The following is a 72,089-nucleotide window of genomic DNA, read 5'->3' as shown; positions in this document are numbered from 1 at the left end:
TTTGGAGAACATACCAGATGATGACCATCTGGACATTTCAGATGATGGATCACATGCACCTATATTAAGCATTTGAATATGATTTTGGCTTTTTTTCTCTCCTCTCAAACTTCTATTTGCTTCTGTCATATGATGTAAAACATTTTCCCATTTAATCTGTATTTATTTGACCATATATGAACGATTCATGTTTCAAGGAGAAGGGCAAAACAGAACTGAAGAATTGGAAAGCAGCTTACCCTCCACATCCTCAGAAGCAAAGGTGGCAATGTCTGTCAGTACTGGTAACCAGAAGAAAAGAATCACTGTTCATGAAAAGTTGCCTAATGATTTTCATGAACATAAATTGAAGTATCTTAAGGAAGAGCATGAAATGAAGATGAAGATACTACAAGTAGAACTGGAGATAAAGATGAAGGAGAGAGAGCTGCAACAGGCTCAAATGCTACATCAGTACATGAATCTGTGAAATAAATATTGTTTTATTTAGAAAAGATGGATGCTGTGGTGGTTTTAGTAACATACCAGACCAAAAAGTTGTACACTTTTAACCCTCTGGGCCTTTTTTATGTTTTAAATTTTTTTAAATCGTAGCTTCATCAGAATGAGATGACACTTGGTGACTTTTGTTGCATTAGCTATGTGAGTACACAAAAAAAAATCAGTGACATGATTCGGATATGTTAAAGGGTCAAAAAAAAAATTAGTCACACTTGGCTCCTTCGCGGTCAAAAATGACCGACATAGGAAATGAATGGGAAATACGGAAAAATTTGATAATTCAGATTATCTTTTGGTAACACAAGCTACAAATCAGCAACTGTGCTGAAAAGAAGTGTTCAGCAAGCAAGGACTGACACTCTAAAATAACAAAAGTACAGAACTGACACACACACATGCGCGCACACACACACACACACACACACACACACACACACACAGAAATAAGCCGAAAAATGCAAAACCTGATATTTATCCAATCAAAAAATATCTAAACCTTGCCAAAAGTAATCTTTTAGAATGTCTGAATATATTTCTAAATGCAAAGCCTATTAAAATGAAGAAACGGTAAAAAAAACAAAAAAACAATAGGAATCCCAAAGCCCCTGTATATTTGTATATAGGGAGATATAGGAGTTTACGCGGCATTACACAAGTTTTTTATTTTTTATGCCACTAGATGGTGCAATTTTCACTTAAAAAAATGGATTTTAAATGCTTTTACTCTATTTTAATGTGAAATGTTTTATTTATTGAACAATAATAAATACGTAATTAAATTAAAAAATATAAATATAAGACATAATTCTAGTGGGAAAAAATTGCTCATTAAAACTGTATAAATATTGCATAGATTCATAAAAAGTGCTCAAAATTCTAAATAATAATCACAAAATATTATTGAACAAAAATGTATTTAATTGTTTTTCCTGAAGAAAAAAAAAAGTTACTTTTTAAGGCTTCGGTCACTTTTGACCGCGAGGGAGCCAAGTGTGACCCCTTAATGAGGAGGCCCAGAGGGTTAACAAATATTTGGTTAAATTGTTACATTTATCAGATCTGAACAGAGGTTTGAAAGTTAAATAATGTAAACAGATCTATTTAAAGTGGCACAATGCAAAAGCATCCCTGTATGCAAGTCCTTCTCTGTGGTTTGCTGTAAATGGTGGCACATCTGGATGGTCATCCTCTTCTATTGGGGGATCTGGGCATCCCTGCTTTTTTGGTAGTTGTGAAGAACAGCTGTTGCAATGATGACAGTGCAGCATATACTTGGTTTGAATCTGAGTGTTTTCCTAAGGCACTCAAAACGACTCTTCCAAACATGCGCTCAACTAAACCCCTTGTGCGCATATGAGCCTGGTTGTAGCCCAGTTCTTCAGCTGTTGTTGGGTGCAAGTACGGCGTAAACAAGAAATACTTCTGAGCATACCCACTGTCACCAAGCAAAATTCCATTATGATATCTTCTTTCAAATTGAGTATACAGAGATGAGTTGAGGAAAATTTGGGAATCATGAGTTGCACCTTTCCACAGTGCAACAATGTTTGAAAACTCTAACTGGGGAGTGAATACACCTTGGACATTTATGGAAAACAAGTTCTTTCGTTTCCTGTTTTCCTCAGCATCTGGAGTAGAGGGACGCTTAATGGGAATATGGGTTCCATCTATGCAACCTATGACTCCTGGGAAATTTCCATATTCATAGAATAGTACCTTGTAGTTAGCCTGGGTTCATGTAATGTGCTTTTCATTCACAAATGTCCCTGCACACTCTGTGAATGACTTTAATACTGTTGGTTCACTAACACCACATAAATCCCCAGTTTCTTGATGAAAGGTGCCACATGCCAAGAACCTTAAAGTTATGAGCACCTGGAGACAAACTGGAATAGGCTCTCCTCTTTGGGTCACAGATGAAAGCCTGGGTTCTAAGAGTGAAATTATCTCCACTGCAGATTTTATGCATGCGGAAACGATCTCGAAAACTTATTTCATCAAAACGTTGCAATGGGTCACTTTTGTCTGCAAGAACTTGCCTGGCTGGTGGAAAGCGCTGATCATCATTGACATAGTCCAAGTAATCCATGTGTCCTCCAAATGAAATTAATCTGAAGTTAAACCTGCCTCCTGGTAGGTTTAATTTAACCCACAATTTAGTCCTGAAGTTGCTCTAGTCTTCCTCCAGGAAATTAGCCTATTAAATTCTGGACTAGACTAAGTCTTAGACTTGTTAAAACCATGACAGAGAAAGCACATTTCTGTTGTTAGTCTGATTTAAATGGCCATTTTAGTCTAGGACTAGGCTTAATCTTGGTCCGGGAAACCACCCCTAAATGTTTAATTTAAGGTTTAGGTTTAAGATTAAATGAAAATGCCATCGACACGATTCTGAGGACAGTCGGTTGCCTTCAGATACATTCATATAAAGACATCCGTGCTGCATTTTGACTTTGAAACATGCAGCACGCATATATCATTGCCTTTTGAAGTTTAATCCAGCCCTTTCGCGATTCTTGTCTTTTAACTGTAAAAGACCTTATACAATTATAATTAAGACTTTTCTTATACTGTTTAACGTATTAAAAACTTTGTATGGTCTTAAATGTGAAACAACTGAATTGAGGAGTTTTTAAGGACCTACAGGAGCCCTCTCCTTTAAGATAGCCCGAGCAGGCTGGTAAAACATTTTGCCAGCCCGACTGGAAAACACAATAGCCCCGGGACACTGGGCTAGCGATTTTGCGAGCCCTGTATTGTTATATATTATAATATCCGAAAGACAATCGAAGCATTGTGACAGCGGATATGTTAATAACGTAACCATTAAATAACAAACATTAATTATTTGGTAGACGGAGGCTTACGAGATCTTATGTCTTTTAGTCTGAGGCCGTTTCGCCTTTAGTCCTGAGTTTTGCTGACAATTGATAGCGAAGCGTAGCGAAGCAGAGTAAAAAACACACAGTCCTATGAAAAATGTTTAGCAGTTTTAACGCCTTACCTGTTTCTGCATTTTCGTCCGTATTAAAGTAATATCCATCGTGCAGTATATAGCAAGAGAAAAACACATGTGGCTTCAAACGGCTAATCCACAAACATACACAGACGCACATCCAGATTAGATTATATTCAGCCATGTCAGTTATTTACCGAAATAATGGCTTTAGCAATAAAATGTTGCCATGCCTGAAAATATATCAAAATGTAATGCTCTTTTTGCAATAATATGCAAACACTTACCGGTTAATGTGGATGTCATCCCGGTACCGCCGCTCCCTCGCACAGTCGACTCTCTCTCTCTCTCGCTCTCTGGAAGTTAAAGACGCATAATGTCATCACTTCCCACAAATACAATAAACTGGATTATAATTCGGACCTGGATCACCTAGAAGACTACATCGACGAATACTACAATAGACTCTGCACCATGGGACGCTCACAAAAAGCCAAAAAACCACGCATGGCGGACTCACCAGCTTCATCCAATTCATCTCCTTCACCTACATTGTCTCATCCCCCGTGCTGTCCCGAGGTAAGCGACATACTTACATCCATAGACAATAAACTATCCGGACTGGACGCAAGAGTAGCCCTAATAGAAGTACTGCACAAAGAATTTCAACAACTCCGCCACAGCCTGGAATACAGCCAACAACAAATCGACACGCTCACACAAGAAAACAGTTCGCTGCACAACTCCGTTACAACCCTCACAACGCAACTATCTAATGTTACCACCCAGCTCGCTTCCATCACCTCCGAAAACAAAACGATGAAAGAAACAATTTTGGACTTACAAGCACGCAGCATGAGGGACAACCTGATTTTCACCGGCATCTCCGAATCACCCACTGACGAACCCGAGAAAGCAGTCAAGGACTTTATGGTTAAACAGCTCAAACTTCCATCGGAAACTGTCAATAACATCACTTTTCACCGTGTTCACCGCCTAGGTCAAAAACTCAATAACGCCACCAGACCCCGCCCAATTATTGCCAAATTCGAACATTTCAAGCAAAAAGAACTGGTTCAACGACAGGGCAGACAGTTAAAGGACACCCATTACGGACTTAACGACCAGTTTCCACAAGAAATCATCCACAGACGTAAACAGCTAATCCCCATCCGCAAACAAATGATAAAAGAAGGAAAAAGAGCAATACTTACCGTGGACAAATTGTACATTGATGGACAGTTATTTAAAGACAAGGCAATTACTCCCTGGCTCTACTAACACCCTTTCCCTCAACAATATCATCCCAGCCATAATATGTTTTCATTTACCTGCATTCATTAAACACCACTGTTTTTTTTTTTTGTTTTTTTTTACATATAATATATAATTTTTTTCCCCTCTGCTTTCTTTTTTTTTTCTCTTTTTTTTTTCTTTTCTCATTACATTTATAATATAATGCACCCATGTCTCAATGCACCACACAAGTATGCACATAATTTTTCAAACTCTGTGTTTTTTGGTTTGTTTGTTTTATTACTTGTTTTGTTGTAAATGCTTAGGTCTGTCTAGTGTTATTATGTCTTATTGTTCTGTATTTGATGTTTGCCAAACACACACATGTCAGTATAGAAATATTAACTTAACATGCAACTCAAATTTATAACCTGGAACATCCGTGGCATTAGCTCTCAGACAAAAAAAATTAAAATTCTCAACTATTTGGAAAATTTACAGGCAGATATATGTTTACTACAAGAAACACACCTTTCAGACTCAAAACAAAACACCCTAAGATCAACACAATTCATTCACTCATTTTCAGCAACTTATAATTCAAAACAAAGAGGAGTATGTATTCTGATAAGCAAAAGAATTCAATTTGTTCATAACACAACTGTTTCAGACCCAGAAGGACGTTTTATTATCATAAACATATCAATAAACAATAACCCGGTAACAATTGTCAATGTGTACGGCCCAAACTCAGATGACCCTACCTTTTTCCACTCTTTAGTTTCCTCAATTTCAAATTTCTCTAACTGTCCGGTAATTATAGGAGGCGATTTTAACACTGTAATTGAACCATCACTCGACAGATCCACAAATAATAAAAGAATCTGGCAATCAACTGGCACAATAATACAGTTCATGAAAGATTTTGGACTTGGTGATGGTTGGAGACTACAACACCCAACTGACAGAGAATACACATTTTACTCGCCGGTTCATCATAGTTACTCACGCATAGATTTTTTCCTAACTAGTAATTCAATCATACCAAATATCTCTGAACACAAAATCCACCCCATCAGCATCAGTGACCATGCTCCGGTAACACTCATATGGAACCCAGCTAATTCACATAAACAAATCAGTAGATGGCGCTTTAACATATCTCTCCTCAAATACCCAGAGTTTGACAGCTATCTTAAAAGAGAGTGGACATCCTTCCTAGAAATAAACGACTCTCCAAAGTTACCAGCTTCATTAATTTGGGAAACGGGCAAAGCAGTACTAAGAGGTAAAATCATATCATTCTCTGTGCATAAAACGAAAGTAGAAAAACAAGAAGAAATCAGATTAGAAAAGAAAATAAAAGAACTGGAAATTTTACATGCAAAAAACCCAACTGAAGAAATATATAATGAACTAAGAAAACAAAAATTCCGGCTAAATGAAATCATTAATAAAAGAACTCAATTTCTAATTCATAGACTCCGTCAAGAGACCTTCCATCATAGCAACAAATCCAGTAAATATTTGGCCAATCAAATCAAAAGAAATAGAGAAAAAACAACAATTGCTACTATTAAAGACTCAGCAGGGAAGCCTACCAACTCTCCACAAGAAATAAATACAATATTTCGAAACTTCTATGCTAAACTTTATTCATCTGATAATAACACAAGACAAGAGGATATTAATTCATTTCTTAATAATATTGAACTCCCCAAACTTAACACAGAACAAATCAGTGCACTGGACAAACCAATCATAGAAAAAGAACTTCACATCGCCCTAAATCAAATGCCGAACAATAAAGCACCAGGACCCGACGGCTTCCCAGCTGAGTTTTATAAACACTTCTGGTCCATTTTATCCCCATTATTCATCAGAGCAATAACCGAAATTAAAGAAAACTCAAGATTACCAGTACACATGAACACAGCAACTATTTCACTCATCCCCAAACCTAATAAAGATCCAACCCTTCCGTCAAATTACCGTCCTATATCACTTATCAACGTAGACATCAAAATACTCAGCAAAGCTCTGGCACATAGAATTGAAAAAATTATCCCATTTATAATCCACCCAGATCAGACAGGTTTCATCAAAGGTAGGCATGCATCCAATAACACACGCAGACTATATGATTTAATCCATTATTCATCACTACAGCAGAAAGACACCCTCATAGTCACTTTAGATGCAGAAAAAGCTTTCGACAGAGTCAACTGGAACTTTCTTTTCACCACACTACAAAAATTTGGCTTTGGGGAGTCGTTTATTAACTGGATTAAGATTTTATACACAACACCTTCAGCCACAGTCAACACCAATGGACTAACATCACAAAGCTTCACACTGCACAGGGGGACTAGGCAGGGATGTCCACTCTCTCCATCTTTATTTACCATCTTCATTGAACCCTTAGCAGCAGCCATCCGCCAGAATCCACTCATCAAAGGAATTCACACACCCCAAACCCAACATAAGATTAGTTTATATGCCGATGATATCTTACTCTTTTTACAAAATCCTCAGTCATCTCTACAAGAAATAACTAAAACCATTGATTCATACTCTAAAATTTCCGATTATGCAATAAACTGGAATAAATCTTTAATCCTTCCACTACATCAATCTAAATGGGATGTGGCAGCCCAGGTATCACCCATTCCTGTATGCACAGGTCACATCACTTACTTAGGCGTTAGGGTTTCCTCCAGGCTGTCAGAGCTGAATGGACTCAATTTCACTCCTTTATTAAAAACAGTAGAAGATGACCTCAATCGCTGGCACAATTTACCAATCTCAATCCAGGGAAGAATATCAATAATCAAAATGACAGTACTCCCTAAAATAAACTACCTATTTTCAATGATCCCAACACAGCCTACTCTCAATTGGTTCAAATCTCTAGACTCCATCATCAACCGATTCTACTGGAAAAATAAACCACCAAGGATAAAATTAAGCACTTTACAAAACCCCAAATCTTTAGGAGGCTTAGAAGCACCACATTTTTACCATTACTCGCTAGCAAACCAACTCCAATACATATATAAATGGACTCACCCCACTCAGGCAGACACCATTTGGCTAGATATAGAACAATCACTTTGCAAAAACATACACATATCAGACATTCCATTTCTTAGTCAGTCCATTAAACATCACTCATGCTTCAAAGCCTTGACAATAGCTTCAGCTCTGACGGCCTGGTGGAAATATTATCAAATCACAAACTCCAATCTGGCTCCATCTAACTTCACCCCACTCTGGAATAACCCTGACTTCACAAGTAACAAAAAAATACTAAATTTTCATAAATGGGCAGATAAGGGTATCACACATATTAATCACATTTTTCAGTCAAACAAACTGGTTCCATTTTCCTACCTAGTCCAGAAGTACGGTATTGGGAGCAATCAATTCTTGACTTATTTGCAACTCAAATCAGCTGTCTTATCTAAAATCAATACCAGAACCATCAATCTTCACCTTCCTTCCGCAGTAGCAGATTTAGTTAATATATCGTCCCACAAGAAATTACTTTCTAAATTATACAAAATGATAACCAATTCAAATAAAACCTTAAGTTTACCAATAACCAAATGGGAAAAAGACCTTTCTATTGCTCCTGATACCGACTTCTGGACTCAAATTTGTAATAATATTTATTCCATGACTAAAAACGCCAACCTTCAGCTCATACAGTATAAGACCCTTCATAGAACACACTACACTGGGGAAAGGCTGTTTAAAATGGGATTCACATCAGAAACTTGCGTGCACTGCTCACAAAATAGTCCGGACACATATATCCACGCCACATGGCACTGCCCACCCATTAAACAATTCTGGGAAGATGTCACTGAATCCCTATCCCACCTCCTGGGCTGTCACATCCCATTATCCCCTTCACTCTGTCTACTGGGCGATCTATCAACACTTAATCAGGAAATAACAAACAAAAGGATACTCCTCATAGCTCTAGCCATTGCCAAGAAAACTATCTTCTTGAACTGGAAATCCCGAAACACCATTCACATAACACACTGGAAAAATTTGCTTACAGAATACATCTCCCTAGAATATTTTTCATCTCCATATACATCAGAATCGCAACATCCAACATCAGACCTCAGTCAACTCTTACAAATCTGACACACTTATCTTTAAGTATTCACAAAATATTATTCATATTTATATAAGGTATTAGTAACATGAGTGTTTTCATTATTATTATTTTTATTATTATTATTATTATTATTATTATTGTTGTTGTTTTCATTTATTGTATCACTATATCAGAGAAACATTGAAAAGTAATAAATTGATGGGATGATGTTTTGTATGGACGGTAACAATTTTCTGAAGATTACATCATTAAATATACATAATTAAAAATTTATAAATATAAATAAATTAAAACTGCACCCAACAAATACCACCCATGTTTTTAATGCACCACATATTGATTTTAATGCACCGCACTCTTCTTTTAATGCACCACTTGAATTCAAACTTACATACATCATATGATGTCTACAATGTTGCCTTGAATGGAGAAGAGGAAGGAGGGAAAAAAAAAAAAAAAAAAAAAAAACATGCACACTGACACAGAAGCTCGGATAGGTGTGGTATGTGTTGGGTATGGTTCATTAGTATATTTTCCTGCATACATATATTTAGATAACTACTATTGTGATTATATCATTATTATTATCATCATTATTTTTATTATTATTATTATTAATAGTAATAGTACTGTTGCCTTCATCACAAAACATCGTCACAAAACATCATTGTTACAACTCAAACTTTACTATTGTTATTAATACTACTATTATTATTATTATTTATTTATTTATTTATTTATTTTTATTATTATTATTTATTATTATTATTATTATTATTATTTTATTATTATAATTATTGATATTACTGTTACCATCATCACAACATCATACTGTAATCACCATCCTTGGGATTATTGCTGTTATTATTATTATTATTATGATTACTGTTATTATTGATATTACTGTTACTGTCATCACAAAATATTAACCGTATCATCACTACCTTTGGTATTATAGTTGTTACTCCGATTTATGGCCATTTCTATTATTTTTGAACATGCTAATACTACCTATACTGCTACTACTACTTATACATTATTATTATTATTCAGATTGTCTTGTTCTCATTTCTCATTTATTATCATTGTTGTTGTTTTTTGTTGTTGTTAGTATAGTTTTTTGTTTGTTTTTGTTTTTTGTTGGTATTGTTTCTGTTGTTGTTGTTTCTGTTTCTGCATTTACCATGTATGTTTTTGCACTCCAAATAAAAAAAAAAAAAAAAAAAAAAAAAATTAGTGTATATTCTAAGCTGATAATCTAATGTTAAGCATATTAAAAAGCTCCATAGTGCCATTACTTTGCAATGTCACAACGACCATCAATTGTCTCACTCCTCAAAGTTTAAGGTGTGTGTAGAATACACAAAGCTGCTGACATAAGCTACATTAAAAACAGATGGGCGCTATTTGAATGGGTACCTACGCAGACTGGAACAGAAGAGCATCCAAATTGGAAGAATGTTCATCGAAACAGGTATATATTGCACCTGTGATTCTGTCATAAATGCATGACTGTGTTTTTTATGAATTTGGAATTTCCAGGCATCAGTTCTATTTGCTGTGGTAGATAATTTAGGACTGTGGTGTGTTAAGGCTAAGATGTAATTACTTAAGGGTATTACCACTGAAAGAAAAACAGTACATTAAATTAAAAACATTCTAGCAAAATCAAAACATCAAAGTTGATAGTAAAATAGTAGTTTTAAATTTGTTCACATATAAAAGCATCATATAAAAGGTATCACTGAATTTACTTCCTAGATGATCTGGTCAGTTTAATGTCATGTAAGAAATTGTACATACCATGACAATGGCTTCATCCTTGATGGATGCAATGTTGTGGTTCTTCTTCCGACCAACCTTCCATTCCTCTCGCTTCTCATCAAACCGCTGAAGCTTCTTCTTCAGGCGCTGCTTCAGAGGCTGCTCCTTTTTGCAATGGGAACAGATCTTCTGTGTGCAAAATAAAATGCCCTGACAAAAGGGACAAATCTTTTTTGTAGACCCCCCTGGCATTGTATCAGACAGACTGACAAAAATTGATAAGACAGACAAGTAGACAAAGACACAGAGAGAGGAATTTTGTGAAATAAAGACTGAGAGATAGATAAAGATATAGATTGGAAAGATGGATAGAAATATAGTTAGTGAGACAGATGGACACAGAAGTTGTGACAAATAGACAGATATAGAAAAAGATAACAAGAGAGATAGAGGTTGGCTCTTAAAAGTGCCTTTGGGTTCGCTAAATCAGGTCTATCTAGATTCGGACTGGTGAGGTGACTCGTTTGACAGGATCTGGAGGGAGAACAGAAAATGTTAATTGTATAGTGTAGAATACTTATGCTAAAATAAGGTTTAAAAAGTGCTCCCCTATAGTGAGAGATTTCTTATAAATGCTCAAAATTTTCCTATTTTCTGTACACTAACATGCATCTGGGGTTTCCTCATCCAGGATTCAAAGGCAATGTTATGTGTAGTAATGTTAGGCCAATTTATCTTTACTATTTATCTTACTTTTAATTGGCTAAATAGCCTACACTGCTGGACAATAACCAATAATTTGTAGTCTATAATATTTTTTCCCTGTTTTTTTCTTATCTGTATCACAGGATAAGGCAGAAAATATATTTTTTAGTTTCGATACTGTAATTAATGCTATGTCAGCAGCACTGCATTATTTATATACTTCATAACATGATCACATACCATATGTGTCATATATTTGTCTTTCATTCTTTCATTGAGTGCGTTTACATGGACCCTCTTAATGCGATTATAATGAGATTTTGGCAATATTGCGATTAAACTTTTTCTCATGTAAACGCAATACTTCGATTATAATAATGCGGTTAAGCTCATAATCGCAGCAAGCATAATCGTATTAACATAGGTGGCGCACGCCGATTTTAATCGAAATATACAGGCATGTAAACACCTTAGTCGCAGTATTGCCGCTTTGACCAGAGTGCGCATGTGCTGGTGACGTACACGAATGACGTACCACGCACCTTCAGATTAGAAAAGATGGCGGCGAAGAAGGTAACGCACTTTTGGGGTGCTCAAGAAACCGAGTTCATGTTGGCGACATTGCGCGACCTCAATATTATGCAATTTATAGATGGACGAAAACATTGAAACGGGGACATTTTTAGGCGGGTTACAGCAAAAATGTCCGAGGCCGGATATACTAGAACCGGGGAACAAATTCGCGTTCGCTGGAAGAGCCTGAAGGCCGCGTATTATAAAAACAAAAAGCAGAACGCGACCAGTGGATCTAACACAGCCACTCTCCCGTATTATGATATTTTAAACGAAATTCTAAGTCACACACCTCTAGCCACAGCAAGTGACAATGGGTTGGACGTCGGATTTGCAATCGAGGAAAAAGATGCGGACGATGGCGGCGGCGACACACAAGTTGAAGGTAAGCAGTATACCTGTTATTCAAATGTTCTGCAGCATTCACATTATGTTAGGATAACTGTAATTTTAAGACTCACCATTGTAAATACTCTTTGTGACGCGGAGTGCTTTCTTTATTTAATGAAGCCATTTGTAAGCATGTTTGTTTTTATCTTTGTATAGAAGATGAATGTGATGAATCCGAAGACCCTGCTGGGTCCACTCAGCTAGACCATTCGACAACTAGCACAGATGACGGTGATTGTAGTAGGTTCTTTTTTTTTTCTTTAAATACAAAATAAAAAATGTGTTTAGGTAAATTGGGAGAATTAATATTTTGGTATGAATTTCTTTTATGTGTTTCTTTGTGTTTTACATTTAATACCCATGATGTTTGTAGGTTCAGGAGAATCGGAGAAGAGGAAAAAGAAAAAATCATCTGCTATGTCTACCTGCTTTTCTCAGCATCAAGATTTCCTTGAAAGGATGCAGGTAAAGCAAAATCAATGGGCTGAGGCACAGCTGCTTCAAAGTCAGGAGAGGGAGCAGAGATTTCTGAACGGCATGATGGAGATCAGCAACCGCAATACTGAACGTTTGGTGTCTCTGCTACTGGAAGGCCTTCGCGCTCCCCCACAGTTTCCTACACAGATGCTACCACATCCACCTCAACTCGCACCTTGGCAGTACATGCAGCCTCAAAACTATAACAATAATGTTGCACCAGAAGAACAACATGGTTATCAGCAGCTGTAGCTTCATATGCTTTGGTTTAGAAGAAATGTAGCTATGTTTGAGTGTTTCTAGTAATTTAAGTGTTCAGTTGATGTTTGCAATCCAACAGAGCCCTTTGTTTTAAATTAGAAGTTTAATAATTTGCCAAAGAAAAAGCACACTGCATGTTTTATGAGCAGTTTTGGATAGGGAAAAAAAGTATTTTTTTGTTGAATCATATGTTTTTGTTGAAGCTAAATACAAATGCTTGTTGGTGAAGTTTTGATACAGTTTAAATGTAAAAAAAAAAAAAGGCATTTAAATGAAAGCATTCAATAAAAGGCTTTTTGAAATGCTTAACTGTGTACAGTGCATGTACTAAACTCTTATTACAGTGCTACAGTGCTGTTAGCGGGTGTCCCTCATAGCTGTCCCGATATCACTAATGTCTCCTCAGTGGATGGTTTGCTGCCATGTGGTCGGTAAGTGCTCGTCTGATGGTTTTTGCCTCATGCTCTGCAGTGTTGATTGCAGGGGCCACTGGCTGAGGAAAACCTCTATCCAGTTCTGCTGCTGCATCAATCCACTGTGAATGCAAAAGTTCCTTGTGCTGCTCACAAAAGTTGTGCAGGGCACAGCAAGTCACCACCATGCATGGAGTGAATGTGAAATGAAAATCACTTCTTTTCATCAGAACTCTCCATCTTGACTTGAGACGTCCAAATGCAAGTTCTACCACGGTTCTTGCAGCACTGTGATAGATATTAAAAGACTCTTGTTCTGGGGTCAGTGTGGGAGATGAAGGGTATCCTTTAATTAGCCATTCAAGAAGTGGGTACGCAGGATCTCCAAGAAGAATGTAGTTGACAGGTGTGTCTTGAATTGTTGTCACGCTCTAAAGACAAAAAGTAATTTGGTTTGTCACACTAAATTGTCCAGTAGGAAACTGCATCAAATGTTATTGGTTCATTAATATATTAATGCAATTGCAAAGTACATTATAAAAGCCTAATAAAGAATGTGCTTATTTTTGCATTGACAACTTGTTGCACAGCCAGGGCGATATTATTTTTGGAATATTATTATATATTTTTAATTATGTATTTGAATTTGTATGATCTACCTTGGGCAGTAGGTGAGCTTTATTAAAGAGGTCTGACTGTCTCAGCACGTTCGCGTCGTGAGCACTGCCGGGAACTTTACAGTTTACATTCCAGAAGCTGAAAAAGATGTTCAGGAGTAAGTGATAGATAATGTACAGAGGTTTGTGCATTCAGTAGCAGGGGTATATTTGTAGCAATAGTCAAAAATACATTGTATGGGTCAAGATTATCGATTTTTTCTTTTATGCCAAAAATCATTAGAACATTAGGATCATCTTCCATGAAGATATTTTGTAAATTTCCTACTGTAAATATATCAAAACATATTAGTAATATACATTGCTAAGAACTTCTTTGCAACAACTTTAAAGGCGATTTTCTCAATATTCTTATTTTTTGCACCCTCAGATTCCAACTTTTAAAATCTCAGCCAAATATTGTTCTATCCTAACAAATCATACATCAACCGAAAGCTCATTATCAGCTTTCAGATGATGTATAAATCTCAATTTCAAAAAAATTACACCAATGACTTGTTTTGGTCCAAAGTCACATATTATAGTCTGTCAACTTACCAACACTTGTTGTCCACAACTGCTTGAAGGATGTATGATGGCCAGCCTTTACGGTTTACAAAATCCCTGTACCCATCTGAGGGTGGCAGTACAGGGATATGTGTGCCATCTATACATCCGATGACTTGGGGGATGTGGAACGTGCTTTCAAAGCGGGTCGCCAGGTCTCGCGCTTGGTCCTCTGTTGGTACTTTAATTAATTCTCGTGCCACGGGTACCATAGATTTACAGAATAAATACACATATTTTTTGACTGTGCTTTTGTGCACTCCAAACTGATTGGCAATCACCCGATACTCTGCGCAGCTGCCCAGCTTGTACAGCGCTATTGCCACCCTCATCTCCAGTGGTATAGGTGCACGAACGGAAAACTCTTGCGGACTCATTGGGAGACGAACACGTTCACACAGCTCCATAAATGATAACCGGGACATTCTGAAATTTTCCCTCCACTCAGAATCGCTGAACTCCGTTAGTACAACTCGCTGCCACCAGTCTCTGCTCCTCACTCTCATCCAGAGACGGCGCGTAGAACGCGACGGCAGCGTAGGCAAACCCAACTGAAGTGGCATTGTCATTACATTTCTGTGATGAATTTCCATCTCATTTCTATGGCGCCGCAAAAGCATGCAATATAACCATACGCAGGCGTCTTGCATTAGACGTAAATTAATTAAAATAGCGGCCAGTAACACTCCTAGTCTTACCGAATCCATTTGTTTATGTGAAAAATGGCGGTAAAAAAATAACCACAATTCTTAGCGAATAATAGGAGTAATGGAAATTCCATGTAAACCGGAGTGAAGAGCTTTGCTCTTGACATGTAAACATCATAATGCGATTAAGTCCTTACTCTGATTATTGGAAATAATCGCATTATTCGTGCGCATGTAAACGTAGTCATTGTCCTTCCATCAGTTACAACCTTTCTGTTTTTATTCAGCATAGCTACAGCTGTAGCCTTTGTCCATATTAGGGTTTTCTGGCACGTCATTCGTAATTACTTCTACTAGTCTTTTTTGTACTTTCTGCGTGAGAGCGCCTCTAGCGTCGAGTATGAATGAAACATACACTGCTTGAGCGTGTTTAGCGCTCCTTAATGTTGACATTTGCTAATTTTGGATACGATTAAAACATAAGGTCACGATGATTGAGAAAAAATCGCCCATATCCCAGACAATAAAGCAATGCTCCACCAGGCTGACATAACTTAAAACTAGAGTTAGCTTATATTGAAGTTAGCTAGCCCCGTTTAGCAAGCCTAATTTCACAAGTTTTTTCGCTGATAATGAGGAAACCTTTGGTCGGGCTTTAATTGTTGTCCTAACATGTAAACCACGCGAGCCTAATGGCAAAGAAAGGGATCCATTTTTAAAATTTAAACAAAACGTGATCATTAATTATTAGCCTAGTAACCTACCTGGACAGTGGTTTGTGCGCAATGAGAAGAATTCACCCAATTGCAAAGCAGACTGGCTCCGTCTCCATAGCAACGGAGGCTGAGGCTCATGGGTATTGCTCTTTTCTTTTCTTTTCTTCTATTTATTATTTAAAATATGTATATACACATGGCTTGAACTGACACAGAGCAATAAACAAATAAACAAACAAATAAGTAAATAAACAAATAAAAAAACATAAAATTGTAAGCTTCAGAAAATAATCAGGAGCACAGCAAAATCATATTATTTTCATTAGTACAGCTGTTTTACCAGCTGTCTTATTAAGCGATGAGCAAAGACAATTATAACATAGTTTGAGATTAATAAAAATGGCATTAAAAATAAGTGTGATATTGTTTATTAGAATTACGACGGGTAGTTTTAGCTGGCATATTCACCACAGTAAAAGGTCGGTAAGGTTCATATGTAGCTACTGTACTATTTACGGCTATATTTGACACAAATCTATGGAAAACGGCATTTCTCAGAAAAGAAACGATAGCCGTAGCACAACTCGGCAGTCTCCTTATTTACCAGGGGAATGTATATACTATATTTTTTGACTGTAAGCACTGACGAAAATAAGTAAATAAATAACAAATTAGAAAAAAAAATAAAAAATACAGCGTCTGTGGTCCCCAGTGGCACAACTAAAAACTAAAAACGAAATATATTTCCCATTGAAATACATTAGATCGAAATTCGTGCTGAGTGACACGAAAGATATTTCCCATTGAAATACATTAGATTGAAATTCGTGCTCAGTGACACGAAATATATTTCCCATTGAAATACATTAGATCGAAATTCGTGCTCAGTGACACAAAATATATTTCCCATTGAAATACATTAGATCGAAATTCGTGCTCAGTGACACGAAATATATTTCCCATTGACAGTAGCGTGTTTACCCACCATGCAAAGCAAGCAATTGCTTTTCAATTGCGACTTTTTCCCAAGGGGAACCCCCAGGACATGACCAATTTCTCCCGCGATCGTAATTTTTTCAGGTGGGAACGCGATCCGGGGGCACTCCCCCCGGAACGTGATCACAATTTCTCCCGAGGAGGGACCCAGCCGCCCCCCAGGAACACGATCGCGGGCCTCCTCCAGGAGGTTTTTGCTTAGGGCCGCCTGTAACGTAAACACGCCCCTGCCAATAGAAATACATTAGATCGAAATACGTGCTGAGTGACACGAAAGATATTTCCCATTTAAATACATGAGATCGAAATTCGTGCTGACTGACACGAAAAAAGAGGGAAATTCGTGTCCATGAACACGAATCAATAGATTAAATTTCGTGACTATACCACAAACTGCCGTGAGACTGGGTTGAATATTTATACAGTTGTCAACGAGACAAATTAACTGCCCTAAGGTCCAAATCATGAACTGTACACCTGTCACACTCTGAAACTAAACATTGGTTTGGGTAAGATCTTATTAGATAATGAATATTGAATTTTTATATTAAGTAGAGCATGATCTCATAAATTGTGGATGAATGTTTAATGAGTGATGAGACCTTTTGAAGTATTTAAAAAAATGTGTGTGTTGGTGGAAATGACATGAAATTAACGTAATTGTAGGGAAGCTTCATACCAATGCTGGAACATGACTGGATTGAAACATTTGCAGTCCTGCAAATCTACTGTCGATCTAATCCATATTAGTTGTACTTTGTAACCATGAATGTCATTTGCACCACAAAGGACAGTGTGGTGGAAATGAAATTTCTGTAGATTATTTGTGGAAAAAATGGAAGATAGCTTCACTGATTGGCTTTGAATTAATACTTAGCATTTCAAGTATTTAATATACTCTTATTTACCGAACATTTTTTGCTTTTTAATAGCACCTTTGAAGGAACAGCATGTGGTGGAAATTACACATAATAAATATATTAACTGATCAAGCAATATTTACTTTGATGTTTCTTAATTTGTTGTTGCTGAATATTGAAATTTCTCCGTGTCCAACGTGTGCTCTGATGTCACTCAACATTTTCATAGAAACATACAGTGTTGTGGTGGAAATGACACCAAAACTGTGCGACAGCTATATTTTGTATAAAAAGTAATTCTGACAGAGGTCTCAAATTAAATACTATAATATTTTTTTTATTATTTTATTAGTGCTTAATTCAGGTACATTAATAGTTACCAGATAAGTAATATTTATAAACTGTATTTTCATTGTTGAAGTTTAAAAGTCTGGGTGTGCAACAAGGAGACCTAAAAGGAGGTTGAAAAGTATGGAAAAATCATAATAGTAAAGTAGTAAAAAAATGTTTAAGGTGGTTTTAATTTTAGCTTAACAAAGGAAGAGGAATTTGAAAAAAAAAAAAAAAAAGACCAAAGAACAAAAAAAGTACCTATAAGTTAAGAATCACCTTTTTATTATATATTTATGTTAAATATTTATATATGGGTCGTGCGTGGCAGTAAAAAAATTAAATGCATTATAAAAAGTATTACATTAGATTTGATGATACCAGCAGAAACACTGTCAGATTTAGTTTAGTATCGTTATCACAAACACAACCAAAATTTGTCATCGTACTATGATGCTAATAACCTGTTCAAATGCAAAACATAAAGACTGTGCTTTGTTTCAGAACTCTGCACAAGTGCTGCTGGCACCGCTTCACACAAAGCACTTGCCTTTGAGGACAGTGGTGAAAATGGTAAGAATGAACAACATGTAGACAACCCCTCCATTTTGTAAACTTCTCTGACACTAAGATGTTGTCTTAACTCTGCTTTAGTCATTTTATTTATTTCCATCATTTCCATATTAACTCTGCAATTTATATTAACCATGTAATTAATCATTTTTACCCTGTCCATTTTTTTTTTGTCTTTCTTAAATCTTAAACTTCTTTTTAATTGCCACCCGTTCTTGTTCTTCTGCCTAAGCATGACCATGACATGAGCAGCTGGAGCTGTTCTCGAGCAGGCTGCCTGTGCAGATTCTGCCACATAGTCCTTAAACAGGGACCACACAGCCAACACATCCATACGGCCATCCCTGGAGTGGCAGGAAAATACATTTACTGCCCAGAAATAGAAATAGAAAATAGAAATTCTAATTGTAATCATCCATTATTTTCATGTTGCACCATTCTGTTGCTCCATCCATTCCTTTCAGTTACATTTTAATTGGTCATTGTTTTTGTCCTTAACATCCATTCTAGCACATAAGACCTAAACGGAGCATATTCTGGTAAATTGCAACTGTTTGTAAAATGTGTACTGATTAATCTAACTGATTGTTATTTGCTTGTGTACATATATCTAATTGACCTTGTCTTAGCAGCAGCTATAATTTCCTTGGTTATACTTGTGGGTTTTTTTTTTTCTTCTTTTTTGTTTACACTTGTTTTAGCACTCTCTAAATTCCACTGAAGGCATGTTTGAGTCAATTTAATAAAACATTGATTTTAAGTAAAGAACTTGTCTCACCTGATTTAATCTTCAAACACTATTTGGCTTATCATCAATTAGAATAGTGGGTTAAATTGTTTATTTTGTAGATACATTTTTGAATGCAACATATTATACTGATATTACATACTTTATGGTCATTCTCTATACAGAAAAATATATACACATTTCAGGCTGAACTGATGTAGATTTTAACATACCTCTCATGTGAAATTTTGAATAACTAGTTCAGCACCTTTTAATCCACAGTCAATATTATTTTTATGTCATATAAATTAAAATGTTGTTTTTTTTACTTTTAAATCTTTTGTTAATTTGATGTTTGTAGATTAAAACCTGACATTAATAAATAACATTTATTTCTGCTTAATTTTGTCTGAGCTAAACTGGCCAATAAACACACATTTACAAAAATAAGCAAATAAAATTAATAAAGTAGAAATGCAACTAAAATACATCACACTTGTTTTTACCCACAAAAACATGTAAACTTTAAAAACAAATTTACAGGATTTACAGTTGCAAATTATATATATATATATATATATATATATATATATATATATATATATATATATATATATATATATATATATATTTATTATACAAATACATAAAAAATTTAATTATGTATAAATTACATAAAATTTAATATAAAGTTGCTTCCTTATTTTGTACATTTGGAATTTGCAGAATAACATGACAATATATATTGAATTTTGAATAACATTTATAAAGTTCAATATTTATATAGTAATACAAAAATAAAGTATATGAATATATAAATATGTTTTACATATAAATATATATAATATAAAATATATTTATTAACATATGTCAAATAAAACATTTATAAACATAACATGACAAATAAATATTGAATTTTGAGTAAGATTTATATATGTTTTATTAAATCTGATGCTGTCCAAGGTGCTGATTCAATACTGTAGCTACTTTGGCCAATAACCACACATAAAAGAAATATAAATAATTGTTTCATGTAAATAATGATGTAACGTTTTTACTGGAAGGCTGTAGGGTGTCTTTTTGTGTTTACATTTGCTTTAAGTTCACATTTGAGCAGAGCACAAAACTGCAGTGAGCGGGATTCGAACCCCGGTCCAGACGTTTACCCCAAATAATGTGAAAAAATCTGATTGGTTGTCGGTGTAATTCAAAACCTTGGACAGCGGCAACAAAGCTTGCATTTCATTGGCTGTCAGCGTGTTCCAACTATTCACGGCTGGCCAAACAACAAACATCAAATTAACAAAAGATTTAAAAGTAAAAAACCAACATTTTAATTTATATGACATAAAAAAAATATTGACATGAGTTGTGGATTAAAAGGTTTCTAATCAGTTATTATTATAGTTACAGAGTTATATGAAGTAGATGAAACTATAAAACAATAAAAACTATCAATGAAATCTAAATAAATCCAAAGAACATATATAATTATTTACAGAAAACAAAAGGAAAAAAAGACTTATTTTCCTTTCTCTGCAATCGGACAGCCGTGAATAGTTGTAATTCACTGACAGCCAATCAGATTGCAGCATTTCCCTGTCCATGCTGAACTAGTTATTCAAAATTTCACATGAGAGGTATGTTAAAATCTACATCAGTTCAGCCTGAAATGTGTATATATTTTTCTGTATTGAGAATGACCATAAAGTATGTAATATCAGTATAATATGTTGCATTCAAAAATATATCTACAAAATAATCAATTTCACCCATTATTCAAATTGATGATAAGCCAAATAGTGTTTGAAGATTAAATCAGGTGAGACAAGTTCTTTACTTAAAATCAATGTTTTATTAAATTGACTCAAACATGCCTTCAGTGGAATTTAGAGAGTGCTAAAACAAGTGTAAACAAAAAAAGAAGAAAAAAAAAAACACAAGTATAACCAAGGAAATTATAGCTGCTGCAAAGCAATGGGAATGGACAAAAAGAACAAGGTCAATTAGATATATGTACACAAGCAAATAACAATTAGTTAGATTAATCAGTACACATTTTACAAACAGTTGCAATTTACCAGAATATGCTCCGTTTAGGTCTTATGTGCTAGAATGGATGTTAAGGACAAAAACAATGACCAATTAAAGGTTGTATCAGCGATTTCTAGCCTAAAACATAAAGTGTCAAATTCAGCTGACCTTTCTTCACGATCCGCTCGCTGCCTGCCCCATAAATTGTCTGTGAAAAAAACGTGTCTCTCTGGTCAGCCTAGGGTCCGAGATATGCCAAAAAAAAAAACAATAGGCGCTATCAACTATTCCACAGATAATCAAACAGTGTTCCAACCAATCAGCGTCAATCCCCTGACGCTGATTGGACCCACATATAAATATTTAACATAAATATATAATAAAAAGGTGATTCTTAACTTATAGGTACTTTTTTGTTCTTTGGTCATTTATTTTATTTTTTGACAAATTCCTCTTCCTTTGCTAAAATTAAAACCACCCTAAAAACCTTTTTAACTACTTTACTATTATGATTTTTCCATACTTTTCAACCTCCTTTTAGGTCTCCTTGTTGCACTCCCAGACTTTTAAACTTCAACAATGAAAATACAGTTTATAAATATTACTTATCTGGTAACTATTAATGTACCTGAATTAAGCACTAATAAAATAATTGAAAAAATATTATAGTATTTAAATCGAGACCTCTGTCAGAATTACTTTTTATACAAAATATAGCTGTCGCACAGTTTTGGTGTCATTTCCACCACAACACTGTATGTTTCTATGAAAATGTTGAGTGACATCAGAGCACATGTTGGACATGGAGAAATTTAAATTTTCAGCCACAACAAATTAAGAAACATCAAAGTAAATATTGCTTGATCAGTTAATATATTTATTATGTGTAATTTCCACCACATGCTGTTCCTTCAAAGGTGCTATTAAAAAGCAAAAAATGTTCGGTAAATAAGAGTATTTTAAATACTTGAAATGCTAAGTATTAATTCAAAGCCAATCAGTGATGCTATCTTCCATTTTTTCCACAAATAATCTACAGAAATGTCATTCCCACCACACTGTCCTTTGTGGTGCAAATGACATTTATGGTTACAAAGTACAATTAATATGGATTAGATCGACAGTAGATTTGCAGGACTGCAAATGTTTCAATCCAGTCATGTTCCAGCATTGGTATGAAGCTTCCCTACAATTACGTTAATTTCATGTCATTTCCACCAACACACACATTTTTTTTAATATTTCAAAAGGTCTCATCACTCATTAAACATTCATCCACAATTTATGAGATCATGCTCTACACTCTAAAAAATCGCACTGTAAAATAACAGTAATCTACTGGCAGCTGTGGTTGCCAGCATTATACTCTTATTTTATAGCTCTCTACCGTTAATTTACAGCTCTTCATTTTTACAGTATGTTACCGTTATTATACCATGTGGTAACTCATTTTATTTTGGAAACCAATTGCTTCAAACCATTTGAGTTAAAATATATATATATATATTGTTTATATGTTGTAAGTAGTGAATTTATTTAATTTGAGTCCACTAAGAAGAAATATTTCTTAATATAAACCCACAAACACTTAAAGTGTAATAAAGAAGCAATCGACTTTGCCTCAAATCTTTATAGATTGTCATTAACTAACGAAAGCACAATTTTGTGTAATAAAGTGCTTAGTAAAGAGATTGTCACTATATCAGCAATTCCACAATTACTGTCTTTAAAATAAAGCAGCAAAACCTCAGTGCTTGCGGCTCATCATTGTCTGAAGCACAAGCTCTACTCTCCAGCACAATGGTCACCCACAAAACTAAATTAAACTAACAGATCTCTCTTGTACAAAACAGACCAGTTAGGCACTATTAAATATTTACTCTCCTTACCAGTTAATGAATTTGCATAATTGTTTTTCTATGAACATTCAATAATATTTTAGAGAAAATAACTTGATTTGCTTAGTAAATCTGACTGTTGTGTTGTACAGTATATTACTGTTTTTTCTTGAATTAACAGTAATCTACTGGCAGCTTTGGTTGCCAGCATGTTACTGTTTTTCTACAGTGTGTTGCCGTAAATTAATTACAGTTTATTACTGTTAAATTACATTTCATGCTGTTTTTTTTTTCATCGGGCATCTTTAACCCTTTAAAACCCACAGCAAAATCCTCAGTTTTAAATGAACACTTATAATGTGTCAACACTACAGAGTGTTTGAGTTAATGAGATAATTATATGATTGATCACGTTCTGATTGAGCATTAGTGATGAACACCAGCTGTTAACAATCAAAATCGCTGAAGAAAAACACAAAAACAACTGACTTCAGCCACAGCCTTAGATGAAATCAACTGAAATTAAAGAAGACATTAAATCTCTCAAGATCTGATTAAACTCCTAAAACAGCATTACCAGCTTCACTTATTACCACACTGAATTTATTTCTGTCAGACGTCTACAGAAGAGAGTTGCAGAGGTTTAGATTTTTTTTTTCACTACCACGGTGGCCATCAGTGTTTACTTTAGTTGGGCTCTTGAACCTTGGCTCTATAATGCAATTTTTTATAGCTGTTGTAATTATATGTGTTTGCAACATGCTTGTTATGGCAAAAAAACAAAAACGAAAGACAAGAAAAATTCTAGAGATGTTATGGTTCGGTAATGACACAGGTTTTATCCAGTATCTTTTCTTTCAATGACTATTGATGATAGATAAAAAAAAAAAAAAACTGAGCATCCAGTTATGGAAACACCACTCATTTAAAAAAAACTTTGGTATAGTTTAGATACACACATCAAGAATCAGGTATGAATCTCAACAATGGTGAGGTTTTGTGCTGATACCCAGCATGCATTGCAGCATGAAGCTTTCTAATTGTCACCATTGTTGAGATTCATGTGCTGATTCTTCATGTCTCCATTTGAGTATAAATGCTACAGTAGTTTTAAATATTATCTATTGATTTTTTTTTCTTATTGCCACGGTAACAAGAAATCTCCTGCACAGCAAAATCCCCAGTGTTAATTTAACACTCTGAGTGTGGACACATATAGACACTGAAGCAGTGTTGAAGAAGTTAACGAGATAATTAGGTGATTAACAAAGTGATGATTGATCATTATTGAAGACACCTGATGTTAATAAGCAGAATCACCAAAGTAGAAAACCAACATTTTTAAGCAACCATTATAGTGGTCAGTGTTTGCATTAGTTAGGCTCTTGACCCTTAAATCTTCAATATTAGGTCTTGTTTGACTGCAATTACTGAGTTATAACAGCCAGCCAAGCCAAGAGCAAAAGTCATCAGTTGGCATTGACTGTGCTTGACATAATCATCATATGGTGACTTGAGCATTTGATGTAGGATTTCCTTACAGACTACATGAAACTGTGAACAAAAGAGCAATCAGTTTTGGCATAATCAGACAGATTGATGAAAAAAGAGTTTATTTTAATTTAGACACACAGACATGAAGAATCAGCGTGAGCATCACAACAACGGTGACCATCAAAAAGCGTGTTGTAGCCAATCAGAACTCATCCATGACTCCCATCATGCATTGCGGCATGAATAAATTATGAGAGTTCAGAGTTGATCTGTTTATCTGAATATGCCGTTTGTCACCATTGTTGAGATTCATGGGCTGGTTCTTGATGTCTATGTGTGCCTAGGTGAAATTCCTGTTTTAAACAGGTTGTAAAAAAATCTTTCCAAAAAGTATAGGACGTGAGAGATCTTCTGTGGCTTGTCAAGGCTATTACAAGAAGCAAAAAAAAAAAAATGAGATTAGACACTAGGTGATTCATGTCAAACAATGAATATGTTAAAACATAATCATCACCTGATGACATGTGCTTATGTCTGGCTGTTTTAACTCAAAAACAGCAGCCAAACAAGCCCTAATATTGAAGATTTAAGGGTCAAGAGCCTAACTAATGCAAACACTGACCACTATAATGGTTGCTTAAAACTTTTGGTTTTCTCCTTTGCTGATTCTGCTTGTTAACATCAGGTGTCTTCAATAATGATCAATCATCACTTTGTTAATCACCTCATTATCTCGTTAACTTCAACACTGCTTCAGTGTCTATATGTGTCCACACTCAGAGAGTTAAATTAACACTGGGGATTTTGCTGTGTGCTGTAACACACTTGGTGGAAAAACAACAACAACTATAGATCATGTTCATGCTCAACTAAAAATAGCCAACATCAACTGACCAGCATTACTGTAACTAACGCATCATAAAAAACACAGTTACAGCAAAAATATCTATGTTTAAATATCAAGAGTCAGGAGCCCAATTAAATTAAAGCAAACACTGATCTCCACAATGGTATCGTCAAACAAAACAAAACATCATCATCTAAACATCTGTTCATTCTCAATAAGATCTTCTATAGACATCTGACAGAAATCAAATCTGTCCGGTTAGAAATGCGTGAAGTTGGTAAAGCTGTGTGTTGAGTTGTTTAAATTTTCAGTTGATTTCATCTAAGGCTGTGGCTGAAGTCAGTTATATAGTTCTTGTGTTTGTCTTGTTTCTCTGTCAATCAGTGATTCTGCTCATTAACAGCTGCTGTTCGTCAGTGTCTGAAATCACTCATTAGTTTTCATTATCTCTGTAAGGTGGACTATATTAGTAAACTCATGTAGGGAATAGTGAATGAGGGTGTAGAGTTGGATTTGAAACACAGTCTCTGAGTGTCAATTTTGATCGCTGTTAATTCACGATACATAGCAGCAGGCTACTTTTCGATATTGACAAATAATACCCAGAATGCACTGTTTTAATGGAAAACAGCATGTTACTGTCAAAATTTGGCCGTTTTTTTACAGCAATTTTTAACAGTGTAGTGCATGTTTGGCGTGCTGTCCGGTGAAGGGCTCCGAGCTCGGGAGTGGTCCGAACCCAGAGTACGTTACCCTCCAATAGGAGTAGCGAGAACTCGGAGTGATGAGATGGGGTGCTGGAGGTTTACTGATAATCCATCGAGTGAATTGAGGTGAGTCAGCTGTATTTAAACCTATGGCGCTTATTGACTTGTGATGTTTACACTTAGCATCTGATTTTCTCCCGAACTTTGTTAATGAAACATCATTTTGCTCTGCTAGTAGCTAAGCGTGTATTGTTGTGATTGGTCGTGGCGGTATCCAATTGCGTGCAGCTAGAGTTTCAAATACATGCTCGGTGCCTCCCCTCGAGTTAGGCAGTTTTCATTGCTCGATCCCAGACCCTTAATCTTAATAGATTAGGGTCTGGATTTTTCCAGGCTACCTAACGTCCCCTGTAGAAGAAAAATTATTAATCCATGGGCACGGTTTTGGAATTTGTTCCCTCAGTTTATAAACCGTACTCATGAATTCATAAAATGTTCCCCAGGCCCGTGCAGAGACCTTTAAAGTTGCAGGTGCTCAAAGTATAAAAAGGGCACCTGGAACTAGGCATTAAAGAGCCCCTCGGGTCCATCACCTCATTGAAGGCATCCAGTTTACTTATGTAACAAGTAACAATGTCATTAATAAGACGAATAATGCATTATTCAAAGTTTTAATTGCATTTATGCTTAGTTCAGGACTCAAACAATAGAATTAGCAATATTTTTATCACTATAAAAGGGGCTCCCTAAATAGGCCTGTGCTCAAAACATCAGTACAGCAATATTGTACTGTATATTGTGACACATTCCTTGCTGATATACGTATCATTACAGAGTCTTCTAGCAGCCAATGCTGTGAAGCAGTTCTGAGAAAGAAACCGAACATAAAAGACCATTTTAATGTTAAAATGATTAAAAATATTTTTTTTACTTATTCATTTTAATTAGAAATTGTTGTGTAAAGATTTTCTTCTTTCTATTAAACACAGTAATAAATAACAGCTGTTATATTAATGTTCATTACAGAAAATGCCTGCTCGCAGAGATATGTCGTCCCGAAACGTGCTGAGGATTTTGGGCGCAAAACCTTTCATTTTTGGGAACGTCGGTCCGAGGTTTTGGTAAAATAAATCCACAGTGACTGTTGCGAATTTGTCTTTCAAAGGTGTGTTGCACTGCAGTTAGATTAATTCCATTTGGAGTTCCTCTGGTACATCTGTTGCGCTCGCAGTAAACGGTGAACGGAAGAGAGAAAATTCCTTCTCAAGTTTACTGAAGACCTGGAAGAGATTCTGAAATTCATTCTGCAGACCAACAATTTTTTCTTTGTATTTGTCCATGTTGGCTTTTATACACAGATTTTAAAGAGGGAAAATGAGTTGGGTTACCTTACGAAAGAAGAAATACTTCTCTTTCCATTTCTCCTGAAACATCCGCCTTTCTACATCTATTTTTCTTTTTTTGGACATTTTTAAAAATTCGAGAGTGCTTGCCACACATCTTCAGCTAGCCGACGTTTTCGAAATTTGATTTTGGCGCCGCTTTAGAATGCGCATGCGTGTTAGAGGTTCCGGCTGAAGCGCAATGATAAAAAAAAAAAAATAATAATAAAATGAATAAAACCAAAGACAATATTGCAGCGAATACCTGTACATAGACTTTATTTAATATTACTATTACTAATACTACTATTACTAATAATATTTCTATTACTACTATTACTAATACTATTACCTACTTCTCTCTCTCCCGACCAAACAGTGTTTTCGTGTTTTTCGTCCTGTAAGTCGCAGTGTTTTTGTACGTCTTCGTCGCGTTTATCTGCCCTTAAGCGCGTTTATAGCCGAACATTTTTGCTCGACATCAGCAGAAACAAAGTTTTTAAGTTGAACTCTGTGGACACTGACGAGCTGAATGATCTGGGTCTGCTCCGGAGGCCTACTCAATCACCGACCCCCACTCCTGCACCTCGCCCACAATGGAGGCGCCTCAAGCGGTGTGATAGGAAGCAGAAGAGGGGTAAGCGCGGAGGTATCCGAGCTAGGCTAGCGGCTAGCCCACACAAACCCTTCCATCGTTGTGGCCAACTTACGCTCATTAGACAACAAACTGGACTACATCCGACTACTACGTTCATCTCAAAGGAATGTAAAGGACTGTTGTGTTTTTGTGTTCACGGAAACATGACCGCGCCATTCAGCTCGACCAGCTGACATGCTATTGTGCCGACAGGGTTGTCGTCACGGGGGGTAAGACCCGCTGTGGCGGACTTTGTGTTTATATCAGTGACGCTTGGTGCCGCGATGCTGTTGTAGTCTGCAAATACTGCTCACCAGTGCTGGAATTTATGGTTATTAAGTGCCGGCCATTCTACCTACCGAGGGAATATACAGCTATACTGGTGTGTGCTGTGTACATCCCTCCCACCTCCAACAACTACAGGAGCGAGGCACTATATGAACTGTATCAGCACATCAGTGAGCAGCAAACAGCTTACCCCTATGCTTTTCTCATCGTGGCTGGGGATTTCAATCATGCAGACTTAAAGAGTGTGTTTCCAAAAATACAGCAACACATTGACTTTCCAACATGGGGAAATAACAACACTGGACCTTGTTTACACCACCCAGAGAGGAGCTTACAAAGCGTTCCCCCTCCCCCACCTCGGCGCCTCTGATCACATCACTGTTATGCTAATGCCCTCTTACAGACCGCTTGTTAAAGTCACCAAACCGGTTCGTAAGCAGATACAAGTGTGGCCAGAGGGGTCTTCAGAGGTTTTACAGGACTGCTTTAACACCACAGACTGGAATATGTTTAAACAGGCTGCCACCTACAACAACACCACTGACCTCCAGGAGTACACTGAGACTGTTACAGCCTACATTAACAAATGCACTGAGGATGTAACAGTCACCAAAACCATCACTGTCCGTGCCAACCAAAAGCCATGGATGACAGGGGAGGTCTACAGGCTGCTGAAAGCTCGGAACGCTGCCTTCAGAGCTGGAGATGAGGCGAGCCTGAAGACAGCTAGGGCCAACCTGTCCCGTGGCATCAAAGAGGCTAAAAGACTGTACTCCAGAGGAATATCTTGTCGCTTCAATGACAGCAGAGACACACGGAGACCTGTGACAGCACCATCTCCCTGCTGAACGAGCTGAACACCTTCTTCGCTCGCTTTGAAGTGCAAAACAGCACCACAGCACAGAAGAGCCCACCCCCTCCTGGTGACCAGGTGATGACTTTGTCCATGGACAGTCTGAGGAGATCCCTCAGCAGGATCAACTCTCGCAAAGCTCCGGGTCCTGATAACATTCCTGGTCGTGTACTGAGAGACTGTGCAGTGGAACTCACTGATGTCTTCACAGACATCTTTAACATCTCACTCTCCCAGGCTGTCGTCCCCACCTGTTTCAAAGCAACCACGATTATTCCGGTGCCAAAAAAGTCATCTCCTTCCTGTTTTAATGACTACCGTCCAGTTGCACTTACTCCCATCCTCATGAAGTGCTTTGAACGGCTAGTCATGCAGCACATTAAATCTGTCCTTCCCCCCTCACTGGACCCCTTCCAGTTTGCATATCGGCCCAACCGCTCAACCTATGAAAAAAGACTCATATGTCCGAATGCTGTTCATAGACTTCAGTTCAGCATTTAACACTATAATCCCACAACAGCTCACACAAAAACTGATCCAGCTGGGGCTCAACACCTCACTTTGTAACTGGCTGTTGGATTTCCTCACAGGAAGACCACAAGCAGTACGGGTCGGCAGTAACACATCCAGCACTATCATTCTGAACACGGGGGCACCTCAGGGACGTGTGCTGCGCCCCCTCCTCTTCACTCTGCTGACCCACGACTGCACACCGTCACACAGCTCCAACCTCTTCATCAAGTTTGCGGATGACACGACTGTGGTGGGTCTCATTAGCAACAGGGATGAGACAAACTACAGAAGCGAGGTGAGCCGCCTGGCCACGTGGTGCGGAGACAACAATCTCTCTCTAAATGTGGCGAAGACGAAAGAGATTGTTGTTGACTTCAGGAGAGTGCACACTCAGCATGCTCCTCTGACCATCAACGTTGCATCAGGAGAGAGTGAGCAGCACCAAGTTCCTGGGTGTGCACATCACTGAGGATCTCTCCTGGACAAACAACACCACTGCAATAGCCAAGAAAGCACAGCAGCGTCTCTACTTCCTCCGCAAACTAAGAAGAGCAAGGGCACCAGCCCCCATCATGTACACATTCTACAGAGGAACCACCGAGAGCATCCTGTCAAGCTGCATCACTGTGTGGTTTGGAGCCTGCAATGCGTCCTGCCAAAGAACTCTCCATCGCATAGTCAGAGCAGCTGAGAGAATCAGTGTCCCTCTCCCCTCCCTCCAAGACATCTACAGCACACGTCTCACCAAAAAAGCCCTCTGCATAGCAGCCGATCCCACCCACCCAATGCAAAGCTTCTTCAGCCTGCTGCCATCAGGGAGGAGACTGCGGAGTCTCCAGGACAGGACCAGCAGACTGAAGGACAGCTTCACCCATCAGGCTGTCAAGAAGCTCAACTCTCTACCGGCTCTGCCCCCACTCCCCTCTTCTGCCCCACAACTTTCTGAACTCTAACACACACAGACACACACACACACACACTGACCTGCACCAGTCACTTTGTGCAGCATTGGTCTGCCAACTACCTCACACTATTCAAAGACAGTAACAAGACTGCTCTGACACTTTTACACTTTACAAGCTCTGTTGCACTACATTGTTTACATTGTTTACGTGGTTTGCACTCTCTACCATGTGCCCTTACTTGTATATTGTGTTTTTAATTATATATATTATGTTTATTTGTATTTATTCATATATTTTTTTAATTCTACCTTTGTATTTAATGTTACTGTTTGTATTTAATGTTACTGCTTGTATTTAATGTTACTTGTATGCACCATGGGTCTGAGAGTAACGCAATTTCAATTCTCTGTATGTCCTGTACATGTGGCAGAATTGACAATAAAGTTGACTTTGACTTTGACTAATTATAATGATAATAAAAATATTTAATGAAATAATAAAATTAATATTATTGTTCAAAGCATCCCACGGGCCGTATTGGACGGCTTAGTGGGCCGTATTCGGCCCGCGGGCTGTATGTTTGACACCCCTGCTTTACACCATTAAAAGGGATAAATCGAGTTTATAATTTATTATATTTATTTAAAACATAAATATTACTGTCTTAATTGTTTAGATTTTTAGAAGGCACATTGTGCGCTGAAATACTACGGCTTCCATAAGAATGGCTGTACACAAAGCAGCGTTTAACGCTGTTTTATCAGACGTGAAATGAAAATGCCAACGACACGTTTCTGAGGAGTCTGTTCCCTTCAGAGACGTTCATATAAAGACATCAGTGCCTCGTTTTGACTTTGAAACGTGCAGCGTGCATATTCAATGAAATAATTGCCTTTTGAAGTTTAATCCAGCCCTATCGCGATTCTTGTCTTTCCGTCCCCAACTGTAAGACCTCCTAAATTATAATTAAGTATTTTCTTATACTATTTAACATATATAAAACTTTTTATGGCCCTAAATTTGATACAACCTAATTGAGGAGTTTTTAAGGACCTGCAGGAGCCCTCTACTTTAAGATTGCCCGTCGGGCAGTCCAGTTAACTATTTTGGTAGCCCGACTGAAAAACACAGTAGCCCCGGGGCTTCGGGCAAGCGATTTTGCGAGCCCTGCATTACATACACAAAAAAGATCAGACCCAAGATGCCCATGACATCCTTTTCTCCCCCAAAATGCAAGAACGATTCACGAAGTGAAAATGCACTTTTGTTTACATGACATTAACATTATTGGCAGCTTTTTCAGAGCAGACCACACACGCACAAGCTATAAAAAAGTAAATACTTGTGCATAATCTCTTTTCTTCACGTCATTCTTATAATAATAAGTAACGTTAAAGCAGCCACGAACGTGTCTATCCTTGGCGTTATAAACGTGATCGGATCGTCCTGAACCTCCGGGTGGGGTCGTCATGTGAAAGGTCATCATCAGGATCATTCTATTTGATTGATTGATTGATTGATTGATTAACTTTATTAATCCCACACTGGGGAAATTCCTTTGAAACAGCAGCAATTTGCAAGACAATAATTAACGAGATCCATAGGATCGACAAATATAACAATATAACAATATAGACAATATAAAACCCTTGTAAGACCATATTGCACAAACACAATCAGAAATATTGCACATAGTTTAAAATACTGCACAACAGCAAATACAAGCAATATTCAAAGCATGTGTATGTCACTTCAGTGATATATTATAAAGTCTTATAGCTGTTGGGAGAAAAGATTGACGGTAGCGCTCCTTCTTGCACTGTGGATGTAACAGTCTAGTGCTGAAGGAGCTGCTCAGAGCCTCAACAGTATGGTGCATGGGGTGGGAGGGGTTATCCATGATGGATGACAGTTTTACCAGCATCCTTCTTTCCGCCACCTCCTCGATGGTATCCAGTGTGCAGCCCAGGACTGAACCAGCTCTTTTGACAAGCTTGTTAAGTCTTTTTCTGTCTCTGTCCGAGCTGCTCCCTGCCCAACACACAATAGAGTAGAGAACTACTGAGGCTACTACTGTGTCATAAAAAGTCCGTAAAAGTGGACAACAAGTGGAGGCGACTTTGGCCCTTTCTATATAGGGCATCTGTGTTTGTTGACCAGTCCAGTTTATTGTTCAAATGAACACCCAAATATTTAAAAGTATCCACAATCTCGATGTCCAAACCCTGAATGCACACGGGTATGTGTGATGGAGGGTTCCTTCTGAAGTCAAGCACCATCTCCTTTGTCTTACTGGTGTTAAGGAGCAGATGGTTTTCCTCACACCAGCACACAAAGTCAGAAATAACCCCCCTATATTCCTGCTCATTCTCCCCGGACACACAGCCAACAATGGCGGTGTCGTCTGAGAACTTCTGTAGGTGACAGTGGAAGGAGTTGTACTTAAAATCAGATGTGTACAAGGTGAACAGAAATGGGGAGAGTACCGTCCCTTGAGGCGCCCCCGTGCTGCAGACTACCACATCTGACACACAGTCACGTAACCTGACGAACTGTGGCCTGTCAGTGAGGTAATTGATGATCCAAGCAGCCAGATGTTGGTCCACGCCTGCCTCCTCCATCTTCCCTCTCAACAGTGTTGGTTGAATGGTATTGAAAGCACTGGAGAAGTCAAAGAACATGACCCTCACAGTGCACCCCGGGGCCTCCAGATAAGACAGGGCCCGATGCAGCAAATAGATGATAGCATCATCCACTCCAATGCCAGATCTATAGGCAAACTGCAGCGGGTCCAAGACTGAACTCACCTGGTTGCGGAGATAGCTAAGGACGATCCTCTCCATAGCCTTCATCAGGTGTGAAGTTAATGCCACAGGTCTGTAGTGGTTCAGCTCCTTTGGATGTGATATTTTAGGAACTGGAACCACACATGAAGTTTTCCACAGCGCCGGGACTCTCTCCAGACTGAGACTCAGGTTAAACATGAACAGAACAACCTCACAGAGCTGGTCTGCACATTCCCTGAGGACCCTGGAGTTGATGTTATCTGGGCCTGTGGCCTTCCTTGCTTTGGTCTTTTTTAACTCCCTCCTAACCTGATCCAGAGTGAGACAGAGAGGGTTAGGTGTTGACTGGACTGAAGCTGAAGGTTGGTGGAAGCACTCAGTGACAGTGGGAGGAAGGGCAGAGTACTGAGGAAGGAGCTGAGATGTTAGTGGCAGAAGCTGAGAGGAGATGGCAGGTCTGGTGAGGTGAGGAGAGGGGGCAGAGGGCCGGGTGGAATTAAATCTATTGAAAAACAAATTCAGTTCATTTGCCCATGCCTGATCTCCTATAACCTGGAGAGCATCCCCATGCTTTCCATGGCCCGAGATATATTTCAGTCCTCTCCACACATCACGAATGTTGTTCTGCTCTACCCCCCGCTCAAGCTTCTTCTTGTAGTTGTCCTTGCACCTTCTGATGTTATATTTCAGTTCCCGCTGGACTCTGCGCAACTCCTCCCTATCCCCTGAGAGAAAAGCCCTCTTTTTCTCATTCAGCAGGGCCTTAAGCTCAGGGGTCACCCAGGGCTTATTGTTGGGAAAACACTGTACTGACCTTGAAGGCACTGTATTCTCCACACAAAAGTTTATGTAGTCTGTAACGCAGTGCGTGAGAGAATCAATATCCTCCCCATGTGGACTGCAGAGAACGTCCCAATCTGTAATATTAAAACAATCCCTAAGCCGTTCACTAGCCTCCTCTGACCAGATCTTAACCTCCTTAACCTATGGAGACTGTTGTTTCACCACTGGAGTGTAGGCAGGCAGCAGGTGGACAAGGTTGTGGTCAGAGCGGCCTAGAGGAGGAAGGGGGGTAGAAATATATGCATTTTTAATATTTGCATATAATAAATCCAGTGTTTTCTTGTCTCTTGTGTGGCAGTTTACATACTGAATGAAGCTAGTGAGGGTGGCGGAGAGAGATACATGATTAAAATCCCCAGAGATGACGATCAGAGCCTGAGGATGTTCCGTCTGCAGCTTAGAGACGGTGCTATGCACACACTCACATGCAGCAGCGGCGTTGGCCGAAGGAGGAATGTAAACAGTCAACACCAACACATGTGAGAACTCCCGTGGGATATAATACGGCCGAACGCTAACTGCTAACAGTTCAATATCCCTGCTACAGAGTTTCACTTTCACATTAACGTGACCAGGGTTACACCATCTGTCATTCACAAACACTGCCAGACCCCCGCCCTTCTTCTTACCACTCTCCTCTGCACTCCGGTCCGCACGAACGAATGTAAATCCCGTCAAAGAGACCACAGAGTCCGGTGTGTCCTGATTGAGCCATGTCTCAGTAAAACACAGCAGGCTGCTCTCCCGGTACACCCGCTCCAGCTTCGTCAGCGCTGCTAGCTCGTCCATCTTGTTGGTAAGTGAGCGGACATTACCCATAGTAATGGATGGTACACACGGTTTGTACCTCCGTTTCCTCATCCGGCGCTTAATTCCCGCTCTGCAGCCTCGTCTTTTCCTCCGTATCTCCGCAGGAACCTCCGGCCTTCTCGTGTAGAGAAGATCAGCCCCGCTAAGAGCTAGCAGCTGGTCCCGAGTGTAAACAATGTAGCCACCGCTTAAAGGGTCCCCCGAGACAGACTTAAAAAGTTGGCAAAAAATAATGTAGAGTAGTACAAACGTGATGAAAGTTGTACCCCTCTTTGCACAAACTGATAAGGGTTTACTGAAACAAGACAAAAACCAAAAAGCTAAAAAATAAACATTAAAACACGTCAAATAAAACAAACAGGACAGAGCTGCTGTAACTGGCTGCCACACGCGCGGCGCCATCTTATATATATTTACAGCTAAAACATTATTTTACTAATTGTTCGATTGGGCGGGCTGTCGCAAATTCGTTATTTTCATTCATTTTTTTAAATATATATTATTACAAAAAAAAAAATTAACAAAAGGGCACTTTGACCACTAGGGGCCAAAAGGGCAGGTACTCAAGCACCCTCGTGACACTTGTTTTCACAATAACTGTATGTGTGTGTGTGTGTGTGTGTGTGTGTATGGGTCACCATACTTGGCCACACGTAACGTCCTTCACTTCCCTTTCCTTTCCTTTCTGTATTGGGCTGACCAACAGAAGGTTTTGGTGACTACAAGGACAGGCAGAAATGAAGGATATAAAGCAGTGTGTAACAATTGACTTCTCTGTTAAAAAATAGAAATACTCATTGCATTTTATAAGCTTTTAATAATGTATGTAATGATACAAATCTTTTTGTTTTAAGATTTTATTAATGACCCTAATACTCCATTTTTCTTTAGAAGGTAGAACTTGTGGATTTGAAAGCACTTTGTTTTCTTGTCTTTTCGGTCACATGAAAAGATCTAGCACAGAGATCTTCATGTTGCATGTGTAACAGTGAACTTGGGAAGCACACAGTGGCATATTGAGTAATTTGTGCTGTTGTGGGCAGATGTGGTGAATGTGTATTGTTGTTTCGATGTTGTCTGCTGTGAGGTTCTTGGGAGGTGCTGTGATCTATAGTAGTGTTGTTTTTGGCGGCCGATTTTAATTTTAGTTTTAGTCTAGTCTTTGTGTGAAGCTGTCATTTTAGTTTTAATTAGTTTTAGTCACGTTCATATTCTTTTTAGTCTAGTCAAGTTTTAGTCAACTAAAAGTCTGAGCATTTTAGTCTTATTTTAGTCAGAATTACCCATGACTATTTTCGTCTAGTTTTAGTCGACGAAAACTGATGACATTTTAGTCTAGTTTTAGTCGACGAAAACTGATGACATTTAGTCAATTTTTTGTCAATGAAAATTGTATTTTAGTCTATTTTTAGTAATGCAATTTTATTTAACCCAGTCAAAATAGTATAAGTAGAAGTAAAGATGAAACCAATGTTTTCTTTTAGCCAAACCCATTTCAACCTTACCTTATAAGCTCAAGAATACATCCATTCCAGACATGGAAGATGCTCTAATTTGAAATTACAACATTTATTTTACCTACCAAACATGTTAGAAGTACACACACATAAATTGAAATAAAATAAATACTGACTGCTTCGTATTCTGATTCAAATAACACAAACCCCTTGCACAGGATTCAAGTGTCATTCACTTCTTTATTAAGAATAAATCATAATACGAATAAATATGTACGTGTAGTTTTGTGCATGTTCATTTTCTAGTAATTCCCGCTTCAAAAGCACTTCTAATAATATTAGTCAATTTAAAAATATCCTTAATTTATTTGATCCTCTATGGCTGCACAAATCATGCTTGTACTTTTATAAGTTTATTTACCAATTAATTAATTTGTGTAAGTAAAATATTTCCTATGGTTTTCGTAGCACACATTGATTAATTTTATGAAACTGTCCAAAAATCGCTTTGACATCTGGGACGCAAAAGAAACTTTTTCCACCTTTGACCACAAGATGTCATTAGTGTGCAACGTGTTGAAAAGCTTCGAGTAATGAAGCTTTTTAGATCCAGTTGAGGGGAACGCTTTGGTACTGGAAAGCTTAATTTTCCCATCACTACTAAAAAGTATGAAAAAATATATGAGTCGTTTCTTCTTTTTCTCCCAAAGACGAACCACAGCTGACTAGCCATCGGTCCCTTTCTCTGTGTCAGACTTAACTTTGTTTGTAGCCGCGAGTGTGGCTTGAGAAAGTGACGTTGCCTGTGGTTTAAGCTAGAAGGGATAAGGCTCTGGCTACTGGGCATGCGCACATCAATCTAACGTTATAACATTTCGTTTCGTCTCGTTTTCGTCGCCGAAAATGAAGAGACATTTTAGCATAGTTTTTATTTTGTAAACCACATTTAGTCTCGTTTTTATTCGTCAACGATATTGCATTATACATTTTGTTATAGTCATCGTCACATGACCAGCATTTTCGTTTCGTTTCGTCTCGTTTTCGTCATGTGATAAAGGTTCGTTGACGACCATATTTAGTCATAATTTTCGTTGACGAAAGCAACACTAATCTATAGGAGACGTGGCACTTCATGTGGACTTACAACTGTATACATATTGTTATTTAGGGTGACCATATTCTGAGAATCCAAAAAGAGGACCCCCCCCCCATCAGCAAAAGTACCCAAGTGCTCAATGTTGACAAAGCGCTTTTAGAAATCACACATTTATTTAAATTCTCTTTCTGTTTGAACTGAATCTTATATGAAAACCTTATTGCCCTGTAAAAAAATATAATCTCTTTAAGTATTTTCTTTATACAGGACTAAAGCAAACATAAATAAATAATAGATAAAATGCTTAAATAAGAATTGCATTGTTAAATTTTTTTTTTTTTTTTTTGCAATTTGTCTCTGAAACTACATTTGCGTTTCGGCATGTTAGTGACACACAGCTCTTGCAGCGCAGATCCTCGTTTGTTTTGTTTTGACAATTGGGTCTTTAACGTCATCATCAGACAGGTACCCAGGGCTGGACTGGGGTTAAAATTCAGCCCTGGACAAATTCAGCCCATCCGGCCCACAAGTTCCACATGAAAGTTTTCTTGGGTTCCCTGGTGAAAAAAACCCTAGCTAAAACCAGCCTGTGCTGATTGGCTGGTTTTAGCTGGTCAGCAGGCTAGTTTTAGAAGGGTTTTGACAATTTTTCCGGCTTGGCCAGGCTGGTCTTAGCTGGTCAGGCTGGGAAACCACCAACTAAAAGACCAGCTAAAACCAGCTACTTCCAGCCTTAACTGGCCAACCAACCTAGGCTGGTTTTATCTGTTTATTTCAGCAGGGTTATAGGGTCTTTAATTGGAGTACATGAATGGATAAAACAGGACATAAACAAATAATGATAAATACTGCTGAATTCAAATGCAACAAACTTAACTGCATTTTTTGTCACAGAGAAATGCATGCAGTAAAGCATTGATTTTGAGCTAGAATGCAGGAAATTTGTTGCTAATAAATTATGTAATAAAAAAACAATAACAATAATCATCACCCTCATGTCGTTCCAAAACTGTATGGCTTACTTTCTTCTGTGGAACACAAAAGATATTTTGTAGAATGTAATCAAACATATTTGGTTACCCTTGATTTCTACTCTATAGACAAAAAAGTTTTGAATTTCTCAAAGTATCTTCCTTGATGTTACACAGAAGAAAAAAAGTTCATACAGGATTAAAATTACACGATGTTGAGTAAATGATGGCAATTTTTATTTTTGGGTGAACTGTCCCTTTAAGAACTTTATAGTAAACACCTAATTTATATAAGACCCATATTTAATTCTTTAATCAGGCTCTTATTGAATTAACATTTTACTCCAATTAAAACGAATTACAACTAAACATTTAAAAGAAAGAAATTATTGCTTAGAATATTAGTATTAGTAAGACGGTGGTCACAAGAAAACATTAGTTATATGGTTTTTAAAATAAATAGTAATAATAAACTATGAAATTTGTAATAATTTTGTTTTGACAGTAATTATTTATTGGCGTTTTCCACTTTACTTCATCATGCTGTGACAGTATCCAATGTCGTGGCTGTTTTCAGCCAGCCCAGCAGAACTTACAGAACCTTTAATGTTCTCATATCACATGACTGTATAACACAATTCTGTGTGTTATCTGAATGGATCAAGCAACTTACACTGTTTATCACTGTACATCGTGGCAGAAGCGCAGTGCGCCTTTGTCAGCACTGTGCGGGTGATTGATCCCACCGCTTCACACTTTTCGGCTATTTGCGGTTTTGAATGCGCTATAATTTAAAATAGAGCCTAATATGGGGGAGGTCTCCCACGCTTCGGTGATCGGCCCACTGGGAATGTCCCGGTGCTCCCGATGGCTAGTTCATACCTGCAGGTACCTCAGAATAATGCCGGTGTGCTGTGGCTGCATTTAAAGTGTTGAATTAATGACGGTCAGTGAAATGACGTAAAAAACCCGGACATTTTATGATATTTTACAAAATCCCCCCGGACATAATTTTATAGCCAAAAAGGAGGACATGTCCGGGTAAAAGAGGAAGTATGGTCACCCTAACTTAATACAGAAAAAAGAGCATCCTCATACAGCTACAATAAACTTCACATGTCGTAAGTTGATGAAAACATTTGGTAAAATGTTAATAATACAATGGCACATGCAGGCAAATTATCATAAATAAAGACCACAGCATACATTTTGAAAACACAGTGTTTAATGAGGGAAAAAAGTGTTTTTTCCCATTTCCCAAAAAGCTGCAGTTTTGGTCATAGATTTTTGATCGACAGCAGGAAGTAGGGTGGGGTCAAAAATGATTTTGCCTTTGTCACAATATGAGATTAATCTGACTCTGAGCACCTAAAGCAATCCTTAAACTTAAACTAATATAAGGTTCTCCAAATTAAAAATGCAAGTTTAATTCCTTAGTACCTCAAATCAAACAAATAAAAAATCAATTTGCTGGGGAACTTTTTTTAGGCTGAAACCAGTGGTTATCAAACTACTCAAATATAGATTAAGTTCAAATGTATTGTGTTTTAACATTAATTTATATTAAATTTAGTGATTCCTCTGCATACCACTAGAGTGAGTCTGAGTACCACTAGTGGTACTTGTACCACGCTTTGAGAACCACTGGTCTATACTGTACTTGAAGAAACTTTTTTGGTTTTAAAATTCAGAATTCAGTTGTTTTCTGTCTTACTTAGACGCTGTGACAAAGTGCAGCCGAGCCACTGCAAGTGAGGTCGAAACCTGCATCAAAACGTGGCTTCGTAATGCCAGAGGCCGAGATGGGGGACGGCAAGGACGGGCCAGAATTGCAGTGGAAAAACGCACTGGTGCCCTTGAAGGAAATCATTTTTAATTTACATTTTCTAATTAGTTCTGTAGTTCTTGGTGGCAATTACTGTTTTGAATTGCTTTGTATTGGTGTTTCAAGTAAAATTTCTGTATTACTATTACTACTATTATTAATTGCTGTAAATAAATAATTTGAAAAACATGACCTTCAATTTATTACTGCTACTTTAAAGAAGTCCAATTGCACTGCATTAATAGTAATTTGATGGTATTCTGCAGGTATGGCCCTGAACAGGTTTTTGGTAAAGTTGGGTATTCTGTGAGCAACTGGGGCCAATAGATTTGCATTACTCTGTAGGACCAAACTAACTTTTAACTTTTGTTAACAAATCACACTTGGGGCATACTGTTGGTCTACATACTGTGCCTCACAACATGCCTACTGTGCCCACACTTGCCCTACTGTGCCCACACCCAGCCCACAGCATTCTCACACTATCCCCACAGTGCCCACAGCATGCCCACACTATCCCCACAGTGCCCACACCCAGCCCACAGCATTCTCACACTATCCCCACAGTGCCCACACCCAGCCCACAGCATTCTCACACTATCCCCACAGTGCCCACACCCAGCCCACAGCATGCCCACACTATCCCCACAGTGCCCACACCCAGCCCACAGCATGCCCACACTATCCCCACAGTGCCCACAGCATGCCCACACTATCCCCACAGTGCCCACACCCAGCCCACAGCATTCTCACACTATCCCCACAGTGCCCACAGCATGCCCACACTATCCCCACAGTGCCCACACCCAGCCCACAGCATTCTCACACTATCCCCACAGTGCCCACAGCATGCCCACACTATCCCCACAGTGCCCACACCCAGCCCACAGCATTCTCACACTATCCCCACAGTGCCCACACCCAGCCCACAGCATTCTCACACTATCCCCACAGTGCCCACACCCAGCCCACAGCATGCCCACACTATCCCCACAGTGCCCACACCCAGCCCACAGCATGCCCACACTATCCCCACAGTGCCCACAGCATGCCCACACTATCCCCACAGTGCCCACACCCAGCCCACAGCATTCTCACACTATCCCCACAGTGCCCACAGCATGCCCACACTATCCCCACAGTGCCCACACCCAGCCCACAGAATTCTCACACTATCCCCACAGTGCCCACAGCATGCCCACACTATCCCCACAGTGCCCACACCCAGCCCACAGCATTCTCACACTATCCCCACAGTGCCCACAGCATGCCCACACTATCCCCACAGTGCCCACACCCAGCCCACAGCATTCTCACACTATCCCCACAGTGCCCACAGCATGCCCACACTATCCCCACAGTGCCCACACCCAGCCCACAGCATTCTCACACTATCCCCACAGTGCCCACAGCATGCCCACACTATCCCCACAGTGCCCACACCCAGCCCACAGCATTCTCACACTATCCCCACAGTGTCCACACCCAGCCCACAGCATGCCCACACTATCCCCACAGTGCCCACACCCAGCCCACAGCATGGCCACTCTTTATGGGCCCACAATCGGCCCCATTGGGGGCCCACTCTGCTTTGTGTGGGCCAGCCCACACTTAAAGGTTGTATCAGCGATTTCTAGCCTGAAACATAAAGTGTCAAATTCAGCTGACCTTTCATCACGAACCGCGTCTCTCTGGTCAGCCTAGGGTCCGAGATATGCCAAAAAAAACAATCGGCACTACCAACCTTTCCACAGATAAACAAACAGTGTTCCAACCAATCAGCGTCAGGGGTTTGGTGTTGGGAACCCCTGACGCTGATTGGTTGGAACACTGTTTGTTTATCTGTGGAAAGGTTGGTAGTGCCGATTGTTTTTTTGGCATATCTCGGACCCTAGGCTGACCAGAGAGACGCGTTTTTTTCACAGACAATTTATGGGGCAGGCAGCGAGCGGATCGTGAAGAAAGGTCAGCTGAAATTGACACTTTATGTTTTAGGCTAGAAATCTCTGATACAACCTTTAACCCACACTTTTGGGCTGTCCCACTCTGGCCCCACACGGGCCCCATAGTGTGGGGCCCACACGTGCCCCGCATTTTACGCCGGTATCGGGGCCCACAGCGGGCTGCCCACATGGGCTAGATTTTTTGCCCACAGTGGGCCCACGCGGGCCCCGAACGGGCATGTTTGCTGGGATGTTTATGTAAGGCAGCGGTTCCCAATTCCAGCCCTCGCGCCCCACCGCTCTGCACATTTTGCATGTCTCTCTTAGTTAACACACCTGATTCAGATAGTCAGCTCATTAGAAGTGAGGTCCGTGCAGGAACTGCGATCCGATTGACATGGTCCCTGCAAAGTGTTCATTGCTCCCTGCTCCCTAAGCGGGGGAAATCTGTTTACTATACTTCGAAACATTCATTCACATATTTGCGCTACGTCACCGCATGTAGCGTCTTCACACACAGATGAAACTTACTAGAGAAGTGTGACATAAGTGCACCTGTAAATAAATGCATTTTAAATTTACGTCTCGTACGCTTTAATGACCTTCAAATGGAACACATACGCTCGCTTCGAACTAATGAATAATGGCGGAATATCCTGTGATGTCCACTTCGAAGGGCAGTAACGTTGGAATAGAACAAACGTCGGAAGCGATGCGTGAAACACACAAAATGTGCAGAGCGGTGGGTCGCGAGGACTGGAATTGGGAACCGCTGATGTAAGGGATAATGTACAGGCAGCCGGTAGTTATCGCAGAAATAAGCCCCGACACACTGAAGGGGCTTATTTCGCGATAACTACAGGCTGCCTGTACATTATCCCGCTTATTACACGGCTACTTGCCACATAAGGAAAAAACTGGACATGAATATGAATTTGAAACCTTTTATTGGCATATTTGTTTTAAATTAACATTTTTATCCTTCCGCGAAATGATATAGTACCACGTGACTAACATTCAAACTATGTACGTTAGTAAGACAATTTAAATAGATTAATGTCGAAATTTTCCATTGTTAATTGTGGTTGTCCAGTGTTTGTCACAAGATGGCGCCAAACGGTAATCTTTGTTGGCACGGAGGGATTTTAAACATACAAGTAGTACCGGCTATGCGTTATTACTTTGGAGCGGTGATTATTTGAAAAGAACGAACCTGCAAATGTCTCAACTGACCAATCAGAATCAAGCATTCCAAAGAGCCGTGTAATAAGACTGTAGAATCATACTTATTTATTTATTTTATTGTATAACAGTAGGGTGTAAAAGTAATATGAGTGCTTACACTGAATGTATGTTTACATCACGTTTATTAGTAATATAGTGCCAAACGATAATTATTAGTTTCTCAGATATTACATGTCCTTTTTTACATTAGTACAAATGCTAGAGTCTATGACTGTATACTGACAGATGATCCTGATATGATTTTTGTTTTGTTTTTGTAGTGATCTCAAACCTGCTCAAAAGATGAATCCTGCCCTCTTTCCCTTGAGTCCCTTCAAACTGTTTTCCTCTGAGAGCACTAGAAACTTGGGATGTTCAACTACACTGATATTCTTGTGTAAAACAAGTTTTTGACTTTTTTTGTATTTTTTTAAGTGCACGCAAAATAGCAGGTAAGATTTACTTGTTTCATTTGTTGAACAGAATTCAGAAGAAGTTTTCAGAAATGCCACAAAGTCTGTGCACATCTGTGTGGTTAGATGAGAGAGCTCAATAATGTGTCTTTGACCTTCATTATGTATGTTTTGGTTATACAGTGTAGTAAAAAAAATACAAATAATCTAAAACTCCATTCTCTGAATCTTCTCACATTGTTTCCTTACCTGCTGTAGTCAAGTCAGTCATTGATGGGGCCATTAGGGAGGGCTCTTTTGTCTCTCAGGTGTGAATTGCTAAATATTCATGGGTCATTGCCACACCTATGAATAATCCCTTTCGATCACAAAACATGTTTTATAAAATTTACATCAATATATTGTTTTCTCTGAACGAGTGAATGAGATGATTTTCACATCATTTGGTTGAAAAAATTCTAGCCTACCACATCCAATTATCAAAAGTCTTGTAAAGAAATGTCCTGTATGTGCTTCATGGCCTTATTTCAGACTTCAAAACTTTAGATTTTCAATAACCACGCATAAACATAGTTTTCTCAAAAACACAAACATGCACATTAATGTTGCTTGCATATTATTGTAGCCCAATATGTGCTGATTACAATGTAATCTGACTTTAACCATTCATATGTTTTTAAGATACTGAAAAAAGCACAAATGTCAGGGCATGTCAAAACTTTTTCAGGGCCCCAAAACACCCTCAGACCACAGAGGGTTAATTAAAAAGGTTTCTTTCTTTTCAGAAACAGATGTTGTTGTTATAATCTGTCATGGCAGCTAACCACATTTAGCTCCCAGTTGTTAGTGGAACAAATAGTCTCAGTTTTTATCATACATTCCCTGACACTTGCTGTTACTGTAAAAATGTGGTATGCAAAAGGTTAAGTAATAAGATTAATGAGATCTCATTATTGTTCTCTGAACTGAAAGTATTTTCAAAGGCATGTTGTCAATTAACCCTTCAAGTGAGTAGTGAAAATATTATTGTTTTTTTTCAAACCAGTTTAACTTGAAAACATGTTGTTGCAAAAACAGGAGAGATTAGTACTGATGCACATTTATGTCAATGTCTGTCCAATTGTTGAAATGTTTTGAAGACTGATTATCTCACCTTGCTGTAAATTTTAAGGGGTCCTATTATGCTCTTTTACAAATTCTTTATTTTGTTTTGGGGTGCACTAGAGTATGCTCTAATGCTTGGTGGTCCGAAAAACATAATATTTTATACATAATTTACATTATTACAATCGCTTTCTCAACAGGCTGGCACAAATGGCTCAACTATTTCTGGGTTTGTTGAAGGTCAGCCTTCCGAAAAATAAGATGTGTTGTGATTGGTTAGCACTCCTACTGCGTTGCGATTGGCGAAAAGCTTAGATGGTGCTTCAGTCCTGCCAGGGCTGAAACTTCAGTAATCCTATCAGCAGTCCGAAATGTCCTCTGTGGTCTTCTGATGTTTTGAAGCTAAGCCAAACCAGACAGTTATTGTGGTGCACAGGACAGACTCAATGATGGCAGAGTACATTTGTGTGATCAGCTCCTGTGGCGGGTTGAATTTCCTCTGCTGATAAAGGAAATACAATCTTTGTTGGGCCTTTTTAACAATGAAGTCGATGTGTGTCCCACTTCCGGTCCTGAGAGATGAACATGTGCCGGGTTCATTCGGGCCTCCTCAGCCTGTAGGTTTTACGCTGCTGCTTCTTGCTCCAGGTAGGCAACATTTACTCCAAAAAAAATCCTAAATATCAAACATGCTTGATATTTACGATTTGAGTTCAGGGTCTTGCTCTGGAGCAGTTAAGTAATCATAAAGACACCACACAACAGAGGATTTTTGGACCAAAAAATCATTTGCGACAAGCCTCGAATAGGGCCACACCCCCAGGTCCTTCAGGGGTTCAAATCGGCCTTAAAATCCTCTAATGTGCAGCCGGCTTTACACAGGACTTGAAGTGGGACAATCGCATTGACTCAATTGTGAAAAAGGCAGAGCAAAAGTTAATTTGTCGTTAACTGAAACAGTTTCCTGTTTGCAGAAGACACAGTTTTACTCAGCTGTTTTTGAGTTGATTTTGAGCATTTCTGTAACTGTCTGGCCTGGATCAGTCTGCAAATTAGATGTACAGATCTAGCCATTAAAAATGCGTCTATTTTCACGTGGCAGCCTGCAATTCGGGACCCGTGGCCACGCGTCCTACTGCAGGGGCTTTTTCAGATTTTTTTACAACGTTGTTGCGCTTCATATAATATCCACCAGGTGGCGCAAAGAACAACATTCTGTAGCCAAACCCTGCACAAAGAGGGCTATTTGGAAAGTATTTATGTCTGTTGTTTCAATATCTGGCTCCATAATCGGTAATTCATTCTGTATGTAACGGCAAAGTATTTATAATTTAGTTTCTTTTTTATTAAGTTAATTTAGAAAAAAAGTTTGGAGCATTTTTGTTTGTTAAATGTAAGCTTTTTGTTTCTTAAAAACCAAGCGGCAGACAGTGAGTTGACCTACTCTGTGTTTCAATTTGCCTTCTCAAATCACGAATTGGCTAAAATAAAATCCATAGGTGTAAAATAAAAGATATAAATAATAATAGATATAAATGTGCGCTATTAGGTGCATATCCAATCGTTTGTGCGGAGAGAGCAAAACACATTTTTAGGACACGAAGGCTCAAGTTCTGGAAAATATTTAACCGTTATTTTTTGTCAGACATGATAAATAAATATGTAGAAAGACTTAACGTCATTTGTGTGATCAGCTCCTGCCGCCAATCGACCGCCAGCTCTCCTGCTACCTCCATGTCTGTCACTTCCATTAACCCCATTCCAGTCGAGTATCAAGATCTGCTCGAGGCCTTCAGACCAAGGCTACCCAACTGCCTCCCCATCGCCCTGGAGATTGTGCCATCAACCTCATTCCGGGGTCCGTTCCCCCCAAGGAGGCGTGTCTTTCCCCTCTCGCAACCCGAGTCCCAGGCCATGAACCAGTACATTCAGGAGGAACTAAACAAAGGCTTCATTCAGCCCTCTACCTCGCCTGCTTCAGATGGATTCTTCTTCGTTAAAAAGAAGGACGGAGGATTGCGTCCTTGCATTGACTATCGTGCACTCAATAATATCACAGTCAAGTACCGGTATCCTCTCCCTCTTGTTCCCCCAGCCCTGGAACAGCTAGGGACAGCCAGGATCTATACTAAATTGGATTTACGCTCAGCCTACAACCTAATCAGAATCCGCGAGGGGGATGAGTGGAAGACGGCCTTCTCCACCACCTCAGGCCACTACGAATACCGAGTCATGCCCTTCGGCCTGGCCAACAGCCCCTCCTACTTCCAGGCCTTCGTGAACGAGGTTTTCCGGGACATGCTCAATCGCTGGGTTATCGTCTACATTGACTACATCCTCATCTACTCCAATACCTACACCGAGCACGTTCAACATGTTAGAGCTGTCCTCCAACGTCTCATCAAGCACCAAATTTACGCCAAGGAGGAGAAGTGTGAGTTCCATCAGAAGCGTATTTCCTTTCTCGGTTACATCATCAGCCCAGAGGGAATTGCCATGGATGAGAAAAAGGTGGATGCAGTACATAACTGGCCTCGCCCCAAAACCCTCAAGGAACTACAACAATTCCTGGGCTGTTCTAACTTTTATCGTCGATTCATCCGAAATTTCAGCACCGTTGCTGCCCCACTCACGTCCATGGTCAAGAAAGGTGAGACCCGCCTAACCTGATCACTGCCTGCTACACAGGCTTTCAACGAACTCCGACAAAGGTTTATCACGGCACCCATCCTCCATCACCCCAATCCTGAGTTACCATTCCTTGTCGAGGTTGATGCTTCCAGCACTGGCGTAGGAGCCATACTCTCGCAACGCCAAGGCCAACCCCCCAAGACTTACCCCTGTGCTTACTTTTCCCATAAGCTCAGCCCGGCCGAGAGAAACTACGACGTGGGCAACAGAGAACTGTTGGCGATCAAACTGGCCCTAGAGGAGTGGCGGCATTGGCTAGAGGGTGCCCAGCATCCTTTCATCATACTTACTGATCATAAAAATCTGGAATATCTACGCTCAGCCAAGGTCCTCAACAACCGACAGGCCCGGTGGGCGCTTTTCTTCACACGTTTCGACTTCGACATAACGTACCGACCTGGTTCACAGAACACCAAGGCGGATGCTCTCTCACGTATACATGAATCTGACCGCACCGCTACTCCTCCAGAGACCATCCTGCCCGCTTCTGTTACCGTCGCCCCAGTCGTATGGGATATTATGACTGAGATCTCTGAAGGTTACTCTCAGGACCCTCCTCCGTCTGACTGTCCCAGCCATCTCACTTACGTTCCTCTTAATCTGCGCTCACGAGTCCTGACTGAGGTTCATTCCACTCCCAGTTCCGGCCACCCAGGTATTAAAGCCACCATCCAACTACTCCACAATCGTTTCTGGTGGCCATCATTACGCACTGACACTATTGCTTTCATCAGGAACTGCTCCATCTGTAACACCTCCAAAACCCCACACCAACTGCCAGTCGGCCTTCTACAACCTCTACCGGTGCCCATACGCCCCTGGTCCCACATTGCGGTGGACTTTGTCACCGATCTCCCTCCGTCCCAGGGTCACACTACCATCCTTTCAGTCATAGACAGGTTCTCAAAGGGCTGCCGATTCATTCCTCTTCCTAAACTACCCACCGCCATGGAGACAGCGGAAGCGCTATGCAACACGGTCTTCAGATTCTATGGGTTGCCAGAGGACATCGTGTCTGATCGGGGGCCATAGTTTACATCCAGACTATGGTCAAGCTTCTTCCGTCTCCTGGGGGTCAGAATTAGCCTCACGTCGGGATGCCACCCTCAAGCTAACGGACAGGCCAAGAGACAGAACCAGGAATTGACCCGCTTCCTACGCTCATACTGCCAGGATCATCAGGACGATTGGAGTCGCTATCTCCTCTGGGCAGAATATGCCCGAAATTCGCTACGTAAACCTTCCACCATCCTCACACCATTCCAGTGCATCCTAGGTTACCAACCTCCCTTGTTTCCCTGGTCCGGCGAGCCCTCCGAATTACCAGCGGTCAACTCCTGGTTCCAACGCAGCGAAGAGACATGGAACCGGGCCCACGTCCATCTGCAAAGAGCTATCCTTTGCACTCAGATCCAGGCAGATCGCAGACGTCGACCCAATCCACCCTATGAACCAGGACAGTGGGTGTGGCTCTCCACTCAGGACCTCCGCCTGCGCCTACCCTGCAGGAAACTTAGCCCCAGGTACGTGGGTCCATTCAAGATAATCCGTCAAATATCTCCTGTATCATTTAGATTAGAACTCCCATCTGAATATCGTATCTCACCCACTTTTCATGTTTCTCTGTTAAAGCCCGCTGGTAGCCCGAAAGGAGCGGAGAACCTAGATGAGACCGCCCAGCAGAGACCTACCCCCCTGATCATCAATGGCGAGGAGGTCTATCGAGTTAACACCATCTTGGACTCCCGACGCCGGAGCAGTCACCTCCAGTATTTGGTCGACTGGGAAGGTTACGGACCCGAGGAAAGGTCTTGGGTGTCAGCGGAGGACATCTTGGACCCTTCTCTCACCACTGACTTCCACTTTTCGCACCCAGATTGACCAGCTCCCCGTGGTAGGGGTAGACCCCGGCGTCGGCCACCTCCTCGTGCCAGGAGGCACTCGCGGGGGGGGGGGGTCACTAGCGTGGTCTCTGTGGCTCCTTCTGACCAGCGCCAGCGGGAACCATCACCGGAGTTCTAGTTCACTACATTACCCATAACACCGTACCTGGGACACTCACTTCCGGTTCCGGGTCTCCCGGTTCGCTTCCTTGTTTTCGGCCATTTATTGAGCACCCCGCCGGTTTGCTCTCCGCAAAGTTTTGCTAGTCATGCTAACAATCCTAAGCGTTCTCTTTTCGGACTGCCTACCTGTTGCCAACCGGACTGTTTATCGTGTGTATGAATTCTTGCTGCCTGCCCTTTGTCGACCGCCGACCTGCTTTACGGACTATTCCCTTTGATCGCCGCCAGCCCCGACCTTTTGCATGGACTCTGACTAACTCTCTGCATCTGCCTTCACCACACCAGTCTGCCGTTGTCGAACCCTGCCTGTTTACATTGTGTGAGTTAATAAAGCTGTTGCAAATGGATCCCACGCTTCCGGATGATTCCATGACCGCGTCACAGGTTCACTCTGAGCAGAATCGGTATTTTACCGTTTCTGTTCATGCATTTCTCTGTATTATTACCGTACAGCGTTTTCTTTAGGCTACTCAAGAAAAAAAAGCTGATCTGGTAAGATCTGGCTAGATTTTGGTCAAATGTTTTAAATGAAAGAAAAAACTTTAAACACAAAGCTACTTGTATAAAATTGTGTTTTGAGAGGAAAAAACATGTCGCATTTAATTAATTAATTACCTAAATCAAAATGTTTACAAACATGATAAAGACAACTAGGATAATTTGTTCCCTACAACAAATAATCCAAACACAAAGACTATAACAGCACAGTGAGGTGATGCTCACGCTAAATGCAACAGACTATTTAAATTAAGAATTGTAAACTTATTTAAATGTGTTTTATTTTGATAATGAATAGGCTGCAATTTTAAGGTAGCAAAACGGAATTGAAACAAAGCACATTTTTCTACTTTCCGTTTAATCTGTTAATAATTTAAGTGAAATATATTTATATGTTTTGTGTTCTGGTCCGCTGCTGCGCTTTTCTGGATATGACCTGGCATCGGTTCACTAACGACTTGTCACCAGATTTTTCCATACAATTTATCATTCTTGAAACTGAAAGTGATCAAGACATTTCTCCGGAGCACAATGTTACAAGGAAGACTGTACAGCAGGGCTATTCAATTGGCGGCCCGCGGGCCCAATCCGGCCCGCCAATCATCTTCGTCCGGCCCGAGGGAGAAGTACGCGCAAGTGGCTTGAATTGTTTTGGCACTAATTAGTTTGTCCACTAGGCGGCAACGCTGGCCCGGGCCAGCAAAAAAGAAAAGCAAGAGAGCCAAGAACAACAACAATCTACCGGAGACCGCAACATCAATAGCCGGCAGATTTAACAAGCACTTGTTGGGCTCCAGACTGCGACCAAATGGACACATTTTTCTGCCGTTGCGACTAAATTTTGTTAAATTTTCCGCGTTGTTCAACTCATAAGCGCTGCTATTTCTGTTTCATATGAGAAACATAAAACAGCAAACGAAACGAAAGAGAAACCAAAGCGCGCCACGTTTGAGCGCGCTACGTTTGAGCTGCGCAGCGCGGACCGTTTATCAGCTGGTACCGCAATGCAAACACGCTTGTCCGAGCTCAGAACAGCCGGGAACCAAAGTTGATTTCGCAACACTGTAACTGCACAGTGCTGCGAGATCCAGTGAGAAGTGTTTGAATTCGCACAGAATGAATTAAGGTGCTGCAAGATCTATTGAGAATCAATCAAATTCTGTTATAAACAGCGCTGAGGTATGTCAGAAAACCAGAAGTAACGCCAACTTAAGCATAGTCGAATGTTATTACAGTATTCACTTAAGGGTTTGTACAACCTTTTGAAAGAGAAATTCAAGCACTTTTCAATGACTTTCAAGCATTTTGCACAACCATTTCCAGCATGTTAAAGCTCTTATGATCCAATGTTATTTGGATGGCCAAATAACTGAATGATATTTTGATGGCCAAAATATACTTTGTGGTAAACAAACACTAATGTAAAAAATTTAAAATACATCAAATCACAATTATAACCAGTATATTGCAATAATAATCTGTGTAGTTTACGCATAAACAATTTATAGTTCATGTGAAGATATTTAAATTAAAAAAAAAGAAAATCATATAAATTAAAAGTTGTTATATATTTCAGAGCCTATTAAATGTTGAAAATATTGGCTTTCAATTATCCTGTAATGTTGAATGGACATAATATGTAAAACTGAGAGAAAATTCATTTAATAAAGACACCAGTACCAGTATTGATATCAATACTTCATAAATAATAGGCTACTTGATAAAAAAAAAATGCCATTAAACACATATTTAAAATAACTTAATTTGGAGGTCCAGTATGAAATTCTGACTATATGCGATTAATCATGATTAATTACAGAAATGTTTTTTTAATTGATTGACAGACAGCACTAATGTTAACCTTTTATAGATGTTGGTGTTGTAATATTAGTTACAACACCCCCCCCCCCCCCCCCCCCCCAGAAAGAGATCGGGACGGCCCCCACCCCCTTGGCCCCCTTCAAATTTTCAGCTCGATAATCCGGCCCTCAAATGAATCTAATTGAATAGCCCTGCTGTACAGTCTATCTCTTTCTTTGGGAGGCCTTTAAGATGTATGGTAAGCCGCTGCTGGTCTAATAGTGTAAGCTCAATCATTGATTTTGGAAAAGGGTGAGTCAAACTACCATGTCTACCAGGAGACAGGTTTCAAGTGCATATTTATTTAAATTTATTTATTTAAGTCCATCGCATAATCCAAAAGATAATGTTAAACATACCAAAAATAGCCAATAGCCTACCAAAAATACAAGAGAGACATACAGTCATCCTTTATAATTAGAATCCTATAAGAATAAAAAAAACTAAACATGCATGACTGTAAACTGTGGATAGTGAGCAAAACAAATACAACTAAACTAAGAACAATTACAATATATAAACAAGTCATGGCAATACTAATTGGACTAATTACTAAAGCATTGATGTGTAATTATAGTTATATACATTCTCTTAACAACAGAAATATTTGTATAAATGAATTTTTAGCAAGATTTCAGTGAAACACAAAATAAACACATTTTTGCTTCAGTGAAAACAATAAGAATATAACATATCATTTTTAAAATGCACTTTATAATTTTCTTAAATTTGCTTAAAATAACTTATTTATAATACATTTTCATGTATTCCAGCACTTTGTTTTTTTCTTCTCCTGCTCTCTTCTTGATGTTCTCCAGTGTTTGTGCCTTTTCATGCTCATTTATTTTCTTCAACTCATCATTCAGGAAATCAACATGTTGAAGTGTGATCAAAGAATCAGTGTTAAGTGCGATCATCTCCAGAGCTCTTACACAGTGAAATGCTTCAATTACCAGCTTCATCTTCTGCACTTTTAATTCTTGCAGTTCTTCTTCAAGATTTTGGAGCAAAGACTGACCATCCACTATTTTGACATATTTTTTGGAATCTTTAATTGTCACCCTCTCTTTCTTTGTTTTATATATTTTGTCTTCTTTGATGTGTTTGCTGTAGTGGCATTTATTTGTACATACTGTACAGTGATTTTTTTTCATCACACTGCACCATGAGAGATCTCTAACCCACCAGCATCTTGGATAATGACAGTTTTCTTTACAGATGGTGCAGCACACTGCCATTCTGGCTTTAGAAGTATCAATTTGAACCTTTTCTTTGTAGGTCACTTCAACCTCTAAGTTGTTTTTTTCTTTGATCATTTCAATGTGTGATTTTATTTTCAAGATTGTTTCCTCCAACTGCTCTCGTTGTTGCAACACATTTTGAGTCATCTGCAAGGCTTTTGGTTTTGTTTTGTCAAAAAATTCAAATAATCCTGTCATTCCTCCAAAACTGATATTCCATGATTGTTCCTGTATATTCTGATATTTCTCATGAAATGTCTCTCCTTGACAGTTGTCAAACAGGAAATACACTGGCTCATTCTTGTCATTTACTGCACACTGAAAGTTAGCATCTTTAACAGCTGTCAGGGCATTTGTAGGGTGAGTTCCATGTGAAAATGTGACTAATAAGACAATGTTTTCAACAATATCTTTCCCAAATAAAGACTGTACAGCATCAAATATGTATATTTGTCTGTCAGAGAGTCGATTCTGGGTTGCTTTAATTACCAGACACACTGCATCAATTTTATTGAGCCAGTAATCCAATCCACTTAATTTAAGCAAACTCATGGCAATTTCTTTCTCATTATCAGCATGCATGTTTCCATATCCTGGTGTGTCGATGATTGTTAAATCGATTGGACTCTCTTGTAGATAAAACCCATAAACAGTGAGGATGGAGGTCTGACTATGAGCTGATGTTCGGTCACTCTGATCATCTGTGATCTCAAACCAAACCTTGTCTTCTGGCTTTACACCCAACATGTAATTGATCAATGCATTGATTAGTTTTGTTTTTCCTGTTCCTGTTTCTCCCACCATCAGAATGGTCTTGTGGGGTTTGTTTGAGTCTCTCTCACCATAGGTCATTGTTCTATATTGTTCAGATTTTTCAACTGCATTCTGTTCCAGATGATATCGAGTAGGAGCACCATCCTCAATTTTTGTACTATGCTTTATGAATTCGTTCAGTTCTGGTTTCAGACTGGCCACTTTGTTTCTGTAATGTAAAGCAGAACATAACAAAAAGAACATAACAAAAACATAAAAATGTAAACAGTACAAGTTAATTAATTCTAGTTCATGTTATGGGGCAACCCTGGTGAAAAAAAAAACTGCTAAAACCAGCCTAGGCTGGTTGGCCAGTTTTAGCTGGTCAACCAGCCTGGTCATAGCTGGAAGGCAGGCTAGTTTTAGAGGGGTTTTGGCCACTTTTCCAGCCTGGTTAAACCAGCTACTTCCAGCAGTTTTTTTCAGCAGGGAAATATATTAATTTAAATATATAAAGTATGCCAACGTCAGTAATGAAACCTATGAAAGGCCATGCCATTTTATACAAAGTTGTTATAATGCGCATGCAAATAAACGGGTACATCAAGCAAAAAACACCTGCAATAATGCAGTCACTTGGAAAGATTTTACCAGACTGGCCAGGCTGGGAAAAGACAAAATCCCTCTAAAACAGGCTGCTGACCAGCAATGACCGGCTAAAACCAGGCTGATTGACCAGCTAAAACCAGCCAGACTAAGGTACTGTCTTTTTAAAAAGTAACAACAACAACAATTCATTCAGGTATGTAATCTGTTGTCATATTCATACATTTGCATGATCTGCACACATAAAATGATCGAGTACAGTGTTCCTACTTTTCTTGGCAATCTGTCATGACTGGTTCCAGGTTCAAGAGTCCTCCAAGTTATTGCTAAGGAACGTAAATACCCATTACCTTTTCACAAGAAACAACAACTCACATAGACAAACTATTTTAAACAGAATGTATATAGTTAAAAATGTTTATTTAGTTTTGGTGGGAACATTACATCTGTATTTTCTCTATTTTTGCATTTACACACTATTATAAATATCTACCTTATCTACAGTATAAGACACAGAAGAGCGCAAGATTACTTACATTATTACTAGTTTGAGCTGCTTTCTCTGACTCACGTAAGTTTTTGCAGACAGGAAGATCTGCCGTTGTATTTATACATTGGGCAACACCCATTTATGAAGATCATGTGATTTGTAAGAAAGCTTCAATCTACTTGTTCCTTAGGGGAAAGTGGGGTGATTTGTGCCAGGGGGGAAGTAGTTCCACCCCTTGTTTCTAGAAAACCATAGAAGAATTTGGTAATGTGACCACATACTTTTGAAGAGCCATCCAATTTACTCATCCCCCAAAGAAGAGAGACACATGGCATGAGGGCCCTGCTGAAAAAAAAAAACAGCATATGCTGGTTAGGTAGGTTTTGGTGCTGGGATGCTAGTTTTAGCTGGTTTATGCTGGTCCTTTGCTGTTTTTTTTTTTTTTTTTTGCAGATTTTAAACAGACTTTACTGGAAACACAGACTTACCAAACAGTGGATTACATTCTTCAATTTATACGACGAGAAACAATGGTAGCATGAGGGCTAGAGATTCTTATTCTCAGTAAAGTTTTATTCCTGGTTAAATAGAAGTTCCCCCATATCTATTTCTACTGTGGAAACTGCATGTTTGAAACTTAAATCTACAAATTTCAGAGGGAAAAAAAGCTTTCTTGCAAATCACATGATCTTCATAAATGGGTGTTGCCCGATGTATAAATACTACTGCTGAATTTTCTGTCTGCAAAAACCTGAAGTGAGCCAGAGAAAGAAGCACTAGTACAAACAGGTAAAATAACTCTTTTAGCCTCTGTGACTCAGTAGTATGTTGTGATGATATTTATTTTCTCAAACTATACTGTGTAAATATTTCATAATAGCCAATGATTATAATAAATGTAAAGAAAAAAAAGAGTAGATTTAATATTCCCACCAACAAATTTCAGTTATTTCGTCTTTATCGCTCTGTTCTCAAAAGAAGTTAATTGAATTTGTATTTACTTTATTTAGCAACATACTGCTTTGTTCACACTGAAGATTCTCAAACTCTGAACCAGTCTTGGAAGATTCTACTCAAGGGTAGGAATACAAGTCACTATCGTTTTAGTCTCATGCTTGGAGATCTGACTGTAATTATTAAGTAGCCATGAACACCTGAATTACCTGATTATTACAATATAAAATCATATTTTTTTTACCTCAATAAACTTTAAAGTATGATTTATTCCTGTGATGCACAGCTGAATTTTCATCTGCTGTTACTCCAGTACTAAGTGTCAGAAATCAATCTAATATGCTGATTTATTAACAACATTAGCTACAGTTGTGCTGCTTAATATTTTTTTGGAACTTAAAGATTAAAAAGAGGTTAAAAAGAACAGCATTTATTTAAAATATAAAGTTTTTTTTTAACAATACACACTACTGTTTAAAAGTTTGGGGTCAGTACATTTTTATATATATTTTTTAAGAAATTAATACTTTTATTCACCAAGGATATGTTAAATAAAAAAAAAAGTGATAGCATAGATTCAGATTTGAGCATTCAATGGCCCTCTAGTATAATGCATCTACATTTTCTATAATTTAAATAACATTAAGGGGTCCTATTATGCTCTTTTACAAAGTCTTTATTTTGTTTTATTTTTATTTTGGTTTTTGTTACTGTCATGCTTGATGGTTCGAAAAACTCATATTTTTTCCACATAATTTACATTATTACAATGACTTTCACCTCAGGCTGGCACAAACAGCTCGATTAGTTCCGGGTTCCACTTTCCTTAAAAAACTAAATTTATTGTGATTGGTCAGCAGTCCCACTGCATTGCGATTGGTGAACAGCATAGACCGCGTTCAGCAATGCTGCATCCCTTCCCAAATCAGCAAACTTGCAAACTAACTTTTTTTTTTACAAAAACACATCGGATCACAAAAAGAGGCTTCTACTGACCCCAGCCTCCTCCTTCTGCTGTCCTCCAAAACAAAGAGCTGATCAGAGCATCTAAAATCTAAATGTGCAGGGCATGGTGGAGTCTCCACTCACCCCAGAGCAAAACTTGTGAGCGAGAATCGGCCCCACGATTGAGGTCGCCCGGAATATGAGTAACGTGCAGAAACTTGAGTCTGTGCTGGCTCTAGAGTAAGACATGGCGGGCCAGTTGCAACATGCAAAAGGAGTGGACACCACCCTCATGGTTGATGCATGTTGTGGTCACTGTGTTGTCCATGCAGACCAACATATGCTTGCCTTGAACCAAAAGTCGTAACCTCTTCCAGGTCAAAAACACTGTCAGAAACTCCAGGCAATTGATGTGCCGGAAGCTTGTGAAGGGCATTATTCAAGACTCACAAGTCCAATATTGGTCTGAGTCCACCACCCTTCCTGAGCTCTATCATAGCCTTCGCCAGAAGTTTTGCGATTTCCGTTCAAAGGACCACAGCACTCTCGTCTCAAACTGAGGTAAAGAGAATAACACTGGACTCATGAACTCAATTTCGTAGCCGAGTCAGATGGTTCTGAGAAACCAATGAGAGGGATAGGGCAGGTTCAGACAAATCTCTGACAGCTGCCTCATGCGGTCACCTGAGGTTCCTAGAATGGGGACATTGTGGCTGGTCAGAGCAAAAAACTAAAATCTTGGATAACTGGAACTCCAGACATCGTTTTACTCTATTTTAAACTTTTAGACTAAGCCAACATAAAGTTTGTTCACTAACTTTTACCCCATATAGCCTAGTTTATTTGTGATCATCATTCATTAAATCACACGACGTGGTTAATGTTAACAACGTTGGTTGTCAGTTGGGAAAAATAAAATAACCAAAATTAGCATTTCTATTTCCAATGCAGTCTAATAAATGTTCATCTAGAAAAAAAAAAGGGAAAGAAAATAATAATACAACTGCACCTGCTTATGAATAGCTTTCAGGAAACAGGAATCATTGAACTTTTGTTAACAATGGTATTTGTGATCAACGCCCCTTAGAGCTGGCCATGGTGTTTGGATACAGAATGTTGTTCCTTGTGCCAAAAAATTAAAAAAAAATCACGAAAAGCGCCTGCAGGGCTATCTGTGATCATGCGTGCCGAATTGCAGGCTGCCGCGTGTAAATAGACGCATTTCTAATGGCCAGATCTGTACCTCTTTCTTTATCCCATTTTTAGTGGTAATTTTTTAGTGAACATCTATCACAATGATGTAATTAATGTATGTGGAAGTGCTGCTGTGTGGGGGAAGACTGATCATGCTTTAAACCAGGGTGGGTCAGGAGAGCAATAAAATAGTTGTATGCTTTTTTGTAATATTTTAAATTCATAGTATTGGTAATAAAAAATGAATAGTTAACAACAACAACAACAAAACCAACACATTTTTAAAACTTGCCTATTCCAGTCGGCCCTGGCTCTAGACATTCAGTATGTGTCAAATTAAAGGCATTTCTTCTTATTTTAAAGTAGAATAGCTTATATATAAATTTATTATGGTAAAGATGGAGAAATTCACAATTATGCCTCAATATCAAAGGCAAAACTGCTGATAATTACCTTTTTAATTTATTAAATGCCAATGTGTTATGTTGTTTTCTGCTTTATGTTACAGACAGAAAATGGCCAGTTTAAAACAAAATCTCCATGAAATCATTAACCAGAGTACAAAAATTGAGGATGGTGCTCCTACTCGATATCATCTGAAGCACAATGCAGATGAAAAATCTGAACAATATAGAATAATAACCTATGGTGAGAGAGACTCCAACAAACCCCACAAGACCATTCTGATGGTGGGAGAAACAGGCATTGGGAAAACAAAACTGATCAATGTGATGATCAACTACATGTTAGGTGTTCAGAGAGAAGACCGGGTTTGGTTTGAGATCACAGATGATCAGAGTGACCGAACATCAGCTCAAAGTCAGACCTCCATCATCACTGTTTATGGGTTTTATCTACAAGAGAGTCCAATCGATTTAACAATCATCGACACACCAGGATATGGAGACATGCGTGCTGATAATGAGAAAATGATTGCTATGTGTTTGCTTAAGTTAATTATCTCTGCAGAAACAATCCATCAATTAGATGCAGTGTGTCTAGTGATTAAAGCAAGCCAAAATCGACTTTCTGACCAACAAATATATATTTTTGATGCTGTTCAGTCTTTATTTGGTAAAGATGTTGCTGAAAACATTGTCTTGGTCTTAACACACTCACGTGGAGTTATACCTAAAAATGCTCTGACGGCTGTTAAAGTGGCTAAAATCAAGTGTGCAGTAGATGACAAAAATCAACCAGTGTATTTCCTGTTTGACAACTGTCAGTCAGATTCTGCTGATGAACAGAATAAAATGATGCAAGATTTATGGAATCTAAGTTTTAGAGAAATGAACTTTTTTTTTGAGTTTCTTGTTAAAATAAAACCAAAATCGATGCAGATGACTCAAGATACACTGGAACAACGCAAAGAGTTAGAGGAAAATATCTTGAAAATAAAATCAAACATTCAGCAAATCAATACAGAAACACAAGAATCAAACCAGGGCAAGGAACAAATAGAGTACAAGAAAAACCATGATGATGAATCTGAAGTGCCCTTCAAAGAAATGGTTGTTATTGATCCTGCTATAGCCAGTGTGGGGCTGCACTGCACCATCTGTGAGGAGAACTCTCATTATCCAAGATGCTGGTGGGTCAGAAGTCTCTCATGGTGCTGTGTGATGAAAAAAAATCACTGTACAATCTGTACAAAGAAATTCCACTACAGCAAACATGTCAATGGAGCACCAATATATTTGACAAAGGCAAATAAAGAACAGATAACAAAAGAAAATTCAAAGAAATATGATGCCAAAACTGAGGACTGTGTGTCTAAGATTAAAAATATGGAAGAACTGCAAGAATTAAAATTACAGAAGATGAAGTTGGTAATTGAAGCATTTCACTGTGTAAGAGCTCTGGAGATGATCGCACTTAACACTGATTCTTTGATCACACTTCAACATGTTGATTTCCTGATTGATGAGTTGAAGAAAATAAATGAGCATGAAAAGGCACAAACACTGGAGAACATCAAGAAGAGAGCAGGAGAAGAAAAAAACAAAGTGCTGGAATATTTGAAAAGATGCATTAAATAAGAAAATCTGAAAAGTTTTTTGTAATTATTCAGTGGAGAAATGTGTTCATTCATGCACATTTTGAGTTTAACTAAATGCTGCAATTTTAAAATTGTGTTGTTTGTACAGAGATAATAACATTTTACATGTCTATATATTTAAATTTAGTTCCCTTTTGCCTCTTGATTAGTGAAAATTTCACTTGGAATGTTGTCACAGAAATTCTGGACAATTTAGCAGTTTACAGTAAGGTTTCATTAGTTAACATGAACTTTACTTTTGTTACCATGAACTAATCATAAAAAATACTCGTACAGCATTTATTAATCTTAGTTAATATTAATTTCAACATTTACTAATGCATTATTTAAATCAAAAATTGTGTTTGTTAACATTAGTTAATGTACTGTGAACTGACATAAACTAACAAATAACAACTGCATTTTGTTTTACTGAACATTAACAAAAAAATAATTAACATTATGTAATACATGTATTGTTCATTGTTTATGTTAGTTAATACACTAATGTTAAAAAAATATAAAAAATATAAAAATAAAAAATATAAAAATATTGTAAAGTCTTGCCATTAATTGCTTTGCACCGTGCTGTGTTTGTTGTGCTCTTGTATCTTGCTATTTATTAATTATATAGTTCTATTATTGTAATTATTACTGTATTTTTTTTTTTATAATTTTTTTTTTAAAAATTCATTTTTGGTAAATGAAAGATATAATAACTGAATAAAACTTTTCTTATTGTCACATATCTGGTCTATCCTGTCATCATGAACTCTTGCACCACACTTCATGGACTTCATTCCCCACAAGCCACTGCACTAATCACTGCATTCACCTGCTCTCACTTTACTGATTACTGCTCACAGCTGCACCTCATCACACTGACTGCATTTAAGCTTCTCACACACACAGCCACTCGGCGAAGTCTTATTGTTCCGTATGGCAGTGGTTCTCAATCCTGGTCCTGGGGGACCTCTGCTCTGCACATTTTGCATGTCTCTCTTATTTAACACACCTGATTGAGATCTTCAGCTTGTTAGTTCTGTTCATGGATCTCTCTCCTAATGAGCTGATCTCAATCAGGTGTGTTAAATAAGGGAGACATGCAAAATGTGCAGAGCAGGGGTCCCCCAGGACCAGGATTGAGAACCACTGCCGTATGGTCTGTATTTCCGAGCGTTTCTTCCCGAGTTTGTTTTCCCTGTGTTTTGATTCCTGGACTCCCTCCCGTGTTTGATTCTTGCTGCCAGCCCCGACCTTCTGCCTGTGTTTGACCACGATTTCTGCCTGCCCCTTTGTGTTTGTTTTGTATCAAATAAATGCTGCAAATGGATCCGCACGTCTCTGACCCTCCTTGTGACAGAAGACTTCGCCATTACAAGGATCCAGCAGCTATTGTGGAGTTATCCGGTTCCAGCATGGATTCAGCTGTACAGATCATGCGTCTCAAGCAGGGTGAGCGGTCTATTGAGGATTACGTTATGGACTTTGTGGAATTAGTTAAGCAGACTTCTATGGATAATCTGTGTCTGATGATATTTTTTCATGGAGGACTTTCTGAACCACTCCGCTCCTCAATGCCACTTTATGAACCTCATTGGGCTTTAGAACACTACTTGGACATTGCACTTCAAATGACTGGCTCACCTTTAACTGTGGGTGATCTAGAAGAGCAACCGCCCAAGTCTGTAAGCAAGATGGCCTCCCTTCTAGAGTCTTTTCACAAGATGACCTCCCTTCTAGAGTCTGTTCGCAAAATGGCTGCCCTTCCAGAGTCTGCTCTCAAGATGGTCACCCTTCCAGAGCCATTGCACAAGATGGCTGCCCTCCCAGAGCCTCTGCTGGTTCAGCCCGGCCTTCCAGAGCCTCCACTGGTTCCGCCGAGCCTTCCAGAGCCTCCGCTGGTTCCGCCCAGCCTTCCAGAGCCTCCGCTGGTTCAGCCCAGCCTTCCAGAGCCTCCGCTGGTTCAGCCCAACCTTCCAGAGCCTCTGCTGGTTCAGCCCGGCCTTCCAGAGCCTCCACTGGTTCCGCCGAGCCTTCCAGAGCCTCCGCTGGTTCCGCCCAGCCTTCCAGAGCCTCCGCTGGTTCAGCCCAGCCTTCCAGAGCCTCCGCTGGTTCAGCCCAGCCTTCCAGAATCTCTGCTGGTTCAGCCCAGCCTTCCAGAATCTCCGCTGGTTCAGCCCAGCCTTCCAGAGCCTCCGCTGGTCCCGCCCGGCCTTCCAGAGCCTCCGCTGGTCCTGCCCGGCCTTCCAGAGCTTCCGCTGGTTCTGCCCAGCCTTCCAGAGCCTCCGCTGGTTCCTTCCAGTCGTCCTGAGATTCCTGTCTGCCCGGTTCTGGTCACGGAGCTCATGCATGGACTGTTCCCACCCACCCTCCCTGCTGCTCCAGTCCCGCCACCTCTGTCTCCTGACAGTCCCTCTGCTCACCCACATCCCACATTCGGTGCAGAGGACTTGCTGTGGGACTGCCAGTCTCCATCGGTGTCCAGACTGAAGGATCCCTCACCATCACCTCCAGTCTCAGAGTCCTGGACTCCACCTCGGCCCTCCGACCCTGCGGCTCCACCCCGGCTCTGTGCTCCCTCGTCTCCGTTGTTGGCCGTCGGCCCACCAGCTCCTCCGGGCTCCATCGTCTCTCTGGCTCCGCCCCGGTCAGTCGTCGCCCCACCTTCGCCTCTGGACTCTACTCCTCCTCCTCCTCAGGTTGTATTAGGTGGTTAGAGTGTCTGGAAGCTGCTCCTTGGGGAGGGGCTCTGTCACATATCTGGTCTATCCTGTCATCATGAACTCTTGCACCACACTTCATGGACTTCATTCCCCACAAGCCACTGCACTAATCACTGCATTCACCTGCTCTCACTTTACTGATTACCGCTCACAGCTGCACCTCATCACACTGACTGCATTTAAGCTTCTCACACACACAGCCACTCGGCGAAGTCTTATTGTTCCGTATGGTCTGTATTTCCGAGCGTTTCTTCCCGAGTTTGTTTTCCCTGTGTTTTGATTCCTGGACTCCCTCCCGTGTTTGATTCTTGCTGCCAGCCCCGACCTTCTGCCTGTGTTTGACCACGATTTCTGCCTGCCCCTTTGTGTTTGTTTTGTATCAAATAAATGCTGCAAATGGATCCGCACGTCTCTGACCCTCCTTGTGACACTTATTTACAGGAAAAGCCAAGTAGATTTTTTTATTGTACATGTGTGTAATGACAATAAAATTCTATTCTATTGTACTCTGTTCTATTCTATTTTAAGGAACACTTGTAGGATATCGTGATAAAAGTGTCCATCCCTAGTGGCCTTCCAGAGAATTAAAGCCTATAAATTACCTACGGTGCTTTCAGACACCAAGAGCCAATCGAAATGTGAATACTACATTAGAGTGTGCATCCAGAGATAACAATTTATGCACTGCTATTATAAAAATTATTCAGCCCCTTTGATTTGCAGGACATTTTGGTACAGATAACACAATTTTATTAAACAATTAAACAAAGGCATTTTAGTGACTGAGAATGTAAAACTGATGAATAATAATAAACAAAATTATCATGTGATCACATTATAGCAGGCGCAACAGCTTATGACTGACAGGTTACATTTTTCTATCTGTAAATATATTAATATTAATAAAATTTGTTAATTTTGTTGAAGAAACAGCTGCCACTTTATTTTGTGATTGTAGTATAATCAATTCATTTTGGGTTGATTTAAGTTCTTATATTTTTGACTCTACTCATGTGACCCACAGTTTCATACTTACAGGTTTAATTTTTTATAACTAAATAAACATTAAAATAAGCATTTCACTCCGTTCCTGAGTTCCTGGCCAAGATGGCTGCCGTTCCTGAATCCCTGGCCAAGATGGCCGCCAATTTAGAGTCTGCACCCAAGATGGCTGCCGCCGAGCCCGAGCCCGCGCCCCAGATGGCGGTCACCAAGCCTGTGTCTGCGCCCAAGATGGCCACCGCCAAGCCTGAGTCTGACTCCAAGCCAAGCCGCAGCCTGTTCACGCCACTTCAGCCAAGCCAGAGTCTGCTCACAGTCAGCTAAACAACGATCAGCAAACACAGGAGTGAGGAGGAGACTTATATACAATACACTAGGGAACACATGACCAAACTAGCCAATGGGGAATAGACACTGTTGTGTTATTAATGCCACGGGACAACGACTTGCTTAAACTTATGTTTTTATTCCATACGCACACACATTGTATTCCACTTCTTAGTCTGGTGCATCTATCAAAAACTGTCCGGTGTGCAACACCTTACCAGAACTATATATGTTATCGGACATAACATCACATCTTCCCCCCTTTAAATGCAAATAACTTTCCTTTGAAATATTATGTTCTATCAATTTGTTCATATACCAAAAGTAACATTTCCATAACAACATAACAACAAAAGCATCACAGAATTTTGACAATGAACGTTGTTTTTTTTTTTTTTTTTTTAACAGATCTCAATTAACCTTTCAGGGGGTCTAACAGTGCGTTTGGTCTGCAATCCTTTCCAGGTGAAGCAGTAACTTCTTTTGTCAGATCAGAGTCAGTATAATCCACAGAACCTTTGTCAATCTGTTCGCTTGTGGAAATTTGAGACACATCTTGTTCATTCGATAGCGACTCGACATCTTGAACAGTCACTTGTGGTCCTATGTCCCCTCTGTTCCTTCTTAGAATTGCACCATTCCCGGTCATAATATCGTATGACCGCGGTACCATTTCTCTTTCTACACAACCTTTTCGCATCCATGTCCCTGTTGCATGGTTCAGGATGCGAACTCGATCTCCAGGCTTGAGTTTTCGCAGGGTCTTCGCTTTCTTGTCATAGTTCTCTTTTTGTTTGCTTTTGAGTTGTTGTTTTGCTTCTCTGACTCTGTTTGCTCCTGCAGGTGTCAACAAGTCCTGGTGAATGGGTAAGTTAGTGCGTATCCGTCGACCCATTAGCATTTGGGCTGGAGACAACCCATTTTGAAGCAGGGCACTCCTGTAAATCATTAGGCTCTTATGGAAGTCTGTCTTTCCATCGTGACTCTTCTTCATGAGAGCCTTCACAATCTTCACAGAACTCTCTGCCAGCCCGTTGGACCTAGGGTAGTTTGGGCTCGATGTAGTGTGTCTAAATCCCACACTCTTTAGCAAAGGCATCAAACTCCCTACTGCAAAATTGTGGCCCATTATCAGAAAACACCTCACAGGGAACTCCATGTCTTGCGAAGACTGTCTTCAGGAAAGCAATGACAGCCTGACTAGATGTCACCTGAATTGTTGCAACTTCTGGATAGTTGGAGAAATAATCAGTAACTACAATGTGACTCTTACCATTGCAGTCGATGTAAATGTCTTATAGCCTAAAGCGCAACAATATTTTAAAAATATAAATATAAAAAATATAAATAAAAATAAAATATAATATATTTTATAAACTATATCTATGTATGTATATATTTTAAAGACATTATAGTTCGACAGTGTCACCTTTATCTGTTCAGGCTTTTATTTTGAAAAGCGCTGCTCTTCTTCTTCGGAAAGTTTTTGACGCTAAAACTTCCTGTTACACTCTCTGCACAATGTGCTCGCGCTTCGTCGGAAGAACGGTATAAACTTGTTACCACTTTAATTCTTTATCGTGTTCTTCCATTTGAATCCTGTAAAGAGTTTACATTGTGATTTAATTTATTTTCGTATTGCTCATACATGTTATTTTTAAGAGCTCCAAACTGTGATGGTGTGTCGAGCTAGAGAGCATGGTAGCTGATGGTGGAAACTCTTTGAATTAGCGCCCTTGGAGAAGCGGAATGAGGTATGACGGAAAATGTGTGGAGTTTGTATTATCAAAAAGAGATTTGAGAGATTGTCAATACTTAATCTGTTTATGGGTTTGTTGCACATTTCATCAATATAAAAGCATATTCTTTCTGTGAACAATTAATATATTGTATTTCAACTAAAAGAAGCATGTGATATTTTATTTGTCATAAAGGTTTAAAAACATTTTATATTTCATATTGGTCATCTGTTGAAATTATTTGTATTGCTTGGAAACATGATTCATATGTGAACATAATGTATGTGCAATTTATTTGTGAAGCTACATGAAAGTATTTTGTATTTCTTCTGTAGTTTTCACGGTGTTCATGGTGTATGGTGCTTGTGGAGAAGAAGAAATAAATTGACACCCGTTTGAAACTCTCTGCGTCTTGATATATCTGAGGGGCCGCTACAGTGAAAACTCATCGCTGCACCAGCCCTGCCATCCCTGGTGAGAAGCTGACGCCATCACATTTGAGGTCCATCCACCAGCCTAATACCAGCCAGTTTACTTTGCTTGCATCCAGCTCATGCAGCCAGGCAAGATTTAAATGGACAGCATGCTTAAGGTACAGCTAAAGCTGCAAAAAGGGACAATTTCTACACACATCCTTGCAGCATAACTGAAGTGACTTAAATAATAATATGGTATTATAAGGTCAAAATATCTTGCAAACTAATTCTCAGTTCCTAACGCTTCTAAAACTGGTGACTATTGCAAGAAACTAGCTCGTGCGCTTGGGTAATGTCTCTTTATGAAAAGGTAGAAAGGGAGTTTGTTGTTACTGTTTTAAGATAAAAATCCTTTAGATGTCCATAATCTGTTAATGCTCAGCATAAACATTACTCTGTGGTAAAAGATAACTACAGCTTACTTAAGTTAAAATTTAGGCATTGGACAATCAAAGGCTACATTCGACTTAGAGCAGCAGCACAAACAAGATGTCACTTAAAGACACCCCATGTAGGTCTAGCTCACGTGAAAGAAAGCTAACAGAGAAAGGTCAAGAGATGCGTGACCAAGACATCAGAAAACGTGAGAAAGCATTTAACAAGTCCTATGACGCTTGGAAGCTGGTAGCAAGGGTGACTAGGACAAAATTAAAAACCCTCTGTTCATCAGAAGGCCTTATTGAATTACAGCAAGACATTCAAGCAAAGCATGATAATGTAAATAAGCAGTATGAACCTATACTTCGTAACAGTAACACCACACCAGAGATTGTAAAGAAAATGGATACCTGTGTTACGCTAACGAAGGACATTTGTGACCTCATAAGTATCCGTCTACAGACCATGAATCAAGATTATAATGATCAACTTGAGAAGGAAAGGGTAAGAGAAACATTAAACAAAGATGAATATGGGTCTGTCTTTGGCTACACTCAAACTGAAACGGTGAGCTCAGCGGAGTCACCGGAGAGATCGAGCAACCACTCCAGCTCAGCCAGTACCCACAGCAGTAGAGTAGATGCACAAGCCGAGCTTGCAGCTAAGCTGGAACAATCAAAAGCCATGAAAGAAATCCAAGCACAGCAAGCACATCTTCAGAAGTTAGAAGGTGAATGGAAACTTAAAGAGGCGAAAATGTTAGTAGAAATTAAACAAAAAGAGGTGGAAATGCAACAACAGTTGGAACAAGAGAGAACCAAATTGCAGCAGTTACAAGCAGCAAAGGATGTTGCCATAGCAGCAGCTCGTGTTAGAGCATATGATGATTTTGAAGGGTTTGAGAACCACGATGAGGTGATTAATGACGCAACTAACTCTGCTTGCTACAGAAAGGAAACTGAACCTCGATTAAATCCTGATGCTGCATCATTCCAACCTCACCAAACTGCTCCGGAGGTGACAATGTCCCAGGAGCCTGTCAGTCTAGCACAAGCAATCGCCAGCTCATTAAGTATGAACCGCTTGCCTGTCCCTGAACCAACCATGTTCCGTGGTGACCCTTTACAGTTTACAGATTGGAAGATGTCATTCATAGCTCTTATTGACACAAAGCCCCTCCCACCAAGTGACAAGATGTTTTATCTAAAAAATTATCTTGCTGGAGAGGCGCGTAAAGCTGTGGAAGGTTTCTTTTATCGAGATTCGGAAAGCGCATACAATGGAGCATGGAAAGTCTTACAAGACAGATATGGGAACCCGTTCATCATACAAAAGGCTTTCCGAGATAAGCTCATGAGATGGCCAAAGATCAACGCAAACGATCCACTTGCACTGCAAGAGTTTGCTGACTTCCTCCAAGGCTGCACTGAGGCGATTCCCCACGTCAAAGGACTAGCTATCCTTAACGATTGTGAGGAAAACCACAAGTTGCTCAAAAAACTACCGGAATGGATCGTGCGCAAATGGAGTCGAATTGTTGTAGAGGAGCTTGACTCATCCCGAAGCTATCCAGATCTTGCATGTTTCACAAAGTTCTTGAGCAAAGAGGCACGGATAGCCTGTAACCCTATTGCTTCTCCATTGTTGATGAACTTCAAGGCCACAGATGAAAGATCATCAAAGAGAGCCAAAGCTCTCAACACAAATACACAATCTAAGAGTTTCACTCAGGAGAAACAAGAAACAAACAGCAGTAAACCAAAATCAACTTGCTCTGTCTGTAAAAGTGAAGCTCATAACATCATCAAGTGTCCCACCTTCGCGTCAAAGAGTGGTGAAGATAAAAAGGCATTCATCTGGGAAAATCGGCTCTGCTTTGGGTGCTTGAGGAAGGGTCACATGACCAAAGATTGTAAGAGACGACACACATGCAACATATGCAGCCGTCGTCACCCAACCTGCTTGCACGATGATAGAAAACAAAGACCTGTGGAAGCAACAACGAATAGCTCCACTTCCACAGAAAACCATGCAAGCTTGGAAATGCACAAGGTCGTATCCCATGCATCAACACAACGTGCTTCAGCTACCTCAAGTATCGTCCCAGTCCTTGTGTCTTCAATACAAGAGCCACACAGAGAAGTACTTACGTATGCAATATTGGACACACAGAGTGACTCAACGTTTGTCTTAGAAGATGTACTTGACAAACTGAATGTTGATGCCCAACCAGTAAAATTAAAATTGAGTACTATGACTGCTATTGATACAATCATATCTAGCAAGAACATCCATGGTCTACAAGTACGAGGTCTGCACTCTAAGAACCACATCCAATTACAGCAAGCCTACAGCCGTGACTTTATCCCAGTGGACAAGTCTTACGTTCCAACGAAGGAAACCGCTTTACTCTGGCCTCATCTCAGACATTTGGGAGATAAGCTACCACCCCTTCAAGACTGTGATGTAGGGCTCTTGATTGGATATGACTGTCCAGCAGCACTAGCTCCTCTTGAGGTTATCATTGGAGACAAAAATCAACCGTTTGCACAGAGATCCAAACTAGGATGGAGTATCATAGGCTCATCAAATCCTCACCTAGACAGACAAGGAAGTCAGAGCTTTGTGCATCGGCTCACAGTAAAGGAACTGCCAATTCCATCGGCGACAGATGTTCTAAAAGCCCTAGAAGCAGACTTCACCGAGAGAATTTATGAAGATAAATATGTGTCCCAGAACGATGTTCATTTCATACATTTCCTCAGTGACAACATCACGCAGAAGAAAGACGGACATTATGAGATGCCCCTTCCTTTCAAGGGCAATAGTCCACCCAACCTACCAAACAACAAGAGGCTAGCCACAGTTCGCCTGCAATGCCTTAAGAAGAAATTAAAGACCAATAAACAATATTATGATCAATACAAAACATTCATGGAAGAAACAATTAACAAGGGTGATGCAGAGCCTGCCCCTACAACGTCTGCAGGAGAGACTGAGTGGTACCTTCCGCATCACGGCATCTATCACCCCAGAAAACCAGACAAGCTGAGAGTCGTATTCGACTGTTCAGCCAAATTTCATGGTGTTTCTCTAAACGACACTCTGCTAACTGGGCCTGATCTTATTAATCCTCTGGTAGGAGTTCTCTGCCGCTTCAGGAAGGAGGCTGTAGCGATCATCTGTGATATCGAAAGAATGTTTTATCAGTTCTCTGTCACTCCTGAATCCCGGAATTATCTGAAATTCCTCTGGTGGAAAGGTGGAGATTTGGAGAAGGAACCACAGGAATACAGGATGGCGGTTCATCTCTTCGGAGCCGCTTCGTCTCCAGGATGTGCCAACTTTGGCTTAAAACACCTTGCATGGCAACACAAAGCTGCCTATCCACTAGCATCAACATTTGTGGAGAAAAACTTTTATGTTGATGACGGGCTAGTCAGCGTCCCATCAGTGGAGGAAGCCCAGAAACTGATCACTGAGTCACAGGAGTTGTGCAAAAGAGGAGGTCTACGCCTCCATAAATTTAACTCAAATGAGGAAGCAGCCCTCACCTGCTTAGATCCCTCCGAAAGAGCAGCAACCATCGAACCTCTAGGACTGGATCCAACCCTATCAGAGCGTGCACTTGGCATTCAATGGTCGATTGAAACTGATACTTTCAGTTTTAGCAGCAGCTTGAAAGATCAGCCTTCAACCAGGCGTGGTTGCCTTTCTGTCATTGCCTCTCTTTATGACCCTCTTGGATTCATTGCTCCATTCAGCCTAACTGGAAAGCGTATACTTCAAGAGTTGTGTCAAAGAGGCATTGGATGGGATGATCCACTCCCAGAAGATATGAGGCCACGGTGGGAGGAGTGGATAATTGGGCTTCAGAGGTTGAAAGAGGTTACAATTCCGAGATGTTACCACCCACATGACTTCCATAACATTGTCAGAGTAGAGTTGCACCATTTTTCGGATGCCAGCTGCGTGGGATACGGTGCATGTTCTTATCTCAGGTTCCAAAATGACCAGGATGAAGTCCATTGCAGTCTTGTTCTGGCGAAAGCAAGGGTTGCACCCTTAAAGGTCTTAAGTATTCCGAGACTAGAACTCGCAGCAGCTGTGGTTTCTACAAAAGTCAGTGTCATGTTAAAAAGTGAATTTGACATAAAGATTGATGAAGAGGTTTTCTGGACAGACTCACAAGTTGTGCTTGCGTATATTAACAATGATGCCCGTAGATTCCACATATTTGTTGCAAACCGTGTTCAGTTGATAAGGGATAATAGTGATCCCAGTCAGTGGCACTATGTGGACACCGCAGAAAACCCGGCTGATCATGCTTCACGAGGTCTTTGTGCTTCAGACATTCATTCAACAAACTGGCTGCGAGGACCAAAGTTTCTCTGGGAGAGTAAATTACTGCTAACACCCAGCGTTCCATCAGAATTACTTATTGGTGATCCTGAAATCAAGACAATTCAAGTGTTTGCAACAGAAGTCAAAAACTGCAATGACATCCTCAGGCGTTTGAGTCAGTTTTCCTCCTGGACAACAATTATTAAGGTGGTGGCAAGAATCAAGAGGTTGGGTTCTAAACAGAAACAACACAGTGAGTATGTGACTGTTAAGGAGCGTGAGAAGGCTGCAGACGAAGTGATTAAGAT

At 39.5% G+C, this 72,089-nt stretch overlaps 1 protein-coding gene across 1 annotated transcript; it reads right to left on the bottom strand.

Annotated features, from left to right (window-relative positions):
• Window positions 1-50,860: 50,860 nt before the first annotated feature.
• On the bottom strand, window positions 50,861-54,661 carry LOC141326009 (uncharacterized). The gene is made up of 2 exons (XM_073834720.1): window positions 53,785-54,661; window positions 50,861-50,877 (listed from the first exon to the last, which is right to left on the bottom strand). Exons 1-2 carry the CDS (start codon window positions 54,659-54,661, stop codon window positions 50,861-50,863), a joined length of 894 nt encoding a protein of 297 aa, XP_073690821.1.
• Between the last annotated feature and the right edge of the window lie 17,428 nt (window positions 54,662-72,089).

This window comes from Garra rufa, chromosome 2 (assembly GCF_049309525.1).
Source record: "Garra rufa chromosome 2, GarRuf1.0, whole genome shotgun sequence".
In the NCBI taxonomy this organism is placed as follows: domain Eukaryota; kingdom Metazoa; phylum Chordata; class Actinopteri; order Cypriniformes; family Cyprinidae; genus Garra; species Garra rufa.
The sequence above is the reverse complement of the archived record's forward strand: the minus strand, read 5'-3'. Positions and strand labels throughout refer to the sequence as shown.

Coding starts and splice junctions, on each gene's coding strand:
- LOC141326009 (XM_073834720.1), bottom strand. CDS start 54,661: ATGACCTATGGTGAGAGAGACTCAAACAAACCCCACAAGACCATTCTG.